This window comes from Phragmites australis, chromosome 2, assembly GCF_958298935.1.
Source record: "Phragmites australis chromosome 2, lpPhrAust1.1, whole genome shotgun sequence".
In the NCBI taxonomy this organism is placed as follows: Eukaryota; Viridiplantae; Streptophyta; class Magnoliopsida; order Poales; family Poaceae; genus Phragmites; species Phragmites australis.
In genome coordinates this window covers 9,723,536-9,793,448 of record NC_084922.1, presented here as the reverse complement: position 1 = coordinate 9,793,448, position 69,913 = coordinate 9,723,536, and the positions used below count along the sequence as shown (strand labels likewise).

Genomic DNA, 69,913 nt, shown 5'->3' with positions numbered 1-69,913 from the left:
GGAGGACGGAGCAGTCGCCCGAGCCCTCGGCGCCGGCGGAACCTACCCCGGGCAGGCAGAGCCCGGGGCGGATGATGGTGGAGACAGCGGCCTTGCCGGGGCCGGCGGACGCGGCGGCCGAGGCGGGAATGCGACCGCCGCCCGAGTCTTCGGCACCGGTGGAACCTACCCCGGGCAGGCAGAGCCCGGGGCGGATGGTGGTGTGGCATCCCATGGGGACCTCGGACCCCCCGGAGGCGATCTGCGGGGAGACCGACGCTCCACCGACGCCCGGTCGGCCCGCCGACCCCCTCCTGGCCGCGATCGAAGGCGTCCAAGTGGCGGTCGGGCGGCTGGGCGTGGCAGTGGACGTGAAGGAGGGGCAGCTCGAAGCTGAGCGCGCCCGGCTGATTTTGGAGAGGGCGCAGCTCGCGAGCGCCCAGGAGGAGGCCCGCGCGGCGGCCGCGCGGGAGTAGAAACTCCTGGAAGATACCTGCGCGGAGGTCGCGCGGGAACAAGAGATTTTGAAGGCCGCGCGGGCGGAAGCCGCGCGGGAGCGAGAAGATGCTGCCCGCCTGGTTGAGGCGTCGCGGCAGCAGGCTGCCGAGGCCCTTGCCAGGACGGGGCAGGCGCAGGAGCGGGAGGCAGCGGTCGCGGCCCGCGAGAAGGCGGCGGAGGAACTCCGGGCCGAGCTAACCCACCGAGAGGGCGAGGCCGAACAGGCGCGCGCCGACCTCCAGCGTTGGGCAGACGACCTCCGGAAGATTGAAGAAGATATCCGCCGGTGGGAGGAGGACATCTCCCTTCGGGAGGTGGACAATGAGATCACGGCGGCGGATCTAGGCGCCCGGGAGGACACGCTGGCCCACCAGGAGGACGCGCTGACCCACCGGGAGGGGGAGCTGAGCCGTCGAGAGGGCGAGGCTGCCGCGGCGGCAACGGCCGCCGCCACCAGGGAGGAGGAGAATGCGAAACACGAGGCGGAGCTAACCGCCCGTGAGCGCGCCTTGTCTGAGCTGGTGGCGCAGACGAAGCAAGCTGCCAGCTCCACAACCGACGGCGGTTCTTCTGGCCCGGCCGGGGGCCAGGGACTTGAGGCGCAACTGCGGGCTGCGAAGGAGAAGGTCGAGACCGCATTCGTCTCGCGGGTCAACCTGCAGCAAATGTTGGAGGACATACTCCGGCGGATGCGGCAGGCCGTGGAGAAGGGCGGTCTCGGATGACTTGTCGAGGACCAGAAGAGTGACAGCCCCGCACGACAAGTCCTAGGGCTTCAGCAGGTCTGCGAGCGCCTCGAGGCCCTGCCTCGGGCCGTCCAGGAACTCGCCGCCCGGGAAGGACGCGGCTTGGCCCACGCGGTGGCCGAGCACGTCCTGGCCTGCTACCGAAGCAGAGACCCGAACTTCCCGTTGGAGCCGGCGCGGGAAGGATTGGTTGAAGCCGAGGGAGAGGCTACCCGGGAAGCGGTTCGGAGTACCGCTGCCGAAGTGGCGGCCGGCTTTAGGCGGGAAGTGCCGCCACCGCCAGCCCCCGGGGATGACCCAGATGACTCGGACACCGCCTCTGCCGCCGACTAGGTTTTTTGGTAGTCGTTTCTCTTTCTTTTGTTGTTGTCTTGGACGGATGTAAATATGGGAGTGATCCCTCAGAAATGCTTGTATTTGCCTTGTGAATAAAATGGCAGCTTTTCTTTGGGCTCGCAACTCCAGTGTTCTTGAGTACTTAGTGTTCCTTCCGATGTTTTGCCTTGAAGTCCCGGGGAGTACTCAGTCGGACCGTTCCCGACCTTTCCATCCCCGAGAACGAAGTTGTCCCGATCGTTGTTCTTGGCGCGTTCAGCCCTCGAGCCCTCGCGAGTCCGCATTGTCTAAGTCAAAAGACAAAGACACGAACTTCCTTGCTCGGGAGATGGATCGATCCAGCACGGAACACGGCGTGACCGGTGAATACTTTTTCACCTCGCGACCACTCAGTCAGTAGACGGGAGACGCGCGCGGGCGGAAATGTGACCAAGGGTCCCCGTGGTTCGGTGGTGCCCGGGCTTAAGATGGACCGGACCGAGCACTGACAACCCGCCCCTGAGGCCTGGGCTCTGGACTACTCGAGCAGCTCGAGCGATAGGATTACCCAGGGCACCCAAGGACTCGGTAGTGCTCGGGGTCCTTAAAAGCGGACCGAACACCACGACCACCACGAAGGGCTTCGGTCGGACATTACCGTACACGCGGTACACCTTTCTACGAACTGCTCTGTCATTCCAGGAAAAAGTAGACACATGGTAGGGTTTTGTGCGCGAGGAGATCATCTCGCCGAGCAGATTAAAATGCGAGGGCCCCCGAGGATGACTCGGGAACATAAAATTATTGAACGCAAATTTGTCTGAATTTAACCACTCACTGGACAGCTGTCGACCTTCCGGCCAACCGATCCAGGAGGGGTGTGTGCTTCCGAGCTCGGGGTGCCCGGGGACTTGGTTCCTTCAGCCGGAGTGCCCGAGCGTCCAGGGGCACGCGAGGATCCCGGGGTCGGGTGATCTCGACCACTCATGCCTAAGTGGTAGGACCACCCGAGGACCCTTGGGGCCGACCAGCGACCTGGGCATCGAGGCCCTTGCGGTCGAGCTGCTCTTGATTGTCGGCCTGTGACTCAAGAGAGAATAGGGAATTTCTTTGCTTGGTGCGCTCTGTCAGTGCGGTACTTATTATAGACTGCTCTCGTTTTTGACCCGAGACCTCTTGAATACCCAAACCGGCGGACGAGAGCAGACAGAGGCATAACCCAGAGGTCCTATGGTTCGGTGGCGCCCGGGTATGACAGACCAGAACGAGCACCGACAGCCCGTCCCGGGGGCCTGAGCTCCGGACTACTCGAGTAGCTCGAGCGATAGGATTACCCAGAGCGCCCCGGAACTCGGTAGTGCCCGGGAGCCTGCCACGACACCGAACACCACAGCCTACCACGTCGGACGTAAGTCAGCGGCAACTGCCCGCATGCATACCGATTGGGATTCTTTTATCAGCGGGGAAAATGAGAGAGCGAACTTTTTCTCGCACAATCGAGCATCTCACCAGACAGATTAAACCTACGGAGTCCAGAAAAACGAATTTGACATAACGACTGCACATTGAGATATTGAATTTACAAATTTTACAAGGTTGGGCGACGGTGACTTACCCAATGGGTGGTAGCCCCCGGTCAACTTGGGCGGGGGGAAGCCCTCGGCCTGGTTGACCTAAGCCGCGAGCAAGGCCGTCTACGGGTAGAACCTGCGCAGGTGCTCGATGTTCCACGGGTTCGGGAGCGGCTGCCCATCCTCTGCCGCCAACCTGAAAGAACCTTCTCGCGGGACCCCGATCACGGTGAAGGGACCTTCCCACATAGGGGACAGCTTATTCTTGCCTTTGCGCGACTGGACGCGTTGGAGAACTAGGTCCCCCACCTCGAGAGATCGGGCCCGGACATGGCGCAGATGATATCGCCGCAGACTCTGCTGGTACCGAGCCGCCCGGACGGCGGCAGGCCTCCGGCGCTCTTCCAGGTAGTCAATGTCGTCGCGCCTTTGCTGCTCCTGCTCACCCTCAGAATATGCATGCACCCGAGGGGAGCCTAGAGTGAGCTCGGAGGGGACGACTGCCTCAGCGCCGTAGACGAGGAAGAATGGAGTCTCCCCGGTGGCGCGGCTTGGCGTGGTCGGATTAGCCCATAGCACGGTGGGCAGCTCGTCCACCCATCCCTTCCCGTGCTTGGCGAGCACGTTATAGGTCCGGGTTTTGAGGCCCTTCAGTATCTCCGCGTTGGCGCGCTCGACTTGCCCGTTACTCCGAGGATGAGCGACGGAGGCGAAGCAGAGCTTGATGCCGAGGTCTTCGCAATAGTCCCCGAACAAGGCACTTGTGAACTGGGTGCCGTTGTCGGTGATGATCCGGTTCGGGACGCCAAAGCGACTGGTGATGCCGCGGATAAACTGGAGCATCGTGTTTTTGGTCACCTTGATGACTGGGACCGCCTCCGGCCACTTGGTGAACTTGTCGATGGTGACATATAGGTACGCATAGCCCCCGATTGTTTGGGGGAATGGACCCAGAATGTCCAACCCCCAGACCGCGAAAGGCCATGACAGGGGGATGGTATGAAGAGCCTGAGCTGGCTGGTGAATCTGCTTTGTGTGGAACTGGCACGCCCTGCAGCGCCAAACCAGCTCGGAAGCATCCTGGAGAGCTGTAGGCCAGTAGAAACCTTGCCGGAAGGCCTTCCCGACCAGCGTGCGGAACGATGAATGGCCACCGCACTCGCCCTCGTGGATCTCAGCGAGAAGATCGCCGCCTTCTGCCCGGGAGATGCATTTCAGGAGGACACCTCCTGCGCTACGCCGGTAGAGATCCCCATCTATTATGGCATAGCGTCTGGACTGCCGAGCAACTCTTTCGGCAGACGCCTCATCCCCGGGAAGGAACTTTTCCTTCAAGTACCCTCGGATGTCAGACATCCACGAGGCATCTTGAGAACATTCGGCGAGTGCAGCGCACTCGCCGGACGGCGGCGCCCTGACGGGGCTTCCCACTGAGGGCACCGCCGGGGTCCCCTGAATTGAGTTCAAGGTTTCCCCTTCGTCCTGTTCGGCAGGCAGGACGGAAGGCCGTGCGAGTCTTTCTTCAAAGACTCCGGCAAGGACGCGCGCACAGGAGGAGGCCAGGCAGGAGAGCTCGTCGGCCAGAGTGTTGTCGCGGCGAGGGATGTGCCGCAACTCCAGGCCACCGAAACGCCTCTCCAGCTTCCAGACCGCTGCCACGTACGCCGCCATTTGAGGATCCGTGGACTGGTACTCCTTGGATACCTGATTGACCACCAGTTGGGAGTCCCCTTTGACCAGGAGGCGACGAACCCCGAGCCCCACTGCAGCCCGGAGGCCGGCGATGAGACCTTCATATTCCGCCATGTTGTTGGACGCGCGGAACTGCAACTGCACGACGTACCGGAGCTCTTCACCCGTTGGGGAGGTGAGAACCACTCCGGCCCCTGCGCCTTTCAGCGAGAGGGAGCCGTTGAAGTGCATGACCCAGTACCCGGGCGCGTCGTGCCCGGGATAGGCAGAGATCTCTTCTGGGACGATATTGGGGACGGGTGTCCACTCTGCCACGAAGTCGGAGAGAGCCTAGCTTTTGATCGCCTGGTGACTGACAAAGTGCAGTTCGAATTCCGCCAACTCCACTGCCCACTTGACAACACGCCCGGTGCCTTCCCGGTTCCGGAGAATGGGTCCCAGTGGATACGTGGTAACCACCGAGACCTTGTGCACTTGGAAGTAGTGGCGCAGCTTCCGGGAAGCGATGAGCACGACGCAGAGTAGCTTCTGAGCCTGGGGATATCTTGTCTTGGCCTCCCGAAGGACTTCACTGATGAAGTACACCGGTCGCTGTACCCGGCAGGCCCGGACGACAGCTTTACCCGGGGGGCTGCTGCAGCCCCCAGGCTCGGCGGCATAGTCGGGGCTGGCCGAATACTCGGGCTCGACTCCCTGATCGGGAGGAGCAGAGTGCTCGGGCTCGACCCCCTCACTCAGGGGGAGCCGCGAGGACGGGTGAGTGCTCGGGCTCGACCCCTCGCTCAGGGGGAGCCGCGAGGACGGGTGAGTGCTCGGGGGCCACTGGGAGCTGGGACCCAGCACCTGACCCCACGCACTCATCGCGCTCCACCACCAGCACCATGCTCACGACCTGAGGAGTGGCCGAAACGTAGAGCAGCAGGGGCTCACCTTCGGAGGGAGCCACCAGCACGGGTGGCGAGGTGAGGTACTTCTTCAGATCGCGGAAGGCCTGCTCGGCCTCCGGCGTCCAGTCGAAATGACCGGTCTTCTTCAGAAGTTTGAAGAGGGGGAGCCCTCACTCCCCGAGCTAGGAGATGAAGCGCCCGAGGGCCGCCATGCAGCCGGCGAGACGCTGGACCTCTTTGAGTCGAGCCGGGGGTCGCATCTGCTCGATGGCCCAGATCTTCTCTGGATTGGCCTCGATTCCTCGGCCAGAAACCAAGAAACCGAGGAGCTTGCCCGCCGGCACCCCGAAGACACACTTCTCGAGGTTGAGCTTGAGGCGGGTAGTGCGGAGACTGTTGAAAGTCTCGGCAAGGTCCTCGAGCAGGGTGGCGCGGTCTCGGGTTTTGACCACGAGATCGTCGATGTAAGCCTCGATGTTGCGGCCAACCTGTGAATCAAGGGTAATACGAATGGCGCGCTGGAAAGAGGATCCAGCGTTGCGCAAGCCAAAAGGCATTGACATATAGCAGTAAGTCCCCATCGGAGTGGTAAAAGCAGTTTTTTTCTCGTCCCCTACGGCCATGCGGATTTGGTGATATCCAGAGTTTGCATCTAAAAAGCATAAAAGATCGCATCCCGCAGTTGCATCTACAATTTGATCAATGCGAGGTAAAGGGAAGGGATCTTTAGGGCAAGCCTTATTTAGGTCGGTGTAGTCCACGCACATGCGGAGCTTGCCGTTGGCCTTCGGGACGATGACTGGGTTTGCCAGCCAGTCGGGGTGGAGGACTTCTCGGATAAATCCGGCATCGAGGAGCTTGCTGACCTGCTCTCGGATAAACTCCTGGCGCTCAGGCGCCTGCCGCCGGACCTTCTGCTTCACCGGGCGGGCGTCCGGACGCACCGCCAAGTGATGCTCGATCACCTCTCTAGGGATCCCGGGCATGTCAGACGGTTGCCAGGCAAACACGTCTGTGTTAGCCCGGAGGAAGGTGACGAGCGCGCTTTCCTATTTGCTGCCCAGGTCACCACCGATCCGGACGACCTGAGTAGCGCCTTCGCCCACCATGACCTCCTTCGTCAGAACAGAGGCATCGGCGGCGAGTCGGGGTTTGGATGAAGAGGGTCCCGGGCCCCCTGTGCAGCCTTCGACCTCGCCCCGCGCTGAAACCAAAGCCATGTAGGACTGCTCAGCGCAGGAGACGGCGCCGCCGGAGTCAGCGATCACGGAGATGGGGCCCGCGGGTTCCGGCATCTTAACCGTGAGATATGCGTAGTGCACGGCCATCATGAACTTGGCGAGCGCCGGACGCCCGAGGATGGCATTGTAGGGGAGGGGGAGCTCCGCGACGTCGAAGAGGACGCACTTCGTGCGGAAGTTGTCCCGACTCCCAAAGGTCACGGGTAGCTCGACCTGCCCGAGGGGCAGGGAGTGCCCGGGGGTCACTCCGCAGAAGGGGAGCGACGGCCTTAGGCGTCTGGAGGACATCTGCAACTTCTCAAAAGCCTCCTTGGAGAGGAGGTTGAGGCCTGCACCACCGTCGATCAGCACTCTGCCGACCTTAACATTGCAGACAGTGGGGGACACCACCAGGGGTAGTCGCCCCACGGCTGCAGTACTCGCGGGGTGATCGGCCATGCTGAACGTGATCGGGGCGTCCGACCACCTCAGGGGCCTAGCGGCCTCCTCGCTCGGGGTTGCCGAGCACACCTCGCGTTGCATGACCTTGATGCCACGGTGCGAGGAAGGCGTGTAGGCGCCTCCGTCGATGAAGGCGACGGCATGCTCGGGCTCCTGGAAACCGAGCTCGGCGTTGTCGGGGGCGACCTCAGCATCGCCTCCCCCGCGGGACTCGTCGTGCTCCCTCTAGCGCTGCTCGACGAGGCCTTTGACCGTACGACACTCCGTGAGATCGTGCCATCTGGTCTGGTGTATGGGGCACCATTTGCCTGGCTCGGGCCCCGCGGGAGCGGGGACCCTCGCTGGAGCAGGAGCCCGGCCGGGGGCCGGGGCTCTTGCAGGAGCCGGTGCCCTAGCTGGTGCCAGGGCCCTTGCGGGCACAGGGGCCCGAGGAGGGGACCTGGCAGGGGCCCTTGCGGGCACGGGCCGTTTGTCGGCGCCCGCCCGGTGCTCTTGCCGGCAGTCGGGCTCTTGAGCTGGCCTATGGGCGGGGCCCTGGGCTGGCTCGACAGGAGCGGCCTCGCGCTTCCTTCTCTTCTTCTTTCCCCGCTTGTCGGAACGGGAAGAACTTAGCTGGTCGGCGGCGGGGCAGGGAGCATGACACGCCCTGGCCTCCGCAGCCTTGGCGCACTTATCGGCCAGTGCGAAGAGCTCCGCAGTGGTCTCGATCTCGTGCGTACCTAGCTTTTCGAGCATCTGCTCGTTGCGGATGCCCTGTCTGAAAGCGACGATAACAGCGTGGGGGGCCACCCGAGGGATGGTGTTGCGGACCTGGCTGAAACGCTGAATAAAGCGCCGCAGCGTCTCCCCCTCCTGTTGCTTGACGGCGTGGAGGTCGCACTCCAAGCCAGGGCGCGTGAATGTGCCCTGAAAGTTGGTCACAAACTGGTGGCAGAGGTCATCCCAGGAGCTAATAGACCCTGGGGGTAAGTTCATAAGCCAGGAACGGGCAGAGCCCCTCAAGGCAACATGAAAATAATTTGCCATCACCTTTTCGCTGCCTCCGGCCGCTTGAACGGCCGTAGTGTAGATCTGGAGGAACTCGACGGGGTCAATGGACCCGTCGTACTTCTTCGGCAGCTCGGGCGGAACTTGGAGGGCCACTTGACCCGATGGAGCTCAGCGGTAAAGGCACGGCAACCGGTGCCGTACCCCGCGGCGCGGGCGGGAGTCCTTGGTGGCGAATGCCGGCGAGCCGGGGATTCCCGGTGATCGTGGGCTGGGAAATAGGAAGCCTGGTCCTCTGCCTCGGCCTCCTGCCGGGTTTCCCGCTGGCGCTCGAGAGTGACACGGGCGTCCTCGTGGCCCCTCCGCTCGTTGAGACGCAAGCGGAGGTCCCGGGCTTCGGACACGGCCAGGGGGGCGGCACTCCGCCTGGAGGCCCCCCGGCCCGTGCGGACGTTGCCCGTTGATGAACCAGTTCTGGCAGCGCCACGCTGGGTGGTGGTGCGAGGACTCCCGGCCAGCACCTGGCGGCGAGCAGTGCCGACCAAGGCGATGACATCTTGGACCCACCGACCTTCCGGAGTGTTCGGCGTGGCCTGGATGGGCGGGTGCCTGAGGAGAGCATGCGCTGCAAGCAGCGCGCTCCCCGAGCTGGCCTCGCTAAAGGCGAGTTTGCGCCGAAGTGGCACCCGGCGTTGTCTAGAGGCGGACCTGGCGGCCGGGGTCTCGACCTCCTGCTGGGGGTCGGAGAGTGCATCAGCGGCGGCGGCGGCGGCCCTGCTGGGCCCAGCGCCTTGGTCCCCTTGGGAGGGAAAAACCGCGCGCGTGGACAGCGGCTGCTGCTTGAACGCAGCGGCGACTGGGGCCTCCTGCGCGTCGGGCAGCACTCCGTCACTGGAAGTGGAGCCGGAACGCTGGAAACGGTGCCCACCGACCATCTTTTCCTGTGGAAGAAAGCAAACGAACAGATTCAGGGATGTTCCCCCCTACCTGGCGCGCCAGCTGTCGGAGGATGAACTCCTGTCGCAGGGATCCCGAGAGACCCTTTTTTAGAGATTCGGCCTGGGGGATGATCCTGGATGAGTTCGTCGGAGAAATAAATGGAAGTGGAAATAAATGCAACGGCCGGTGGTGGGGGGTGATCGACCTAGTGCAAAGAGAAATAAATACACAGGAGTTTAGACAGGTTCGGGCCGCACGGGGGCGTAATACCCTACTCCTGTGTGGATGCAATATCCTTCCCCGAAGGGAATCCTTCAAGGATATATCTGGTTACAAGGGTATATTGTCTAATAGAGAGCCTGAGGCTCCCTTACTCTAGCTCTGCTCGAGCTTGCTTGCGGTGTTCTTTGGATGCTTTCTCGTGTATCTCTCTGATCTTGTTCGCACCTCTTCTGTCTTGCTGATCTTGTTTGCTTTCGTGTTCGATCAAGGATCCCCTTTCCTGTGTTATCCATCCCTTCCTTTTATACACTCGCCGACCACGACTTACCCCAAATGGGAAAGAGGGGGCTCAAGTTCCAAGACGCCACGACTGAGAAAGGCGTCATCATTCCCTCTGGGCGAAGTGACAGGGGCGGTGGAAAAACGCGGCGCGCATCCGACCACCCGTCACTGTGGACGTTCTGGCGCCGTTGAGAGGGCCCACCGGGCGGCCACAGAGGCACCCGGCGCGCCCACCCTGTCTGGTTCTTCTGCCAGGGCAGGGTGGCAGGCGGAACACTTTGATCCTGGTAACGTTATCCCGAGATACCCCGGATGATACGGGACGGGACCCGTGCAATTAATGGACCCACGCCCCCCTGTCAAAGCATGGCAGGGACTAACACTGCTGCGGGAGCAGTTGGTAATGTCAGGATGTGAGGCCGTGCATGCCCATTAAATGCAGCCTCGGACCTTTGACTGGTTGACACCTCGTCGACGGTCCCTTCTGGGTCGTCGGGGCATCGGGTGTTCTCGCGCAAACCTTCGGGGAACCGAGTGCTCGGGGGCTGCCACGTGCAGCCCCGAGCACTCTCTCCCGAGCACTTGTGTAGAACCTTCGGGGAACCGAGTGCTCGGGGGCTTCCACGTGCAGCCCCGAGCACTCTCTCCCAAGCACTTGTGTAGAACCTTCGGGGAACCGAGTGCTCGGGGGCTGCCACTGCAGCCCCGAGCACTCTCTCCTGAGCCCTTCTGTAGAACCTTTGGGGAACCTAGTGCTCGGGGGCTGCGACGTGCAGCCCCGAGCACTCTCTCCCGAGCACTTCTGTAGAACCTTCGGGGAACCGAGTGCTCGGGGGCTTCCACGTGCAGCCCCGAGCACTCTCTCCCGAGTACTTGGCTGTTCGGCCCATCGGGGGACTATGGTACTCGGGGGCGAGCGGGCACCTCCCCGAGCACTTTCTTCCCGTACTTGGACTCTGTGGGTCATCGGGGAACTGGGGTGCTCGGGGACCAGAGGCTGTGGCCCCGAGCACCTTCTCCCGAAACTTAGATTTTCCTCATCCTACAGGAGGGACCTCGCGGGATGGTGACACGTGGCGGACAGCTGGCCTGGTCTCGGGACTCAGGGACCCCCGGTTCCTGATACACCGACAAATACGTTCTTGTCAAGTTCGAATTACGCGTGTTCGATCTGTTTTTGCATCTCGTTGAGTAGGTCGCGACTCGTGTGTAGCTATACGAGCACGTACTCGCTGGTACTTGGTGGTTGCGTGCTCGAGCACCTGTGTGGTCGAACGCCTGTGTGATCGAGAGATTACGTGGTCGAGCACGCACTACTGGTCGCTCATGTGGTTGAGAAGTCAGGCGTAAGCTAGTCATGGTTAGGCATGAACTGATCGCACACGTTTGTGTGTCTCTTAGCCAGCCTTGAAAACCAAACATGGCTATGGCATGTGAGGTTCAGTCACGTCTACTTCACTACTATGAAGCTTTTCGTTGACAAGGTAATGGTGGTAGGAGTGCTGTCGATCACGCACCCAAACCAGCTATGTCAAGGGTGCTTGGTGGCAAAGCAGGCGAGCCACTCGTTCTCGGTAGCAGCAAATTTCAGAGCAGAGAAGCCAGTTGAGCTGCTACATGCTGACCTCTGCAGGTCGATCACACCTTAGACTCTCTCAAGTAACATTTACTTTATGTTAATTATTGATGATTACTCACGGTGGATCTGGGTGTATGTGATCAAGTCGAAGGACCAAGCATGCTCCGTGTTTAGAAGGTTCAAGCTGCAGACCGAGAACATGAGCAGACAACGTGTTAAGATGTTGAGGTCTGATCGTGGTGGGGAGTTTCTCTTTGCCAAGTTCACCCGGTTATGAGAGGAGGCTAGGATCAAGTGGCACCTCACCACACCATACACGCCACAACAAAATGACGTGGTGGAGCAGAGGAACAAAACTGTGATGGTGATGGTGAGGTCCCTTCTTAAGAGCATGAACGTGCCTGGAATATTTTGGGGGGAGGAAGTGCGGCACGCGGTGTACCGCTTGTTGATGAAGGCGATGGACGATAGCACTCCGTTCGAGGTATGGAACAGAAGGTAGCCGCATTTAGCACACCTTCGTGTGTTCGGCTGCACGACGCAGGCGAAAGTGAAAACACCACACTTGAAGAAGCTCGATGACCGAAGCCAACTGATGGTGTATCTTGGTGTTGAGGACTACTGCAAGGCACACCATCTCTTTAATCCATAGCGCGGGAAAATTCATGTAAGTCATGATGTCAAATTGGAGTGGAGTTAGAGTACAAGCACAGGCGGCAGGGATCCATCGGATTTCACCGTTGAGATGGAGTTTAGCACCAAGCCGGCAGTGGGTGGCTCTGTGCCTCACGGGTGTGGCTTCGTAGGCGTGCCAGCGCTTGTGGCACAAGTCGATCCAGCTCCTTCATCGACTTTGCTAGCCAGCGAGGTGACGCTAGGAGAACCAGTTACCAGGGCATGGGCTGTAGCACGCACGACACTGACCGCTCCGACATTTCCTGCCACACAGAAGGTGATGTCAACCCCTAAATCACCGGCGGATGAGCAGGTTACACCACTGTCGAGCGGCAACAACAGCATAGACAGAGGGCCTGTTTGTTACAGGCACATTGACGACATCATGAGAGATTATCGAAGGGTGAACCTTGATGAGGAGGACATGGAAGAAGAGTACATGCTCGTAGAGATGTGGGAGTCGTTTTGCTACCGTGAGGCTGCTGGGCATCAAGTATGGGAGGACACCATGGCTAAGGAGATCGAGTCCATAGAGAAGAACGACACATGGACTCTCTCGGTGTTGCTGGATGTTCATAAGTCGATTGGGCTCAAATGGGTTTACAAACTGAAAAAGAACACTGAAGGAGACGTGATCAGACACAAGGGGAGGTTGGCTGCGACAGGATATGTGCAACAGCAAGGAATTGATTTTGAAGAAGTGTTTGCTCCGGTGACTAGGCTGGACACTGTGCATATCATCCTTGCTGTTGCAGCTGATCGAGGTTGGCAGGTTCATCACCTGGATGTCAAGTCAGCATTCTTAAATGGTGAGATCGAAGAGGAAGTATACATGTCCCATTGAGAGGGATTTGCAGTGAAGAACAAAGAGCACCTCATGCTCAAACTCAATAAGGCGTTGTATGGACTCCTGCAGGTGCCACGAGCATGGAATATTCAGCTTGACAGGAGCTAGAAACATATTAGTTTCAGCAGATGTTCACAAGAGTATGACATATACACAAGAGGTTCAGGTCTTGCAGGTGTGATAGTCGGAGTATATGTTGATAGTCTAATTGTGACAGGAGAAAGTCCAGAGGAGATTATGGGATTCAAGCAGCATATGATGAGTGAGTTAAAAATGACCGATCTTGGATTGCTCAATTACTATCTCTGGATTGAGATAGTGTAAGAAGATGGGAGAATTATAATCAAGTAAATAACATATACGAAGAAGGTCCTTGGTCAATTCGGTATACTGGGTTGCAATCCTACAAAATTCCCCATGGAATAGAAGACTCAGCTGCATAAGGATCCTGATGGGCAACAAGTGGATGCAACTGAATATCGTCACATCATTGATTGTCTAAGGTATTTACTTCATACAATACCTAACCTTTCATTTGCTGCCAATTCATGGAGAAGCCCAAAGTGATGCATCGCAAGGCATTGAAGCAGATTCTTAGGTATTTGAAGGGCACCGTTCATTATGGGCTTATATATTAGAGATGAGGAAGAGAAGAAGTAATCATCAGGTACACTGATAGTGATCTAGCCGGCGACATGGATGACAGGAAGAGTACTAGACGTACGGCTTTCTATATTAATGATAGCTTGGTGTCATGGAACTTGCAGAAGTAGAAAACGGTGGCTCTGTCTTTGTGTGAGGCTAAATTTATGATAGCAACGACAGCGGCATGCCAAGATTTATGGCTTAGAAGTCTATTGGAGGAGCTAGCAGGAGAAGAGTCCAATGTAGTGAAATTGTTGGTTGAAAACAAATCAGCAATTGCTTTAATCCAGTGTTTCACGGCCGCAACAAACACATTGAAACTAAGTTTTATTTCATTCGTGAATGTGTTGAAGGAGGCCAGATTGAAGTGGAGTTCATCTGCACAGAGGAGCAGCGAGCCGATACTTTGATGAATGCATTGTCGGCGGTGAAGCTGGTAGTCATGTGACATCTCCTGGGACTTCATGATCTTAGTCTATGTCAGGATTAGGGGGGAGTATGTTGGACTAATCCCAGCGTGGGCCTCGAGGATTCGTTTCACACAGAGCAGAAGCAAGGAGTAATGTTCAAGTCAGAAACTTTAGTTCGTATATGGTTCATATATGGGTCAGATGTCGTGTGTGTGCAGGATGTATAGTTAGAGTTCGAGTCGGAATTGATTCAGTTTAGAGTTTGGTTAGTAGTCACTTTAAATATTGAGTTGTAACCCTTGGATTGTAGCGAGTTGATAGAGTCTAAATTTTCCTCCAGGGAAGTTTCGATCTACTCCTGAGTCTTGCTTATTCTTGACAAGATTGCATGAATACGTTCTCGTCAAGTTCGAGTTACACGTTTTTTATCTATCTTTGCATCTCGCTGAGTAGGTCGTGACTCGTGTGTAGCTACACGAGCACGTACTCAGTGGTACTCGGTGGTCGCGTGTTCGAGCGCCAACATGGTCAAACGCCTATGTGGTCGAGAGATTACTTGGTTAAGCACGCACTGTTGGTCGCTCGCGTGGTCGAGTGGTCGGGCGTAAGCTGGTCGTGGTCGAGCTCGAACTGATCGCACACGTATGATCATGGTCAGGCATGCGTGTGATCCTAAGACAAAAGCCAACATGTTATTCAGTGACTTTTCCAGCGACATGGAGCCTATATATATCTTGAGACAGTTGTGATAACAAGTGTTCACATTCACTTTGGAAAAAGTTAGAGCTGAACTAACGAGAAACAACGATACTGAAATGATCCCATAAGTGTGTCAAAGTGAGTAAAGAAACTGAGTCCACGACACCTGATCATATATAGGGTTGGTAAGAAAGTGCAGTAAGCTGCAACTGTGGGGAAATACAAAACACATATTATATGTTCTTAAACACTACTATAGAATAGGCGTTCACTGACGGTTCTAAACTGGCTTTCACTTCTGGTTTTAGAACCGGCAATATGCAACGGGCAGTGGAAGTCACACTTCAATCACTGCGGATTGTACAACCGATAGTGAAAGTGATTCTGGGAGCCAAAAAAAAGAAAGAAACGAGCCGCTCGGTTGCCACCACTGCCGATGTGCTCCGTCGCAGCTATCGCGCTAGCTTCGCCCCGCACAAAAAAAAATGTGACATCACGAAGGCCGCTGTCATAACACACGCGGTCGTCTCCCTTCCCTGCTTGCCGCCATCACTGACCGCGCCTTGCCGCCATCGCTGCCCATGCGGAGGAGGAGCAGCGCCACAGCATCCATCGCTATCTGCTCCTTGCCGCCGCCATCGCCTGCGTGGAAGAGGTGAAGATGAAAAGTAGCATAGCCACAACCACTGCTTGTGCAAAGAAGGTGGAGAGGAGGAGTGGCATCACCGCCGCCCTACTTGCCGTCGCCGCTACCCGCGCTGAGGAGGTGGAGAGGAGGAGAAGCAATGCCATAGCCATCGCCACCGCCTGCGCGGAGGAGGTGGAGAGGAGGAGGATCTTGTGAGGGGAGGATGCTAGTGGGGACGAGGCTGGAGGCCAATGGTAGGGATCAGAGAAGGCAATGTAGGGGAGAGAAGAAGATGTGTGCATTTGAGTCTAATATATATATATATATATATATTATAGAGAGGGGGGAGAGAGAGAGAGAGAGAGAGAGAGAGAGAGAGAGAGAGAGAGAGAGAGAGAGAGAGAGGATATGTGAGGAGAAGAGAGCCGGAGAGACTTAGAAAAATCTGGAGCCAGGCTAGAGGCATCGAGCCAAAACTGGATTGCATAAAACATTCAGTTCCAGCCATAGCTTCACTGCTAATTCATAATAAAAACTAACAGTGACACTATCATTGTCGGTTTATATTAAGAACCGGTAGTGATAAACAATCATCAGTGATGTTTTTTTATTAAGAACTGATGATGATGCTATTTTTTTTATGATTCGATATTGATAACTATATCAATGCCGGTTTTTAATAAACTGACAATAATAGACTGACATATAAGCCTATTACGTAGTAATGAAAGTTCGGCACGTATCATGTTGGTAAGGTTAGGCTTCGAACTAACGACCAATGCAATGCCGTGGCCTAGACACATGCATGCATTCTTTTCTTGATCTCTTTCCCAATGTAGCTTTTTTTAGCTATCAACACCAATCGATGTCGGAAGTAAATGAAGTGCCAAAATGGGCCAAGCAGGAGTGCACACACGATGCCCTCGTGCAATCTACGGGGTAGAGTTGTAAAGGCGCGTGCCCACGCGATAGCGAGCGGTAGTGTAAAGCAATGTCAGGCATGCCATGGCACCTGCACGTCGCCTACAATGCAGCAACAGCTATCAGAGCTGCTAGCTAAAACCTAATAGCATGTTAGCACCAGAGGCCGGCCATTACCGTCCCCGTGAACACCTGATCACTTTATGCGAAAGGAGGCCCTGATCGGCATAGACGGATAACCGGTGCAGCATGCATATCGTGCAGATGTACTCCTCCTCCTACATAAAGTTCTAACAGGCCCATTACATGTACACACGCAACCGGCCGGTTCTAACAGGCCCGTTCCGTTACATCTTTGGTGCAACCGGTCGGCCGGTAGTTGGAAAGAAAAACTGCAACAGTATAAAAGCGCCAAACGGTCATATATACATTCATGATATATACATCCAAGTAGCCTAGCCTAATGCCCTAATTGAGTTTCATCCATGCAACTGCAAGCAGGCTGCAAAAGTAGATCCGAATCTTCTGATGTTGATGTCACACGATAACTTCGTCACTAACGCGTAAGACCGGACTCACACGTTAAAGACGACACGTGACGTGAGAAATCCTAGTCCTACAAAAGTGTACAAACAAGTAGCGCATGCGATGCACCAAGCAAGGTGGATCTAAAGACTCAAAATAACGATTTCTTTGCTGATACGGAGGAGGCGGAACTGCTCGTGTGTCGTGAAGCTAGGTTTGCATCTTGCTGTCAAATGGCTAGCCCACCCAATCACGCTGGAAACCGATTGCCTAACAGTTTGCTCGGCATTCAGCAATCAATTCAACAACGGAAAATCACTAACACCTGGCGATGCTTTTGAAGGAGGTAAAAATGCTCCTTGACGAGCTACGAGAGGTTGAGATTATTCACTGTCGTCCTAGGATTATAATAGGTTGCTCATTTCTTAGTAAATTATGCTAGTAAATATTTCATCCGATTACAAATGTAGGTTATTTTAGATTTGTGCATAAGGATTAAAAAAAGTAGATCAAATAACCTTTTGCCCTTTATTTCTTCCGTATTGGAAAAGATAACTCATTTATTTATGAGAGTGGTAGCATTTATTAAACAAGGGTAAGACGGGAACAAAAGAGAAAAAAATGTATAGAAGTTCGAGAATGACTTATATTTAGAGAATAGTTGAGGAGGCTAAAACGACCTACATTTACAAACAAAGGGAGTACTACTATAGCAAAAATCATTATTGTTGGTTTAAAACTGACATCACTAATCAGTAGTGAATTAGCGGCAGCTATAATTATAGATTATCATTGCCAGTTTATGAACCGGTAGTGATAGTAAGGATCACTATCGGCTCAAGTCTTGAATCGACAGTGATAATCGAATGATCACTGTCGGTTCAAATTTTAATCGGCAATAATACTTACGTTCACTGTCGGTTAAGGATTAGAACCGATAGCAATAATTTATACACATGTGAAAAAACTACTCTACTGTGAACTCTTTAGCATGAGGATCTACCTCAAACTTAGCCGAAAACCCCATACCGAATATTCGAGGTAGAGTATTTTATATGGCAAAATATTTGTTTTACATCTCATGGTATCCGAGTGACAACAGTACATCTAAATAAATGGCAAAAACATAATCATCTTAAATAAAATGTACTTTGTCACTCATTTAGATATTGCGCAATATCTAAATCTATATTGCAGTGACAATAGTAAGCCTATACAAATGGTAAAAATACAACCATCTTCAACACACATTGATGTCTTTGCCACTCATTTAGATCTACCTATTGCAACAATCTTTAACGCTCACACAACATTTGTTTCAAAGATGGGGAGGGGAGATGGAGAGAAACGAGGGCGCACAACTGCACATTGGCTCGATAGAGGCTAGTGAAGGGGTAGAGATAGTCGCAGTGGAGACGGTGACAACCGCTCTACTTCGGCCACTATTACCCTTTGGGAGCGACTTCTTGAGATTGGGAGCACGATGATGGTCTGGGCGGTCATGAGGTGGCTATGGCAGCTAGCTTAGAGGACGTGTGGAAGCTGAACACAAGGGATAGAGCCTATCATGGTGGAGATGATGACCATTGCTCCACTTCGACCGTCACTATCCCTCGAGATCAGCTTTGGGAGATTGAAGTGAAGTGAGGTTGGGGCATCTCCGGGAGATATGCTCTATTTATAGAAAAATTATCACCGTCGGTTTGTAATATTAACCGGCAGTGATAACAATTAACGTTGTCGATTCGTCTTTGTCAATTATTGCTTCGTCGGTGGAGCTTACGAACCAATAGTGAGAATACTTATCACTATCGGTTATTAAAAACACATTATTTTATGAATGTCTTTTTAAGAACCAACAGCGATAATCACTGCCGGTTAGTAACAATAACCGATAGTGATAGTTATTATCACTGTCGATTCTTGCTAGCTCAACTTTTTATGTACAGCTAGAGCTTATAACTGGTAGTGATATATTATCCCTGCTAGTTATTACTGCTTATAGTGAAAGAGAATAATCCTTTCCCTTTTTCCTTTTTCTTCCGGGCCTAATCTCCTCTCCTTCTCGCCGAGCGGCTCAGCTAGCCCGGCTTCTCTCTCCGTGCTCGGCCCAACTCCCGCGCGCTTGCACAGCCGTCCACACGTCGCCCATCTGTTGGTTCCCCGTCACCATGTTGTCTCCCTCCTCCTGCACGACAGTGTCACACTGTTCATGCAGAGCCACCACGACGGTCGGCGCAATGAGTGTGTCGGCAACTTGCTCACCACCTCGTGCGTGCTCTCGCTCTCTCCCCCCTCATCTCTCTCTCTCTCTCTCTCTCCCCCCCCCCACCTCTCGAGCGTCTGACAACCACGACTTCCACGACCGTGCACATGTCGGCCGGTGTAGGCCTACCGCCGCCACGCGAGGCCCTGTGGTAGGCGCCGCCATCAAGCCATACCGCGCCTTCCCGCCCCTCGCCGCCTTACTGTTGCGCCCTTTCCTCTATAAATAACACGCTCGACCCTCCATTTCTATGTTTCCCTACCTAGACGTCAACACGGCCTCCCCGACGCGCCATTGCTCGCCGTTGCATTCTTGCCATCTCTGTTCTTCCCCTGTTCTGCCAATAGGGAACCAGAAGCTCATCGGCGTCCCTGTGCCACCCTCCCTTGCCTGGAAGCCCGATGGGAGCACGTCCGAGCCCAAGCCAAGCAGTCACCACCGCTGAAGCTTCGCACTATCGACCGCCGCCTCCTTTTCAACTCTAGTCACCTCCTCACACTTTCCAGCCTCGGTGAGCTTCCCTTCGCCCTCCTCTTTTGATTTCACGTGATGTTTTTCCATTGGCCCAACACTGGCACACCCCTCTGCGACAATCAAGTGTTGTCATACCTCACCCGCACGTCGCTAGTCGGGCCATGGTTTGGTCATCGGCCCTTGAAACCTCTGGTTGAGCTCCCCATATCACGCAGCACTCGTAGGCACCTTTAGCCGGCGATGACCGAGCCTCCACCACCTCAACTTCGCTTTGACCGTTGTCTGACATTGCTCCGGTCACGACCTACCATTGACGAACCCCTAGATGGGTTCCCCATAGCGCGTAGGTGGCCAACATTTGCATCTCGTCGTGGGACCCCAGCGGAACCCTACTTCGGTGAGCCCTCCAGTGTGGCTTCATCGTGATTGCTCGCTGCTGGCCTGATCCCCTTCGTTGCTCCACTCTGTCTCATGCCCGCACGCATGGTTGAGTCCACTCGCACACTACGCAGTCCAGTTGAGCAAGACATGGCTTGGCCCATGCGCCGTCGGCCTATTAGGCTAGCCCAGCTACCACAGGTCGTGCCCTAGTGGTCCGACCTAGCTTCCATAGCCTGCAAACACAGTCATCCTAGTGCACTAGGGTGACTATTGTGCAGCCCAGCCCAAGCCCAAATCTAGGCCCAAGTAGGAGCCCATCTCAGCCCAGTCTGGTACTGTGCAGCAGGTCCCACCTATGAATAGTACAATTCCATAACAAATAACCGGCACTGATGCTCAGTCTATCAGTGTTAGTCCATAAGAACGAAACGACGCTGATAGTTTGAGTATCAGTGCCAACTAGTGTAGCAAGCAAGCATTGATACTTCTGTATGCACAAATAAATTATGAATTCAATAATAAAACATTCAAAATCTGATTTCAAATTTGTAGTCATTCATCACAGGAAAATATATACACATGGATCACAAATAGTTCATCCACATCCACACATAATCATGAGTTTATCAACATCTACACATAAATATTATCATAGTTCACATCATAAGTTAAACACATTGCAAATGCGCTCATCCCTGATTCTACGGTGCACGTCGAATCATATAGTCTTTATAGTTGACATCTATGATATCAACTCCATATATCATAGATGTAGATGCTACTTTGGATGCATCCACAATACCTGCTAGATCCACGTGGCATCTACAAAAAGTAAGGCATATGTAAACTAATAAATTTTACTTCTCTGGAGGTCGGCCCTGGGGCATGGGCATATGTAAATCAAAATGCTCGCTTTTGTTCTTCAACAAACCAAGGGCACAATTTTTGTACCAAATCGAAGCTAAGAAACTGCATTTCGGTTCGAAAATTCTCCCAAATACGGAACAATATTTGTTACCCACGCTTGTTGTCCTGATTTATGTGTTCAAACAAGACTAGTTTTTCAGTATTCACAAAACATGACTACATGAGAATGAAACTGAAATGAAAAGCTGTCTTTTGCTTTCTGAAGTGATGCAATTCCAGAGGTACAACTTGACGTAATACAGTCAAGCATTGACTAAACATGTCACAAAATGAGGTCAATGTATTAGATGGGAAGGATAGGAAATTGCTAGCTGCTAATCAAATGAAGGGCAGTAAACAGAATATATGAATTGTATTAGATACCATATATTTTTTTAGAGGAATTGGATACCACATATGTTTACCACTAAATACACTTACTTAGTTTTACCTGGACAAGGGGACACTGTTATTTACCACTAATTACACTTGCTTAGTTTTACCTTGACAAGGTTATTGAAAACAAATTTTGTTGCGGGACATTGTTATGTACTACTAAATACATTTGCTTAGTTTTCCCTGAACAAGGGGATAGCATGGCTTCAAGGATGGGGACGGCGATGTCAGCTCCGGGGATGGTGACGGGAATGAGGACGGTGGGAAGGCTATGTCGGCTCTGGGGATGGTGATAGGGATGAGTACGGCGGGGAGGCGGTGTCAGCTCCAGGGATGATGATGAGAATGAGGAGGCATTGGCTTCAGGGATGGCGGTGGGGATGAGGAGGCGTCAGCTCCAAGGACAGTGAAGGGGACGAGGAAGCATTGACTCCGGGGATGGGGATGAGGATGAGGACAATGGGGAGGTGGTGTTGGCTCCAGGGACAGCGACAGCAGGGAGGCAACGTCGGCTCTGGGGACGATGAAAGGGATGAGGACGATGGGGCTCCGAGGACAGCGACAGGGATGAAGACAACGACGGGGAGGCGGCGTCAGCTCTAGGGATGGCAGTGTTGGTGAGATAGCGGGAATCAACGGGCGCGCAAGGGAGGAATAGATAGGTTGTGGCTAAGTCCTACTTATATATGGATAGAGTATTAGTGCCGGCTATGGTCTACAACCGACAATGATACTAGAATCAGTGCCGGTTGTATAACCTAGTCGACACTAATAGATGGACTATTAATGTCGGCTCATGGTTACCAACCAGTACTGAAGTATCAGTGTTGGTTTATTCCAAGAGCCAGGACTGATACTTCATCAATATCAGTTCTATCATAACTGACACTGATGGGGCAGCACGGATAACTATTTCTATTGTAGTGTACGTCGAGGATGAAGGCGCGGATGAAGAGTAGAGTTAGAAGTCACGTTCACACCCCTAGCTTCCTGTGACTTGGTTAGTTATTTGCACTATGCTTTTGTTGACCGTTAGGCCAAGTTTGTAATATACCATATGGTTTGTAAACCTTTTATACTATAAATCTTTATCCCTTATGTACGAAGTTTAACTGTGATGTCACGATTATTATACTATATGTATCACTTACTTGATCTAAGGACTGATACAAGAGTCATAGGAGATCCCAGGTTTGGAGTCTTACAAGTTTGGTTTACATAAGCATGTCCATGTAATACAATGCATGATTATGATTATGACTAACTGGGTTTGGAGTTGGAGTTGTACACGTGGATGTTCCGGCGCTTGTACCACTGCTAACACCGGAACATCAAGTAGATGGAGAAATGGAGTTGGAGAAACGTGTGAGCTTATCTTATGATGTGTAAGTGATGGATGCAACTTAACAGTCGACGACAAGATGATTGGGGCTAAGAAGGGTACTTAGTGTCGAACGATCAATGAGGCTGGGCGGAATCAAGGGTGATCCTAGTTGCACACATGGAGAGCAAGCAAAGCAGGAGAAGGTGGATGAAGACATCATGTTGACAAAATCAAGCAAAAGGGATACCGGTGCGAGTGATAAGGCGGCTCGAGGAATTGAAAGCGGGTGAGACTTACCGACGATCAAGATCGCAAGACGAAGTACACGTGTCATTATCAGAAAGATTACTTAGCAAGTAAGGAAGCTAAGTTACTTGGAGAGCAAGAAATCTAGAAAACTTAGGGGCAAGAAAGGAATCTAGAAAAGTTAGAGGAAATGAACCTCTTAAAGGCCTATAAATATGGAGGGAGTGCTGTGAGAGCCCCTTGATCCAGCCATTTGAGAGCATTTAAGAGTGAGTTGCAGGGTTTTAGAAGAGAAAAATGAGAGGTTGGTCTATTTGTTAAGTGAGAGACTTATATCCAAAAATACTTCATAATTCGTCAAAAATAGGGTGTTCCTCTGCAAAATTAAGAATATATTTCCTCTTCCACATGTGTTTATTTCTTTTTAGTTTCTCTCTCTTGGCTCTCTTACATGATTACAAGTTTTTTGTTTTTGTCGGAGAGCTAAATTTTTCCACCATATCGGAGTTTATTGAGATATAAGAATCATCTATGAGTTGATCTTGAACCATCTCCTACCTCTAAATCCATGAACTCTGAGAATTGTTTTACTCGATGTATAGTTCTATGGATCTAAGTGTTTCCGCATCAATTTACAAGTTTTTATAAGCTATGATACTTAAATTAGTTTTCTATAGAACCTAAGGTTCAGATCTATATATTGGAATTATGTTTGTTTTATGAGAATTTCGGTGTGATTTATTTCTCTCGGTTTCTTGATTTCGCTCTTTGATTTGAGACGCGTTGAGAGAAAGATTAAGATATACCATACAAGAATTTGATGAGACTTCTATTCACTCCCATGAAGTCGTCTTCTTCGGTCCTACAAGGTGTCACCAAAACACCATTGTTTGTGCCTAAAACAAATTAATCCCCGGACTATATACTATACTCCCTCTTAATCCAAATATTGATTCATTAGGACATCTCTAATATGATATTTTGACTAATACTATTTATAAAAAATATATTATTTAAAATAAAAATAGTTATATATTATATTTTATTTTTCATGATGAATCTAGTAATATCAACCTTATATTTTCGATCATATGTTAGTTATTGATGATCAAAACTAAAATGGTATGACTTAAAACAAATCTAAATAGATTTATATTTAGAATACGAGAGAGTATATGCTAAGGATAGATTCATAGTCAATACAGATGGAGGCCTCAGGTCATCAACAAGTGTGATGTGCGTGCCTACTGCCCTGGCTTGGGGCGTTGGGGTTATCACACCGTGAATAGGGCATAGTCCTCAAATACACGAGGCTAGGTCTTGTAGGATTAATTCCGGCGTGGAGCCATCTACTTTTGCCGCACAGCATGGTTCAGTTCATGATTGATCACTGCTCACCAACGTGCTCCTCGCGAGCTACCCCAAGTCCGGCACCACCACCTGGCTCAAGGACCTCGGCTTCGCGGCGCGGAACCGGACCGCGCACCCGCTGTTCGACGACCACCACCCGCTCCGCCACAGCAACCCCCCACGAGTGCGCCAGGTTCTTCGAGGTAGAGAGTTCGCGCTCGCGGAAAGCGTCGACGACTTGAGGGACGAGTTCGAGGCTCTCCCTTCCTCGCGCGTGCTCGCCGCCCAACCCCCTTACTCCCTCCTGCCCGAGCGCGTCACGGCGGAGGGATCCGGGTGCCGGATCGTGTACATCTGCCGGAACCCCAAGGACGCGCTGGTCTCCTCGTGGCTGTTCACCAAGAAGGTGGCGCCGACGTTCGGAGCCGACGCACAGTCGTTCAAGTTCCAGGAGGCGTTCGAGCTGTACTGGGAGGAGAGTGTGACAAGGTGCTGTTCCTCAGGTACGAGGAGATGCTGCTTGAGCCTCGGAGTAGCCTCAAGAAGTTAGCGAAGTACATGGAGGTGTAAATAGGGATGCAAGTGGATACATAATGAGTAGTTCTATGTTATTAACTAATTTTTTAACTTAATTAGATAGATAGAAGTGATTTTTTAGTTTATTTTTTAAAATTTTAAATCAGCCTAATAACTAAAAAATACAAAATTTACATCCTGATGTCAATTTTCCGAGGAAGAGGCGTAAGGAGTGGTGGATGCTATTGTGGAGCTGTGCAGCCTGAACAAGCTGAAAAACGCAAGGTGATTAGGTGAACCAGAATGGGAGTGGCAAGTTGCCCGTCAAGAACGAAACCTTCTTAAGGAAGGGTGTCGTTGGGTATTGGAGCAATCGCATGACACCGGAGATGGCGTGGAGATTGGAACACGTCAGGCATATGTTTGTCGCAATAATAAAAGCAAAACCTTTTATCTTGGAAGGGCATTCAGATCACCCACCGGGAATTAGAACATGTCAGGCATATTTTGTCGCAATAATACCAGCAAAACATTTTATCTTGCATGGTGCAATTTTCCACTTAGGAGCGGCTTGGAACTTCCCCCAATCCTTTTCCCTCTAAATCCAAGTCACGCCTCCATTAAGAAAGCCACATTTTTACGAGTGGACTAATTCCGAGGATAAGCACAATTAGCATACGAATGAACGGCGAGGCAGGCTCAAGGATTTTAAGAATCTGTCCCAACCAGATCATGTCGGCTCTTATCAACGCTGGATGTAAAAGAATACCAACAGAAATTGAGTGGACAGCCAGAGACATTTGACTCATATATTCTTCCTAGCATAGGGCCTGCCTCTACCCTTTCACTTCATATATTCCTCCCAGCCTAGGTTCTCAAGCCTTTCTGCTTTCTCCAAGACAATGTCTCTCAGATCGTACTGGTATTTAGTTGCCCTGCAAGAAATAACATGTCAGAATGGTATAGTGTAACCGACTGGAAACTTAATAGAGAAATGACTGTTACGCATAGTGAGCGTGAAACCAGGTTTTCGGAAGGACAATGGCAAAGGGTGGTTAGGGAAAACCTAGATAATTAAGAAATGCAAATTTGCAACTTTGTAACTTGCCGATCTTGGGTAACTTCAGTGATTTTTCTGAATGCAAACACAGCATTTCATATTATTCTTGTAAAACAGATGATCAATACAATAAATTGGTCAATTTTATTGCTTCCATTGATTAGCTGTTGTCGGCAACTTGATGATTGGCCACATATATACAACGCCATCACCAGTAATCAGCTGGAAATCACTACCTGTAGTCCCCATGGCGAGAATTTTTGAAATACTTGGCAGTGGCATAGATTTGAAGAATTAACATTTGCAAGACCAATCCAACACAGACCCAGGATGCAAATTACACTCAGTGGAGTTATTACTATCACATACAATTACACTTGTATCATTCAGAATAGAAAAATTGCATGCAAATAACATTGGTGAAAAACCATACATGCCCCAAAGCTCAGGATCTCTTGAGGCAAGAATCCTAACCGCCAACAAACCTGCATTTTCAGCATTCCCGATAGCAACAGTCGCAACAGGAATACCTTTTGGCATCTGCAAAATTGGTGAGAATCAGTACCCCAATCAACTTCATCCATAAGAAATCAGTGATGAAAAACAAGGGAAGACCAAGCATATATGGATGATGACAAGACCAATTGTTCTAGAGCTAAATGATTAACAGTAATAGTTCATTCCGGTGGGTGATCTGAAATGTGCCCTTCACTAGCAAAGCATGCAATGTAACTTTTTACCCATGCACATGCACACCCTCAGGTGGTTATCATGCTAGGAGTGGATAAAAGTCAATTGTGCTAGTGAGGCCATATAAATGCCTAAAGTACAAGTTGTCGAACAAATTCACTAAACAGCAAAATAACAGTAGATTGGTACCGTTCTATGATGCAGCATACAAAAGAAAGTATCAGTATTGAACAATGTCACACGCCATGATGACAGTGAAGCCTCTAAAAGAAAGAACTATTCTAGAATGCAAAATGCTCTAAACATTCTAAGCTTGCACCGAAATAGAAAATATGCGCCCCTGCTGAGAAATGGGAAATGTAAAATTAAACCCCAATGATCAGCTCCGAGAGGGGAGAGAATCCAGACAACAAAAACAATGCAGATGCAAGGCATCCGAAAATGTAAGAGACGAGTAGCCATTGAAGAACTGCTATGATTATCAGATGTCTATGGAACATACTACAATTTGATTTTTGAATAAAAGAATTGCTTAAAACACTAACTTGCACAATAGATAGGAGGGAATCAAGCCCATCCAGTGAAGAAGTCTTGATGGGAACTCCAATTACTGGAAGAGAAGTCAATGAAGCTACCATCCCTGCAGTAAAACAGTTGATGTTATACTCAATTAATAATGACAGATCGTGAATAAGTGGTTCCATAAATTTTAGGAAAAAGTCTACTCTACTCCCCTGAACTATGTCAGTGGTCTGGATAACCGCCTGAACTTTCAAACCGTCTATTTTACCAACCCCCCCCCCCCCCCAAAAAAAATCAATACCGGATCACTTAACCATCTGAACTAGCTCCAATAGCCGTTTTAGTTATGTGGCAATCCTCAGGCGAGCAGGGAAGTTTTTCCCATTTTGGTTGTCGAAGGTGACGTGGCAATCCACGTGGCTATGGAGAAGTCCACATCATTGAAAACCGCTTCCACATCACTAAAACCACTATTGGAACCAGCTCAGGAGGTTAAGTGATCCGGTATTGAAACTTCGGATGAGTAAATTGGACGGTTTGAAAATTCAGGGGTTATCCGGACCACTGGCATAGTTCGGAGGAGTAAAGAGGACTTTTTCACAAATTTTATAAATAAGGATTTGGTTAATAGTTTCCATCTATTTCAGCATCTCAAACACACGCCATGACTGACACTTTGTAGAATAGAAAACAGTGCAACAATCCAGCTATATCACATTACCACCCCTCCACATTATATAGTTTGGAAGAAAATGAAGCAAAGTCTTGATGCTCAAAAATTAAAATACTGCTTCAAGGTAAATTTCTCAATATCAACAAAATAAAAGTATACCATGTTATGGCGTGAAGGCCACAGGACGTGATCCAGCAGCAGCTGCAGCTAATCCATTAGTTTGTTAAGTCTAGTTTAGGGTTGTTAGCCGATAAGATTTGTTAGTTGGGTTGTTGCTTTGATTTGTTGGGCGCCTTGTCTATAAAAGGCAGCCATAAGTCCTAGGGAGGGTATGCAAGAAAGAAGGCTAGGTCCTCTTCTTGTGACGTGGGCTGAGGCCCTTGGCGCCACACCATATCAACTAGTATCAGAGACCTCCTTGGCGCATTGCCCTCCATGGCCGACGCCGATAACGATCCTATGAGTAACATCGTTGCTGCCAAGATCAATCGCGTCCTCACGAAGATGGAGATCATCATCAACCGCTTCAGTGACTGCCTCGACAACCATGAGGCTCACATCGCGGCGGTGGAGATGGTGAGGGAGGAGCATGACGCTCTAGGGGCCCCCGGCGGCACGGCGCTGGATGATGACAGTCCAATTCAGGAGGAGAGGATGACCGCCTTTGTGGAGCCGTCCAGCATGCAGCCGGCTGACCATGGTTTGGTCTTCGACAAGCCGCACCCCTCCAGCATCGCCATCGACCACAGGAACACTACTTCGAGCCACAACAAGCCAGCAATCATGGGTCGCATGCTGCCCACCGTCGTTTTTGCGCGGTCTGCAGACGCTATTACGTCGACAGCAGGCGTGGCTGCTACCATCACCGTAGCCAGCGACATCGAGCCACTACTGCCTTGCACTACGATGAACTTCAACAAATCCTTCAGCGGTAGCTCCTCAGCCGACACCATCATCACGACGCGCGTCAACACACTTGCCAACATTCGGTCATCATCGGGCAACCGCACGGCTGGGTCAGTCATCATCCGACGATGGACATGCTCGGCCTCGTGACCACGACTCCACCCCACGTGCCGCCGCCAGTTCTCACCATGTTGACGCGCAACACGACAATGTTGCTATGGCCCGCTCCGACACGAGCGTCGACCATGACGTTGAGGTATTCTCATGGGAACCCAAAGGGACAGCTAGTTCATGCATCCATACGGGTACAGTATACACGCCAGTACGCCACACACTTACCATTCTTTTCATGAGAAGAAAAAGGAAATAAATCCGGATATGCTGCATCCCGATGCAAATTAGTTTCCTTTTGGTACTACCATGTTCATGGTGTCCACATTTTTCGGAAGGGGCCAAATCAATCTGCATGCCAACCGAGGAGCAAATCAAGGAAACAAAGAAAGAAATATATTGGAGTCAGAAATCCTTCCTATTTCCTTCCCTGCCTTCAAGATATTGCAAAGGGAAACTAAACTCCCATATTTTTTCCTCATGCATGTTTGTTTCCTTTTGGGATCAACATCATGGCCAGCTTGGGATATCATGGCCTCCAGGGAGCAAGTGCAGCAAGACCTCAAGGCTCTCAACGGCAACGACCACACAGTGCGCGACTCAACACCCTTGAGTGGAGGAATTGGTGCAGGGGGCTCCTCCTCCTCAGCCTCGGGCGGCGGAGAAAGCCCAGAGGGTACCCCGGCAGCGACCGCAGCTCCTTGACCAAGGGCAGCAGAACCCATGCGGCTCCCTCCTCGATCCCAAACTGCAGGTTCTGCACCTACAATGTCGGCACCTCCTCCAATGTTGACGTTATCGCCACCATAGGACAGCTCAAGGACAAGCCGTCTTCAAGGAGTGGTACAGTATTATGGGCCTTAGACCCTGGATCAAGGACAGCAAAATGGCCATGTGGCAAGGCAGCAACAGTACATTGCGACAAGGAAGCAGCAGCTGGCCCATGGCACAAGCACAACATGGCGCACGGCAGGGAAGCAACAATGTGGCCACCATACGACAGCTCGAGGATGAGCTGTCTTCGGGGAGTGGTGTAATGTTGTGGCGTGAAGGCCACAGGACGTGATTCAGCAGCAGCTGCAGCTAATCCATTAGTTTGTTAAGCCTAGTTTAGGGTGGTTAGCTGATAAGATTGTTAGTTGGGTTGTTGCTTTGATTTGTTGGGCGCCTTGTCTATAAAAGGCAGCCATGAGTCCTAGGGAGGGTAGGCAAGAAAGAAGAAGGCTAGGTCCCCTTCTTGTGCCATGGGCTGAGGCCCCCGGTGTCACGCCATATCATACCAGCACACATGCAATTTGACCCTCAGATTTATATTCAAACAAAATATCATGGTGAACTCATGCATGTGTTTTTCTGTCAACTGATGCTTGCCTGGTAAGTGAGCTGCTCCGCCTGCGCCTGCAATTATGACCTCAAATCCCCTGTCCTTAGCAGACAAGGCAAAGTTATACATCCACTCTGGTGTACGATGTGCGGAAATAACTGTAAGCTGCAAAATTCAGGTATCCATCATGTTATATTCTTATCAAACTTGACTAGAAATGCAAGCAGGCCATAGCTTGTCAGCAGAACGGTTTCAGAAATCAAACCTCAAAAGGTATGTTGAACTTTGTCAATACCACCGCAGCATCTTTCATCACGGGAAGATCAGAATCAGACCCCATTATTATAGCAACACGAGGGCTAGCTGTAACTAAGATTACATTATTTCAGCATCTCCATCAATCAACTGGAATGAAAAGGGCGAAAGATTGTTCCAAAAATAAAAGGTGCGCGAGCAGGTCAAAACCATGAATAATTTCACAATACAAGTATAAACTGTAATGAAATTACAGGGTGTCGGATAAAATAATAAGAATGAGCTTCAATTGTTATATATGATTCAGATAGAAAAAATGATTTGCTGCATACATGGGCATTGATCAGAACGAGTTCTTTGTTTATAGTGAATGCAATACCTTTCTTGGGGTTATGCGTGTAGCTTTGCAGCAACTTATCCAAGCGTGATTTTACACTGATCTTAGAAGGCCCCACAATTGTAATATGACCCATCTTTCTTTGTTTTCGCATCTCTGAAAGAACAATTTTTTAAACAACATTTTCTGACATGGGAAAGCAAGAAGCATGCAGTTTGTTAACTTTCTACAGAAACAACAGAAAAAGTGTCTGGATTGAACTAACCTGGCTTTGCATACCAATGGACTGATGCACCTGGAATATTTAATGCCCTCTGAATAAGCTGATGAGCCAGCAAGAATCCTGCCTCACCCTATAGCACAGTCAGAGTCCAACATATTAAAAGGTAACCGAATCACTACAATAAACTCAAATAAGAACATGGCGATGTGCCAACAATAGTCCAATATTAACCTAATTATTAATGCTCAATGTAGTCCAAAATGTAATGATAAGTCAACACAAAAGAACATGGCACTAATTACCTCATCCTCGCCCAGGATGTTGTACATTATTGCTGCAGGTGCTTTCATCAAGGTGTCACCAAGAGGAAGGCCAAGAATAGCACGTAAATGCTGCTCGTATTGTGAGGTGTAACATGACTCAATTGTGTGATGCCCACTGTTGTGAGGCCTAGGGGCTACTTCGTTCAATAAAATCTAGTGAAATATCAACATGAGGAGAATTATGTCAACACCACTCCAGGAGGATTAAATTACGAAATATAGGTAGGTGATCCCACAAACCTGATCATCTTCTGTCAAAAATAACTCTACAGCAAAAACACCAGCACCTTCTAGTGATTTGATTGCTTTTTCAGCCACACTAGTAGCCAACTTCTTTATTTTGTCAGATACCTCAGCAGGACCTTCGACAACATGACATATATTGTCCCTGGAGGTTCAAAACAAATGCTTCGTATTTCAAAATTTTCAAAGGACAGAGTAAACTGTAAGCAATAAGAAGCAAGAACACGTGGCAAATTATCATAACAAAAAGAACATCTTACTTGTGAATGGTTTCAACAACAGGATAGCAGACCGTAGAACCGTCTCTGCTCCTTGCCACAATTACAGAAAGCTCCTAAACCAAAAGGCCAAAAAAAATACAATAAACTAAAATTAGCAGAAGTACCTAAAAATCCTAGTAAAACAACAAAAGTTGTGATCGATTAAACCATGACAATAGCAAAAGCATTACACCAGATATTCTCATACTAACATGATATCCTCTAACACACAAGCAAAGAGAAAATATCTTCTGGCTAACTTGCAGAACACATCATACATTCATCTCAGCCATATGATACTTTCATGAACACAAGCATCACGAATACTCTGGAGGTACCGGCAAGTTAGCACAATTTGCAAAATGACTATGAGGATAAGTTTCAATTCAGAAAATAGGGCCTAAAAAGTTAAGGGTAAATTTACAGAACATACAGATGGGTTACAACATTAAGATAAAGCAGGATATCAAAATAAAAAAATATTTGCAAAAGAATTTGATAGAAATATTGACAAATAAAGAGTTTCAATTTTCTACTTAACCAAATAAAATTGAATTTTAACTAACCTTTACAAAAGGGGTCCATCTCTCAACATACAAACCATGCTCAAATCCACCCAGTGCTGCAACAATTAAGGACATCAACTGTCAAGAAATATGAGATTCAAAAGTATGGAACTCGGATTAATGGCTGACAAAAGGTAAATATAGCCACCTTATAAGCTAGTTTTCAAAACCAACGAACAAATTCTTCCAGAGAAAAAGTTGTGGTTTTAAGAATTCAAAGAGCAAATCTAAATCAATACTTATCTACTTACAAGCAACAACAGAAGATAGCTCCTCTTTCTTTTGGGCAACAGCATTGCCTCGACCATCATATGCTAATCTCTTGCTTTTTACCATTAGAGGATAGCCAAAAATTTCCCCAGCTTCCTCTATGCTGTGTGACATATCTACCTGCAAAACAAGACTACGAAATTATATCGAGACATTTAGTTCCAATACTATCCCACAAGTTAGAAGTTAGTGCATTACTTCAACAAAGTCAGGCAACGGGATTCCGAATTTTGAGAAATGTTCTTTCTGCCTGTACTTGTCCTGCAATTGAGCATCAGTACATAAGGAAATATCAAATCAAACATGGCACCGAAATGAAGTTGTTGATAAGGGTATCCGTAGAGAGAAATAATTCCAGGAGAAACAATCTATGAAATTAGAATTGAACTCACAAATAACTACAGTGTGCAATACAATTAGTTATGCAGGACCAAGAGATACAGCCAGAAACAACATTGTGTTTGATAAGAAACCTATGATATCTTTTATGCAGGCTCTGTTCAGGGGAACCTACTGGTTGAGATTCTAGAGACTGTTGCAAAAGGAGGAACACAGGGAGGACATAAGCTCGGCATGCCATGCATTGGAAGTGGTGGCCATGGCTTTTTTCGTCAAGAATGGATGGCGATTTAGTAGCAGGCTATGTGTTGGATGATACACTTTTCATGTGGTTTGTTGATTTTTATATTCCAATGATCAGCCAAGTGCTGAAATAATGTAATAAGAACCAAAGGTTGTATGCATCAAGAATGCAGAGGCTGGAATGTTTTCCTTTTTCTAAAAGAGAGAGAGAGCTAGAGCAAATTTGCTAAAGTGTACACAAACTGCTCACAATATGCGTAGCAAATATCAGACAAATCTCTGGTGAGCTAGATGCAGTAACTCATGATAGTATTATACATCTTGTGTTTACAATTTACGGCAATAAAAATGAACAGATGGTGAGCACAACAGGGGAAACTTTACCTGAATAATCATGATTGTTGAGGCTTTAGGCTCACAATCAACACCTTGTTTTTCCAACTTCTCGAGTGTTGCGGCATCAACATGCTCAATCTCCACGGTTAGGACACTACACCTATCAGAAAACACGAACAGTACTTAGATACGACCTCCGAACAGACCAAAAAGGAATGCAATTCCGCCTACCTCTGGGCGAACTCGCGGACCGTGTCGCCGTCATTAAAGCTCCCGATGACATGGTCGTGGCAAACAGAGCTCGCCGGGCAGTCCTCGAGGGGGTCCAGGATAACTATTTTGACCCCCATCTGGCTAGCCGCCTGGCAGAGCATCTTCCCAAGCTGGCCGCCCCCAAGAACCCCGACGACCGTGTTGGACACGCCGTGCACCGGCGAACCGCCCTGCCTGGAACAATACACAAGCATCACACAGGCGCAGGTAAAAACTCCGCAACAACGGGCATCAGGCAGAGGACAATGCCCCGGAATCGCCGGCCCGCAGGTCCTAACCGTTGCAATCGGCGCGAATTGGTACAATACGGAGTGGCTCTACTCACCCTTCGGGCGTAGCCGGCTGCATGGAGGCTTGGGCGCGCAGCGAGAACAACGGCGGCGGGGAGGTGGGAGTTCCCCGGGCGGACCGCGGCTTCCACAACGCGCGGCGCGGGCGGGCGCGGGCGGAGGGGGAGGAGAAGGATGAGGTGGCGGCGGAGGACGGGGCGCTGAGGAGCCTGGCGACGTGCATGCTCCCTCCCGGAGGCGGTCGGTAGAGGGCTAGGGTTCAACCGGGGGTTTAGGAGGGGGGCAAGCGAGGCGCGAGAGGCAAGGGATGGTCGGCGGCGCGGAAAGCGATAGGTGGTGTGTAGCGTGGCCGCCGCGCGCTATGCGCATCTGCGGACTGCGGTTGGATACGGCCGTTCGGGGCAAATTTGGAAATTTAGACAACATACGCGACCGTATTTGCGAAATTAGACAACATATCGACGTATTTGCAAATATAGCACTCGTATTCGGTATCTCAAATACCGAAATTAGATTTTCGGAAACTGAAAATCCGAAAATACCGTATTCGGCAACTGAGGTGCCGAATACGGCACTGTGGGCCGTATTCGGCACCTCAGTTGCCGAATTCAGCGCATCATGTCACTTTCACGTCCTGTCGATGCTTTCGGTGTGTGCGTGCCAGCGGGATGCTGCTTTTGCGCTTAATAAAAAGCCCTGGCTCGCAGAAGAGAGAAGGGAGAAGAGAAGAGAGCAGCAAAGGAGAGAAGGGAGAAGAGAAGAGAGCAGCAAAGGAGAGAAGGGAGAAGAAAAGAGAGCAGCAGTGGAGAGAAGAGAGCAGCAGCGGAGCAACGCTAGGAGAAGCAGCTCGAGCAGAGGGGGCAGCCGGAGAGGATCAACGCGAGCAGCAGCCGCGCTCAATTTCCTTAAGGTAAGTTTTTAGATTACGTAGTTAATTAGTAATTATAATTAGATTTTTCTTAGTTCGTTCAGAAGTATATTAGTCATTTCGTCAGTATATTGTTAAATTCATTCAAGTACATTTGATTAATTATATTATTTTGGTAAATTAGAGTATTTAAATTAATGATTTAGTTGGGTTATATAATTTTTATTAGTAAGTGTGATTAGATTCTTTACTTAATATAGTAACATGAATTTACGTGATTTAATCTAGGTAATTAGTTTTATTAAAGTAATATAATTAATCAATTAACTTGATTAATTAGTTTAATCACTTAGGTTTGGTAGAACCGTAGAAGATAGTGTCCAGTAGCAACAAAGATGCATATTAGTTGTATATTGCACTATTTAATTAGTATTATTTTTGTACTTATTATTTATTACATGTATATTTGTTTAGGAGATACGGTATGATTTTCTATATTTATTATGGAGAACGTCCCACAGTTTTGCACGGGAGACTTGTAACAATTCAGAACTACCAGCACATAGAGAGTTCGGTTGAGGTACCTATTGATCTAGGTGGCCTAAAATCACATATTATGCGCCTTTTGCGTGTGAACTAGCAGTCCCATACTGTTGTCTTAGAGGGTGTACGGCCGCGGCTTGTTCCAAATAGCTCGGTCGTTGTCCATACGTTGTTCGAGATGAGTAGGAACAACGCATGGGCTTTATACTCACGCAAGGCATTGGAGGAGAACTTTGATATGGCGGTGTACGTAAACATAGTGTCACGACTGGTGCAAGGTGATGCAGTGACCACTGTGGAAGGCTCAAGCCAGGAGGTGATGCATGAAGAGGATGGAGGGCATGTCGGGGAGGGCAGTTCCAGTAGAGAGGGAGGTAGAGTGGACCCTGGTGAGGTCGATGCAGGATGCATGGATAATGAAGACGGTGGTAGCGGGGATGAAGAAGCTGCTGACAATGATGACCCGGTCCCGGCGATCCAGTACTTTCGTGGTACTGGGCTCCTGGAGTGTGTCGTCGTTGAGTATAACACCTTATCTAACTGGGGATACCAGAATAGCGACATTAAGGTCGGGCAACAGTTTCGTAACAGAGGGGAGGTCATCCACTTTATTAGCAACTATGCTGTAATAACAAGAAGGGACCACAAGTGCGCCCGGTCTAACCCTACGGAGTATGAGGTCAGGTGTACGAAGCACCCGAATTGCCCTTACTTCGTACGAGCACATCAGCCGAAATATGAGAACTATTTTGTGATTAGTAGACACACCCCACATACATGCAGCGAAGAGGCTATTAGGAATGTGAGCCACGCCGTTGATGCGAGGTTCGTAGCCCAACTCCTCATCACGCTTATTGGCACAGAAATTTGTTTGTCGCCAAAATCGATTATGGGGGAGGTGCACACTAAGACTGGCATGCTTATCAATTACCACACCGCGTGGCGAGCGAAGCAGAAGGCGTTGAAGATGCTGTTTGGAAGCTTCGAAGAGTCATACAACAATGCTCCGAGACTACTGCAGAAGATTGCCATGACGAATCCAGGGACTCAGTGGGCCATGGCGGATGAGCCGATCAAGCTAGATGATGGGTCATATAGCACCACTGACCGATACCTCATTAGGTTATTCTGGTCCTTTGGACAATGCATCGAAGCATTCAGGCATTGTAGGCCGGTTGTATGCGTGGATGCCACATTTCTAAGCGGCAAGTTCCATGGTACCCTTATGACAGCAATGGCGGCGGATGCAAATAATCAGATCATTCCTCTCGCCTTTGCAATGGTTGAGAGTGAAAATAATGATAGTTGGCTGTGGTTCCTCACCTTGGTAAGGACATGTGTCGTGGGAAATAGGGAACGAGTTTGCGTCATCTCAGACCGCAACAAGGGTCTTCTGCATGCATTGGACGTGCTGCATGATAGCACAAACTGCTCCATTGCATGGCCTGATGTGGAGAGAAGATGGTGCATGCGACACTTGGGCGCGAACCTGTACACAAGGTACCGCAGCAAGTCGCTTGTAAAGAGATTCAAAGGGCTATGTCTTCAGAACCAGCAGGCGAAGTTCAACGAGATATGGAGAGAGTTAAATGAGACCACTCGCAAGATGATGGCAGACCAGCAAGCAGGGGAGGATCAACTGCGGGCGCAAATGGTTGGGGGCCAAACTATCGTTAGTCGTTCACGTGGTACATTTAGCCAGTGGATAGCGGGGAAGCCGGCGGAGCGTTGGGCCCTTATCCATGACACTCATGGTGCCAGGTTAGCGCATAGAATTGTAATGATCATATTGTACCGATTCTTATGCAAATAGCCATTCTAAAATTATTGTATCCCATGTTAGGTACTCCATTATGACAACGAACATAGCGGAGGCGTTCAACAATGTCCTGAAGGGAGTACGGGGCCTCCCGTTGTGTGCCATTATTGAGCTCACATTTTACAGAACGGCGGACTACTTTCGAGACCGTGGTAATGCTGCTATGAAGTGCAGCACACGGTTTTCACCTAAGGTGGAGCAAATCATATCAAGAAGGAGGAGCAAGGCACACTTTCATCGGTCGAGGATCTACGACTTGGCCAACAATGACTTTGAGGTCATGTGCCGCCGTAGGTATGCTTCAGGGTATAGCGCCGGGGACACCGTGCAGCAATGTCAACTTGGACCTAACGAGGTGAAGTGCACATGCAATAAGCCAAAACTGCACCATATCCCGTGCTCGCATGTCTTAGCCGCTTGCAGGGATATAGGTGGCAATGACGGATCACAGTACGTATCACCGTACTTCACGATCGATGCATTGAGGAGCACATGGCTTCCAAAGATGCGGTCCTTTAACATCGGAACCAACTACAAATCGATCGAGGGCCCTAAGTGGGTACCTTATCCACGAGCACGACGCACAGATCCTGGAAGGCCTAGATCTACGAGGCTGCAAGGTGACATGGATGAAGCAGATGCTGTTGATGGCCTTCGCAGGTGCAAACTTTGCAAACAACCTGGACATGACAGGAGGACTTGCCCGACCCGTCAGTAAACTATCAGCCCACTGTCAAACTGAACTAACTTAGAGACTTTGTATTGTAAAATGTTATTCACCTGTTAGTTGTACTACTTATTGTGCATTATGTGGTTTGCACTGTACCCCTTTAGACAAGAAGTGATCATTGTATTGTAAATGTAATTTTATTTATTTATTTCGTGTTTCTTAAATATTCATGGATCCGTGTTTTGATGCAGAGACAGAGCGTAGGTAGTCAGTGAGCAAGAAATCTATGGCGGGATCCTCTAGTACAGGCTTTCCATGGACACCTGCAACGATCGCTATAGCACTTAATGCCTCCTTACAGGTTGTGCGCGAAGGAAACGATGATCCGTTAAAGGAGAACAACATAATCCAAGCCGTGGCGAAATTGCATGCAAGACCCATATGTTCTAGGTTAACCGCGCCACTCCAATGTGTAACCACCGAGGACCTTAGGGCCCTCTTGTATCACCGGCGTCAAATGTATCTGAGGGTCCGCGAACTGGCCGACCATCCTTCTGTGATAGGTTTCTCTAGGAGGCAAAGAACGATAGTAATGTCGCCAGACCAGTATGCATCCCATATTCAGGTATGTCATATAAACATTTGGTCACCCTACTTATCTTATTTTCATTGATTCGAACGGTCCTCTTCTGCGTCAGGCTTTCCCGGAAGACGAACAGTTGATCAACAAAGAAATCTCACACTTCTTGACAATGTATATGCTCTTCGGCGGGGGTGTGATGCCTGGTTCGCGTAGAAGACGACGACAGTCAGCGAATCAAAGGGGTACAGAGGCGACCTCTACGAATCATCCAGATAATGACGAGGACGAAGACGATGACGATTTCATGCCCCCCATGCCTAGACGTTCGAACAGAAATACAGGAGAAAGTTCTAGGAACACTGCAAGAGGACGTTCACGCACAACATCGAGATGCCATACAACTGATAGGGAAATAGGACGTGGTACCACCTCGGAGAAACCTCAAGATGATGACGACGACGATGATTTCATGCCACAACGACCCCGCCCTCCGAGGCTTCCATCTCCGGAGGACACCGATGACCCTGAAAATGATGATGGATTTGCTCGTACTCATTTTTACAACTTCCCAGAACCACCTCGGAGACGACAACCATCTTACCCGGATAGCTTTGACCATCGCACCTGGAATTCTTACGCTAATTTGCGTCGCCACTTTCCTTCGCCCTAAGCATCTATTGTAACCCTATATATTTTATTCCCTTAAGGCATGATATTATGTTCTTTAGGCGTATCGTACATGATAATGTTTGTTGTTGTTCGCTCTTTATGTGTAACCTCTGTACCGGGTTCCATGCTACTTATGCTTTACAACTACTATTGTTTCCTTTGTACTGAGAATTTCTTAAATTAACAATACAGTGAATAAGACATAATAGGGATGACCTCGACATTAAAATCAATAATACATGTGTCATGACAAATTGTCCTGGCTACTCAACGGCGACGATGCCTCACACAATCTCCAGGCGTGTAAGCGTCTGGCGGGTGTGTGGCTCTCATCCCAGCAGCCTGCGCAGGCCCCTGCCTTGCGTGCCCTTGGTCGTCTTCATCATCATCTGCCTGCCCTGTGGGAACCCCACCGAACGTGTATCCCGCCCCGCTTACTCGGCTCTGCATGTACCATGCCGAAGGATCCTCGTGCGGAAGTGTGGACGGCCCTAGAACGTGCTCCGATGGAGTCCAGTGTGCCGAAGGCTCGCCATGCTGGTACCAATGTGAACTTCCAGGTTCATTGAGATCATGGGAGGACTGTCCGCCGAGTAGATCAGTGAAGGTGGCGGTCGCATGCATTGCAGCACCCCAGTCAAAAGCATTAGGGTCGCTCCAGCAAGGGGTCTGCTGCGTGTAGTCAACGACATCCTCCTGATGAGTAGATGCTGCAGCCGGAGGTGTCATCGTAGCCGGAGGTGCTAGTGAACCCAGCGTAACCTGCTCGAGCGCAGGAGGCTGCGTGCACTCCTCGGCCTCAGCACCGGAACATGAGACATGATGCGCCGAAGCTGAAGATGTATGTCGTGATTCTGACCGGACGGGTTCCTCACGAGCACTGGATGACCGCCTGCTGTGGGAGGACCGCCTGCTGTGGAAGGCACGAGACGGGTCTATGGCATGTTGGTCGTACCCCCTCCATTTCGGGGCACACCCACCTAGACCACGTATAGCGTTTAGGAAGCGGGATCCTCTTGTCCTCATGTACTCCCGGAGAGGGTTACGATCCCTCTGCGATGATGACCTGCTTGGTTCCCCAAAAGGTTGATCCGCTTGCGTATGCATCTCATACGCCTCTTCAGTCTGTATAAGATGAGGGACATGTCAGTAATACACAGATTTTCCAAAGAAAACCAATATAAGTAACGCATCACTTACCACAACATGAAGTAGGCGGGCACGATCCTCGGGGAAGGGTCTGGGGCCCGGCTGTACAGGTCCGCTGAGTAAGGTGGCACGCGTGCGCGGACGGTACCAAGCAAGGTAGTCCCAGTACGTGGCCTCGTCGTATTGTCCAACAGTAATGATGACATCCACCGCAGCTGATTCTGTCCACCTCCGTATGTACTCAGCATTCTTGGATGCCCAGTCCTGCGTGCCTCCGCCCCCCTTTAAGCTCCACCTGTACGTGACATAAACAGTTATAATTTGTTAACATGGATAACCAATGTACTAAGGCAACATACAATAACACACTTACTCGTGCGCCCGTCCGGCGTCTCGTGGTGCTGGAACAGGCACCACCTGTCGGTACCCGAACTGCCTCTGTACACGTTCTGGAGAATATACTTCCACGCAGTTCATGTACAACAAGAAGCATGTGGTCAACCATAAGTCTGCGTCACGGCTACAAGAGGATGCCAGGAGTCCACCATCTGCAATTTCTTTTACTCGTGCCATACGCCATGGATCCCAATCCACTAGATCAGCGCTAAGGATGTCCAGGTCACTTATCACCCTGGAGTAGTTACCATGGTCTTGCTGCTGACTCCATCTTAGCCTGGCATGAATCCACGATACCCCATCGTTGGCCTTATGTCATCTGCAATGCCATCAGAGATGTGAACTGGGTAGTAGCACTTGAACACCCAAGGTCTGGAAATCGGGAGGTACTCCCAACTCCATAACTGTAAGAGATGTAAGCACCCTGTAATGGTTGCCTTCCTCTTTGTTCGCTGGGTTGCATCACACAATCCTCTGTAGGTTGCAACCAACACTGCAAATCCCCAACTGTAAGATGTAGGCTCATAAGGATGTGACGCGAGGTGGGCTGCTAACCATACAATATGTGGGACGACATAATCGCCTGCCGTGTTGCAGAACATGATGCCTCCGAGCAGGACGTATAAGTACACCTCATAGTGTTGCATAAGTGTATTCTCGTCCGCATCCAGTGGGCATGGACCGAACTGTGTCAGCCCATGAACCCAGGACATGGAGAGGCCAGCATCCTTCCCGTCGTATTGCACACCAAACCTATAAGATGCAGATGGTCAATGACGCTTTAATAGCACTGTAATATTTTAAATGCATTACATAACAAATAATTACCTATCTGCAACATAACCCTTCCACTGCTCCCTTGCGGGTCGCGAAACTATTAACGGGGCACCCCTGATTGGCAGCCCGGTCAGCATGGCCACGTCCCGCAGTGTTACTGCCATCTCACCAAAAGGAAAGTGGAAAGTGTGTGTCTCAGGACGCCAGCGGTCGACGAGACCTGTGAGCAGTGCCTCATCAATTGCCGGGAGAGGTGTCCTACCACCGACCTCCATGGGAGCTCCGGCCATCATGAGAGCGAAAGGTAATAGTCTCGCCCGTGCGAGTGGCTCGTGGAATCGATGGTCCAACTCCTTAATCTTGTGCACACTCCGGGCTCGTAACGGACCCAACTGCATGAGTTATCCAATACATGTACAGCGTTAGTTCAAAATTCTCGTACCAATGAAATAGCACATATAAACGTGGTACCTGTTGTCCTGTGAATATCATCCTTCCCCTATGGTTCTCGTCGTACCGCTGCTGAAGAAGCTCGGGAAGACCACCATGAGCCATGATAATGATTTAAGGCTTCATGGTTCAACAAATAGGTGAACAACAAATTAGAATATATTACAAGCTTCATAATATTGTATCTGCTAAACAAAGGTACACGTAATTTTTTCTAATTTACCGGATAAGGACATTCATATAATTATACTAAGGACACAATCTAATTACAATGTTGAAAGAAATTCATGATATCAAACTAATTAAATAATATAATTATATAGACTAATCAAATTCATATAATCAAACTAAGCATCGTAATTAATTAATCTAAGTACTCTAATTTATCAAATAATTTAATTCATTTAATCTAATTAAATAAACTAAGTACTCTAATTAATTAATCTAAGTAATCTAATAACGTAATTAAATAATCTAAGTACTCTAATTAAACTCTAAGTACTCTAATAACGTAATTAAATAATCTAATTTATATAATCAAAGTACTCTAATTTATCAAATTAATATAATTAAAAAAATGTAATTGAACGGATTAAACAATCTACTTTGAAAAACTAATCTACTTCGAAACGGACTAACCAAATAAGCTAATTACTCTAAATAATATTACTAACCTAAGTATTAAATAGGTAATATAAGGACTAACCGGTTCGAAACCTAATTAAGTGCTTGCGTTGCTCCTCTTCTGCTGATGCTTCTCGCGTTCCTCTGCTCCCTTCTCCTCTCCCTTCTCTGCTCTGCTGCTGCTGCGACCTCAATTTATTCAGCAGAGCAGCGATCTCTCCGCGTGTGGCGCCAAAACAACAAATGCATGCACCGGCCGAAAGCATCACGGGAGGGAAGGGAAAAATGATTGATGTGACGTAAAAGAGATTGATGCGACGCAGCAAAATCGGTCGGCCGGCATATTTCGGCAATTGAGGTGCCGAATACGGCCCACAGTGCCGTATTCGGCACCTCAGTTGCTGAATACGGTGGGCCCGCGGTGTTTTCGGATTTTCAGTTTCCGAAATTCAAATTTCGGTATTTGAGATACCGAATACGAGTGCTAGATTTGCAAATACGTCGACATGTTGTCTATTTTCGCAAATACGGTCACGTATGTTGTCTAAATTCCCAAATTTGCCGCCGTTCGGCCTTGCAAGTTGTCTTAAAACACCACTACTATAATGCCCGTACATTACAGTAGATCTTAAATCTAGCACCTCTATGTTACAATAATTTTTAAATCTCGTACATAATATTATTTTATTTTTATATGAAGAAAACAAAATATTGGTACTAAAGATAATACTTAATTCATAGAGAAATACTATTCTATGATGCCTAATATCCATCATTAAGAAAATATCATGACTCTTGATTTTTATCTAACATGAATATAACAAAAATAGTATCGCTAATATATAAGAACAAATTAACTATAAGAGCACATAAATATAATTGATTCATGGATCTAAGTTTTATGTAAAATAATGAAAAATAAAATGAAGCATGAAGCAGTAAAAGACCTTGAGCTCTGATATGATATGGGCGACGGTGTGATAGGGACAATGCTGAGTGCTACGGAGGCAACAGTGTTGCAGGAACTATGAGGAAGGATAAGCTATTGCATATTAACAGCTTCCTATACTCTAGCTACAAAAGAACAACATCCAAAAGGCAAAGTATTTGTGTAAATAGAGAGCAAGTTTAAACAAACCTAAATTCGTCAGCTCAAGCACTAAAAAAAAGGCTAAAGGTGTCAGACCTTAGTAAGAACTATCATTTATAAGTATATACCTCTTGGTTACTCCTCTTAGGTAAGCACAACGGACAACCTTTGCTGTCTATTGACCTTGTTCAATCACAAATGACAATTTAATCTCGTATTCAACTAGAGCTATTGCAGAAACAAAGAATGGTCATAAGAAGCTAAGTGAACATGAAAAGATTCCGATTAAAAGAACGCTAATAGAATTTATTGATCCAATGACAAAGTTTAAGGCGTCTTATATGTTACCAAACCGATCGTACCATAAAGCAAATTAGTTAACATTGATGCAAAACTGTGATTACCGAAATATAATAAAAGACTACATCCTTTGGCTAGAAAATATGCCCTATAAAACCAATGAACCGATCATCAGCTGCTTAATGTAAATCTCCTATCTAAAGTAAGCAAAAGCAATGATATTCGACGAATTTTCAAGGTAACCCAACCTACCGTAAAATTGAGATGTGGCAAGGGAGCCTTCACAGTGATTTCCCCATTATTCAAATTTTGGTGTAGCTAGATCCCTAGATTTGTATCAATAAATAAGCATGCATAGATAAAATATGTCATAAGGGATTCAAAAGGAGGTTTCTATATTGACCTACCATGCTTAATTGATGTATAGCAACGATGCAATAATACTTCTGGATCCATATTTGCTTGTCCGTGCTATAAAGTAAATCGATTATATGAAAAATTACAATCAAACATGTAAGGGAAATGGTGCCAAAATATTGAAGCAGGCATAGATAATTTTTTGGGCAACTAAAAAAAATCATACATTGAAAACAGTGATGCACTAATCCAAAACATAGATGCAGTGATGCACTAATCCAAATCCTGGATTGTCGCAACCCACTCAAAGTGCATATCTCTTAGCTAGGTATAACTATATTCTTTGATAATAGTGAACATTGAAAGCACTTCGCAATTCATAATGATGAGCAACCTAAAAACTAACAAGCAGGGCTCAATGTTCACATTGAAGTTGATATAGAAAATAATACCATTTAAACATATAATCTGATGTTACCATTCCAGAATTCCAAGACCAACCTTCATTAGCTAAATTTTACTATCCATTTATCCGATCATGGTTGTTGTTACAGGCCATGTTCATCATCTTATACTTAATTAGAACAATTGAACTCAGCTGGATGATAAAATAAAAAGATATAAAAAATCGATGAACTAAAATCAAATCAAGCAACATCAGCGCATAGTGGAGCTTGGATGTACAAGTGATTTTTTAGATAAACATAAACACCATGTATTATTACTTATGATGACAATATCTATTCAGAATTGTACTCACCTGATATGCAACGACTGTTACCATTTATAAACTATTAGTTTGTGAAGCACTTGAATCAAGCATGGCACAAATGCAATGTTACCAACAAAAATATGTTGATCAATATTGTATCAAACATGGGGCAAATACTGGAGGTACTAAAAGCTTGAGACCCTCAAGTTACTCAGAGTTATAGTATAGAAAAGGGAGGTTCAAACAAATATATTTATCAGCTACCAGCAATCAATAATACAAACCATTGATCTTTATACCCATATCGGTCTGATTTTTTCACAATAAAACTTGATAATCACTAATCTCTATCTTTATACCCACATTGCTAATCACACATTGCAAGATCAACTTGAATCCTCAATCACATACCTTCTAATGTAAATCGCTGGAAAGCAAGACACCCGCGGCAATCCGGTGACGAAGGGGTCCTTCTAGCATGTGGACTCATGCATGCACACTGTGGGGGGGTGTAAAGCACTGCGGTCGCTGGAGGGTGGATGGATGATCGACGTAGCCCGGTGGTGGAGGGGTTCTTCCTACGCGGAGGTGTGTGCCTAGATTATAGCAAAATGCACCCAATTTATTGTTTTTCTAATTACTAAACCACATAAAATTAAGGACATATGTATATGAATATATATATACACACACTTGTATGTATATATATTCATATATATTATTTTAGCTAAGTATTCCAAAGTGCACTAAATTAAATTCTAAATGTTTCCATGCATTAATTGATTCATATGCATTTGATTTATTATTTTTATGGTTCTTTGAATGGAGATTTGAATTTGAATATCTCTCAAATTCAAATGCATTCTTAGTTTTTTTTAGCTCAAATCCAATTGAATTCAAATCCTCTCCCAGATCTCAAAGTCCAAATCCATATCATGATTCAAATATACTTATTTGAATTATTGCCAAGTCAAAAGCCAAACCCAAATTCAAACACCCCATTTGAATTTATCCCAAAATCTTTTCCATTTTTCCCTTTTTTTTTCTTTTTCTCCCCTAGGCCTAATCTCCCTTCCTCTTTCTTGTGCGGCCCAGCTCCCTCTCCTTGTGCTTGGGCCACAGGAGCACTCTGCCAGCCCAGTTCTGCACCCCAGTACCCTGTGACGACTGGCACATTCAATGCGTCGGCGACTTTCTCACCAACCCTCCCCCCCCCCCCCCTCTCTGCTCTCTCATGTGCGCAGCCCGAGAAGCCTCTGACATCGCGACTTCAGTGACCACGCACATGTTGGTCGGCGTAGAGCCGCCACTACCACGGAGAACCAGGTAAGCGCCACCACCGAGCCGTGTCACGCCTTCCCATCCATGCCGCCTCACTGCTGCTCCCTCTCTCCCTATAAATAGAGCATTCGACCTCCAATTTTCCTTTTCCCCCATCTCGCCGCCACCACTGCATCGACATCACACCATTTCCTCACCGTCGCTACTTTGCAGTTGTCGTTCTTTCCCCGCGAACTGCTGAGGAGCATCAGGATTTCAGCGTCATCCCCGTGCCACCCTCCCTCCCCTGGGAGCCCGATGGGAGCATGCTCGAGATGGAGACCGAGCGGCACCGCCACCACTGCAACATTGCATCATCGTCCTCCACCCTGCCATTCATTGTTTCCAAGCTCGATGAGAATCCTATCACCTTATACTCCCTTCCAGCTTGCATGTCGTCATTCTTGTGCCCCCTATTCGCGCAACCGTGTGCAGATGCACATTTTTTCCCCTCTGCCACGCTGAGCTCACCGTCGGCGACCGCCTAGATCCCTGCAAAGCCAGCCTTCGCATCATGGTGATATCCAGCAACTTGTGGCCATAGTTTGCAGGGCCCTTTCACGTGAATATCGCAAAGCCGCTGCCCCAACCTTGCTCTTCGCCTAGTTTCACTCCAGCCGCCGTCTGATGCCACTCCGGCTGCTCGATAAGCCCCCAAACGAGTTCATCATCATGTGTAGAGGCTCGGCGACCATTCTTCTTCATGAATCACCTGTGGGAGCACGAATCCGACAAGCTCTCTGATGCGGCTCTACCGCAATTGCTTGCCGTCACCTCCCATTTCACCACTCCGCTCTATCGGTGTGCCCATGCACGCACGCGCGTACTAGGCCCTGGCTAGCCACCGCCTTGGCCCACTAGTGGGCTGACCTTCCTGCGCGTCCCAATGACCAAGGCCACCTCACATTAGGCCGACCTCCCCCACTCGGCCCGCCCACTAACTGGCCCGAGGCCGATGACCAATGTGCTAATCTAGTGCGCTCAGCCCAACACTGTGTAGCCCAATCCCAGGCTCAAATCTAAGCCTGTCTTGGCCCACCTGGCTACTCTATAGTGGGCCCCAGCCCGTCTTGGCCCACCTGGCTACTCTATAGTGGGCCCCAGCCCGTCTTGGCCCACCTGGCTACTCTATAGTGGGCCCCACATCACTATTTAGTGGATCCCACCTATGGGATCCACCCTTGAATAGTACCATTTCATGATTTCTTGATTTAATTTTTGATTAAATCTTCTAAGAGTCATAACTTCTTCGTTCTAACTCCGATTTTGGTGATTCTTTCATTTAAATTTGATATCTTTCTATCACAGTGTGATATCCATTAAGACACATTTGGTTTTCAATTTGGTGTTATTGCTTATTATCTATTATAGTTCGTTATTAATCATAGTCGTGTTTGTAGAGCCAAAAGACTTCACGGAGAACTCGAAGGATCCTGACTAGGACCGATGCTTAGAAGAGGACTTTGGAGAAGGCAAGTCTTATCTCCTTGATCATTTTGAACCCATGTTTTCAAAAATCTAATTGATCAACTTAAAATATGACTTATTATCGCATGTGTTATGTATTGTACTATTTAAACTGCTTACAATAGTTAAATTCTATCAAATAATTGTCATGCCTTAAATATCATCATTCAGAATACATATCACCATAGAATTATCTATTGTTATTTATATTAACAACGGACAGTGCCTTGATATCTAGCATGCTTAAGAGGAAATACACATCTTCGGAGATATTGCTTTGTAATACATCTCTTTAGAGATGTCGCTTCATAGTTTATCAATTTAACTTATATACCATGAATCCTTGATAGTTGTAAAATCATTGATGCCGTGTGGGATATGATGGGATTGTGTAAAAATGGGTGAAGATTGTTTTTGCTGAGGAAGGTAGAGTAGTCCTCCAGGGAGGATGTTCTTGGGGGCTTGAGTTACCTGATGGTATTCATTACCAATGAAGATGTCTGCCTCGATCATATAAGTACCGAATCATTGCATCGTCATGCTAAATCGCTCTAGTGCAACTATACATCATGTTATGAGCAGGACTTGACTTATCTTTCTCACGACCGAGTTAGGCATCATACTAAGGGGCCTGGGGGCAATGTTAAACCAAGCTTTTTCAGGTTTTCGCGAAGGAGTTTCTGCCCCAGCCACATCGATGGTCTTGGGGGTCTGCCCTCTATACGAGACCTAGAGCATTTGATGGATCACATGGTAGTGTCCGGTAAGGAAAGATGATTGAAATGTCTCGGTATGATTCGTTCATCTACTTACAACAGTTGGAGCCTGAGCATATCGCATGAGTATAGTATACAACTCTGTAGAGTGTAAATCTATTCAAATAGTCGTGTCCACAGCTATGGACATGTGAAGCAATGGTCACGTTTGGATTAGACTCGGTGTGTGTGTCTTGATAAGTGAGAGCGTGGACTAGATATCCATGTGATAAAGTTACTGGCTCAATCCGCCATGAGCTGTGTAGTGCTAGAGGTACACCAGATATAAAGATAGGGACTGCGGAGTGAGGTGTAGGCCCTCCTAGGACTAAAAAACCCTAGATATAATTTGTTATATTGTTTTCTAGTTCAAACTATTTTAAAGGTTAACAGAAGAGAATACAACTAAATACCTGCATAAAATCGTTTTACGCTTAAAACTAAACCATAAAGCCTTATCCTTGATTCACCCCTTGTGCATCTATCAATATATTGAAGTAGTATAGGACTTACTGAGTACCTTCCATACTCACTCTTACTATCACTCAGATGAGAAAACAGATACTGACTTCACTATAGACAAAGGCGCATATGAGGAGTAGAGTTAATAGTCACATTCGCACCCTAGCTGCCTATGGCTTTGGATAGTCATTTCCGTTGTGATTTTGTTGGCCGTTAGGGCAGTTCTGTAATATACAGTATGGCTTGTAGACCTTTTGTACTATGTAACCTTAATACTTTTATGTATGAAATTTGACTATAGTACCACAATTATTGTACTATATGTATCAGCTACTTGATTTAATGACTGATACATGAGGCATAGAAGATCCCAGGAATGAGATCTTACAACATCCCGGCATCGCTTTGAGGGATCGGCAAATTCGGGGCAGTCGTCGAGCGTTGTGACTTGCGACTGGAGTGAGCTATGGTGGGAAGCGGGATTTGGGGACCCATGACCGGGGTGAGTTATGGTGGAAGCAGGGTTTGGGGAAGGATCTTGGTGCGGGTTTTGAGGGATTTGGTCAGGTTTCGGGCATGGGATTTGGTCGGGAGGAGGGGTGATGCAGTTTGCTCTCCTCGTGGTCTTCGAGTCGGGAGGCTGAGGAGAAGGAGCGACAGCTATCGTGCCACGAAGGAGCAGCTATGGAAGCGATGGGTGCGGCCGAGCATTTTTTTTCAACGATTTTTTGACGATGGTGGGGGAGGGGAGGGCAGAACATGGAGGCATAACAAGAAGGAGGGCATGATGTGAAGGCAGGACACAGGAGAGTGCGAAAATCACTATATATTTCTTAAGTAGTAGAGATTATAACTAGTAAAGTAGTACATATTTACACAACCACACGTAAATACTCACACAACGTCTACTCTAAATAGAAGATGTAGAGTAACGATTGATAAAATCACTATAGTCGTCTCGCTGTCGATAGATACATCTGCCTTAGTGAGATATATAAGAAGAAACACATGGAGTTTGATCCCTGATTGGTAAAATTATAACCACCTCCACTAATCATCCAAGTTAAAATTTGGTTCTCAGGCCTTGCAAGCTGCAACATGTCTTCAAACCTAACAACATTTAGCCGGTCTTGAAGAATATCTTTATAACTTTTTAAAAGTTGTATTTCAAGTAGACCTTTATCTCTCCTTAGCATTCAGTGAGCCCGTCTGGTTAATGGAATTATTTTTCCACTTCAAAACAAATCAAAATAGGAACTAATCTTTATGTGTATCTGTGTTCTCTTTTATCTATCTCAAATTCTACCAATTTTCTCTATGATCACAGGGTATACTTGTCGATAGTGAGACATCTGTTATGACTTATTAATATCTAAGTTCCACATCTTAGATTTTGAGTAGTCGCTCTATTAGTATGTGTTCAGTGTTGTAAGTGTATATGTATATGCACGAATCTGGTGTTTCTTAAAAATAAGAATCACACGGTATACGTTCACGGGCCGGAAAGATGAGGGGTATACGGGCCTTTTGGTATTCTAGTGCTGAAAACACGCAAGCGTTGGCCGACCCAGCTAAGCTCCTCGAGATAGAGGCCCAACAGCCGAAGAAGCAGCGGTTCTCTTGTCCTCAATGCCTCGGGAATAGAATACAGCTACCGCCGCCGCCGCCGCGCTTCCCTAACCATCATCGCCGGCGGCGTAGAAACCTCGTTACAACACGCGGATCCAATGATAGAGGCAAGTTGAGGTCGCAATGATGGGCGCGACGCAAACGAAGAGAGTCCAAGTAGTTAAGTGAAAGTGCAGTGCACCTCCCAAAAGCGAAAATAAAAGCGCGATGGCGATGCATGCATGGACCGACCATCGATCTTAACCGTCCCCTCGCCCAAACTTCCCGTGAGCGGTGACACCGCCTCTCTCTTTCTCTCTCTCTCTCGGCCTCGGTCTCTCTCTCGGTCTCTGTCATGCAATGATGCGATCATGCAGGCCAGGGCACTTGCCGCGCCGAGTCACCAGCACAGGCTTGTGGATCTCCTTGCTGCACAATTCAACGGCATATGGACACAGTAGCAGCGCCCGTGATCGATCGCCCAGCTCCATCTGGAGATCTTCCTTGGCCCTGTTTCCCACCGCACGTTAAGGCGGAGCAAACATGTTCGTTTTTATTCAGGCTAGCAGCTAGCTTGGTTTTTTGATTTGCTTTGCTTCCAGCATGCCAAGTATGATTGGGTGTATGTGTATGGCATTTCTAGGTGTATACATAGTGCTCTCTTGGTTCAAGATCCTGAGGCGTATTTTGTTTCAAAAAAGTCAATCTTCATAAGTTCTAATCGACAATTACTCGAATTATATATATGTTTAGTATATAAAACTTATTTTAATAAGTTTATGTTTTAATGATTTTTTAACATCATGTTGATTTTATAGCCATTGACAATATATTATAAGAAAAATTAATTATCAAAGTTAATTTTTAATGACTTTTCAAAATAAAATGAATCTTACATTTTTGAACGGATGGAGTACAACATAGTTCAAGCATGCATCATCTTTTCATCGTCCTGAAGAAGTACTACAAGCAAAGCAACCAACTGTTTTCACCATTATTTTTCAAAATATCGAATACTTTGTGAACCTTGGCATATGCATTATTTTGCCAGTATATAATTTTTTTAGATAAAGGTAAATATTCCGGTCTCTGCTTCAAGAAACACCAAGCCTTTGATTGATTATTGCAATGTTTCAGCTCTAGGCTGACCGCATAACATAATAAACCGTGATGAAATATAAGACCATAAAAATAAACGCAACATATTTTTGGATGATGAGACATTATTGCTAAATCTCTCTGTGCCTAGCGAAAATGCAGTGATTCTCACAAATTGATCAGGAGGAGCACTATTTTTCATGGACAGGAAAATTCAAGCAAGCCTGAGACGACCCAACAGTAACATCTCGTTCACGGGCATGAGACGCTGAGACATGCTCGATCGATCGTGGCCGCAGATCTGGAGAGATCTAGGGCTTTCAAGCATCGTCTCTCTCTCTCTCCTCTTCCTTATCCAGCTCGATGATCGTGTCACGAGCTAAAGACGCATCTGCTCCATCATCGGTGCACCTTTCCGATCAGTGCACGGCGAGCCGCATGCCCAGCCCTCGACTGTGTATATAAGGATCGCCTCTGTACATCGCCTTAATCCACATTCGAGCAAAGCAAAGCAAAGCATTGCAACCAAATTAGCTACTTGATCAGTCATCACTAACTAGAGCTAGTTCTTTCTCTGTATTGATACAAGAGATCGTAATCGTAGATCATTCTCTGTATCGATACAGGAGATTGGTTAGCATTTGATAATACAAGCAGCACTCTTTGTTTTGCATTGCCTGTGTAATCCAGATCGATGGCGCATAACGGAGATGCGGTGGTCGCGGCCGCACCGGCTGCGCCGGCGCCGGCTCCGACGAATGGTGCGCAGCGGCAGTTGAAGCCGCGGAGGATCTCGATGGAGGGGCTCCAGCGCGCGATGTCCGACCTGGCCCTGGAGCTGTCCAGGGACAGGAAGGCGGTCGCCGACTCCGCCGCGGCCGCCATGCAGCAGCTGCCGGCGATCACGGAGCAGGTGGAGGACGCGCGGTGCGAGTGCTGCGGCATGCAGGAGGAGTGCACGCCCGCGTACGTGCGCCGCGTCCGGGAGCGGTACTGCGGGCGCTTGGTGTGCGGGCTGTGCGCGGAGGCGGTGAACGGCGAGGCGGAGAGCCGGCACGGGGGGCGGACGACGGAGGAGGCGCTGGCGGCGCACATGGCCGTGTGCGGGCGGTTCAACCGCGTGGGGCGCGCCAACCCGGTGCTGATGCAGACGGAGGCCATGCGGGAGATCCTGAGGAAGAGGTCCAAGTCCAACAGCCCCAAAGACCACGGGCCCGGCGGCGCCCTCGCCAGGAGCTCCAGCTGCATCCCCGCCATTACCAAGGACTTCAAATAACTAAGCTTCTTCTCCTTGGCACTTGGGGTGCAGTACCAACTACCAAGGCTTCAAGCTTCGTTACTACCTCTGTATCACGGGCGATCACTGATCATGCATGGATCGGCGTATATTTGTTCATCACGGTTTTGTACTACGTTTGGCTGTACTATGTATATAAAAAATGAAAAGAATTGTGAATATCCAATTTGTTCATCTCTATTTATTTTGGGGCGCTACACAACTTAGTATTCGGTGTCCCGCCTTTGAAGTATCCGAATTTTGATCGATTTAAAATTCTAAATTTGGATCTTCTCTGAGGTTTTCCCCTTGGAGTTGGGTTAACCATATGAGAAGTTTTGAGCCTCCATGTATGTTCAGAGTCTATCATCTTCTTTTGTGTGTGTGTGTGTTCATCGACATGAGAACTTTTTAATCTAGCTAGATTCCAGTAAGAAAGTGGAACAAAACGGTAATTGTACGTTTTGGATTATGGCCCAGTAGCCCATCATTTTGGTCCAATTAACACAGCCAGGCATTCTGGCCCAAAAGACAAGTGAGCACACCGTACATACGCCGGTGTTGGAGCACTCTGATCTCTGAACGGACGGTGCTGGCATTTTTCTTCTTCCTTCTGCTGCTGGAAATCAAATGAGGTCGCAGAAATCAGATTCGTACGACCTCCGACATTGGCGAGGTCTCGTTTCTCCTGCTCTGATTAAGCTGATTAGCGGCAACTGATTAAGTGAATCTTTCTGCGTTGAACGAGTTAGCAGAGCTATCTCTCATCAATGGCCGGTGCCGGACGCCATCGACGAGGTCTGCGACGCTCGTAGGCAACCCCAGGAGCCTGGACTCGGAATGGAGAGAAGTCGTGGTCGTAGAGCGAAGCGAACGGAATATGGGCGAATGGCTCTGAAGAGATTCGGATCAATCCATACGACTCAGCTCCCCCGACAGAATTAATTAATTCATTCGCCGGTAATGGTGGCCTCGAAACAGCGAAACGAGCAGATTATTTGCTAAGAACACTGTGCTGGTCACGAGTCATGACGAGCACTTCAGGCACTTCCTTTATCCGCGGATGGTTTTTGTCTCCCTCACGCACCTCCTCCTCCCGCCGCCCGCCGCCGCCTGGCGCGGTCGTTGAGCAGCCGCCCGGAGCTGGGACGCACCGTGGCCGTCGTCGGCGAAGAAGGGCGTCTGACTTGGGCTTTGATGCAACGTGCCAGGTAAACGAGCCCAACGCGGCTGAGGAATTCGTGGCTGCCTGCCTTTGCCGTTCTGGGCTATTCCGCGCCAAATAAGCCCACCTGTGATTTCAAAGTGCTTTACAGCCTACGGCGGTGCTGGAAACCAAACCCACCCGTGCGGAGAAACAAAATTTATAGGACTGAATCTCCCTTACTATGATGTAGGTTTTCTCTCATTTTCTCTTTTTCATTTCAACTATTTTATCAGAGAATATGTGACTAAATCAGAATTTTAAAAATATCTTTCGTAGAAAAATCCTATAAAAATTATTTTTCCACGCGGTCGAACAAGACTGGTCCGGCGTTGGCGTCTCATCTGTCCTGCTCCGATTTGGTCAGCGGCAACGGTGTCCTAGCAAGTCAATCTTTCCCCGTCGACGAACGAGTTAGTGCACTACCTCGTCAACGGTCGGTGCCCGACGCGACGACAAGTGCGACGCCCGTAAGCAACGTCTGGAGTCTGGACAGGACTGCGGATGGATCGGAGACGTCGATAGCAAAGGGAAAGAAATGTGGGCAACCTCGGCTCGTGAGAGATTCAGATGAATCCAAATGAATCACCTTCCCTAGCTGGTATAATTAACTAAGATATATACTCCCTCCAGTTAAAAATATTTCATATTTCAAATATGACACGGTTATCAAAATATATCTTTGACCATTTTTAATTGAAATATATTTGTAAAACCTAATAAATTTATAAGATTATAAAAATATGTTTAAAGATACATCTATAAATATAATATTAATATTTCTAAACTAAATATCTTTAAAATTATTAGTGCTTAAAGTTTCACAAACTTGATTAGATCACGTTAAATACTTACGACTGTAATAAGTAGCAGCAAAATGACCACCTTTTCCTTAAGTGCGAATGATCAGTTGTTCAATGGTAGACTTTAAAAAAAAAGTTCAATGATGGATAGTCTTGCACTCTTGCCGTCCCACACCCCTCCTACATGCGGAGTAGTTTGCAAACTGCAGCACAGAAACAAACATGTAATATTATTGGACGGCTATGCACGAAGCCAACACGTAGGTCGATATGATATTATTGGAACGCGGTCTCAATTGCATGAGACCCACTTAAATAATGTGTGATGCATGCGGCCATAATCCTCATGACCTGATTATCTGACCCCCTGTATCTGGATGAGTTGCTTCAGATCTCAGAACACGTATGTCGCCCTCCCCTCCCTCGATATCACGCGTACGCCTTCTGGGTTACTGTGCTGACGACAGTGCCGATTACTTGCCGTCCTTCCTACAGAGGAAAACCGGGGCAAGGCAGGCTCCATACGGCAGGTCGCAGCAGGCACATGCACGCCCCTTGGCCGGCTGATCGGTGCCGGTCGTCCTCCAACAATCCAAGAACGCCATCGCGGGCACAGTGCGGAAGAAGGGGACCGGGCACATGCCTGCTTCGGCTTCGGTCCTCCTCCCCAATGATCAGCCAGCCGCTACCTGCGCCTACGTGCTCATCGCTCATAGGATCGGTACCGCAACAAATTCAACAGCGCGCATCGCGAGCGCACAGCACCGTGCAGGCCGGTCGCCATCGATCACGGCCGGTTTCTACCTAGCTAGCCTAGGGATGGACGTGAGCAATAATAGATGACGTGAATGCAAGTAGAGCGTGGCTCGGCTGGTCACGGCTCTCGGCGAGGAGTCGGATCCGTTCGGGCTCCAACCTGAGCGTGCATATGCTGGGGTACGGCCTCTAGACGTGCACACGATATCGGTGGGGTCCTTTTGGGCCTCACTACTCTGGAAAAAAATATCACTCCGCGCCACTAGCTTAACATCTCGCGCATCTTCTTTGCTTGCTGGTTCGGGATCTGTCCCTGATCACTCGACGGCGACGCTGATGGTGCCCAATTTTATTTTATTTTTTTGCCTGACACAGGCTTTGTTTAGTATCACAATAAGAAACAATTCATTATTCAGTATGCTAGCCTAACTTTCACAAGCCATCGGTTATCAGCGTAAAGCCTCGGTCCATATACTCAATTATCAATGTGGAGTGGAGTAAAAAAATATATATACACACAGAGGCCTTGTTTGAGAGGCCCAATCCCAATCTGAACCTACAAAGTGTGCATTTGTTTTCCTGCTTTACTCTGCATCTCCATTTCCCCCAAAATATAAAATTCCATGATTAAATTGAATTATCAAAATATAAAAATAATTTGCTAGATACCATCGTAAAAATTATAAAAATTAAAAAATATCATAAATCCACATGTCATTCTCACACCTATAATATAATATAAATATTTTTACGATATTATTCACCTAACTTTACCCAAAATATATAAACAAATCTTGCGGCTGAGGGTGCCCGTACCTTCATCTTCCATATACATGTATATGTAACTGTATACATATTATCTATGGGTTGTAGGGTATTTCTAGAGAGAATTCTAGCGGCTGAGAGCGGAAGGTGCCCAATAACCGGACATGGGTCATGACAAACCTAGCGAACGAGAGTAGCAGCTGTAGCCTGGTAGCGCGTGGGGCACACTCGCCAGCCACGAACGGAATGGGAGAGCGAAAAATAAAACGAACAGACGACGGATTCCAGGAAGCAAGCCAGGCTCCGCTCCCGTCGTCTTCCACCTCCCTCCCTCGGCCCCTCCTATAAATACGCGGCCCGCGGGCGCCGGGACCGCGTAAAACGCGAAGAAAAAGTAAAAGAGGGAAATAAGGCAGCGAAGAAAACAACGACCAGGGCGCGGGCGGCGATGGAGAGGGGCGGCGGCGGTGGAGGTCGGGACGAGATGATGATGACGTCGGGAGCGACGGGCCGGATCGTGCCGGTGTTCCGCACCGTGCTGTCGCGGCGCGCGCTGCTGCGCGTCGCCGTCGCGCTGCAAACGCTCTTCCTCTGGCTGCTCCTCCTCGTCGGCCGCCGCCGCCGGGCGGGAACCGAGGCGGCGGCGTCGGAGGCGGGGAACGGGAAGGCGCGGCGGCGCCGGCAGGCCGCGGAGGACGAGGACGTGCGGCGGCGCAGGGCGCTCGCGGAGGAGGTGGCCATGGCGGAGGACGCGGATGCGGAGGGGGAGCACGGGACGCGGTGGGCGACCTTCCTCGTTGCCGGGGCCAGGAGGAACGCGCTTTTCTGCCGGCTCTGGGTGCCGGCCGCAGCGGAGATGAGGTGAGCGCGCGGCGGCTTTACCGATTATTTGGCATCGTTGGTGGGGTTTCGGTTGTGGAAATTGCCCCCTTTTTCTGTTGGTTTGTGGAGATTTCGTTTTCACCGTGGGCATTTCTCAGTTTTATTTTGTTCCTCTTTATTTTGTTTCATTGGTGGGGCGGGGTGGTGGGGGAGGGTAGTTTGTGGCTGTGATTTCACCAAAATTGGGCACCTTTGCATGCATTTTTTTTCATCATTTGTGCTCTCGGTGAGTTCTACTAAGATTTCGAAGTTTTTCTGGTCATTTTTCTGACTTCACACAGGAATTTCGTTTTCATGGGCGATGATCCCGGAGAGAGTTGAGACTTTTATTATTTTTTAATCAAAACAGTTTTTTTTTTTTTTGGTTCAACTTGCCCCTTGGTTTTCGGCCTTTGGTGGCGATTGGCTATTCCGGGGTTGATGGAATTCCATTTTTCCGAACCTCGAGCTTTTGATTTCGAGCTGTTCATGACTTCATGTATTAATGGCAATGTGTGATGAAAATGGGGATCCATTTTAGGGTTTTTGGCCACGCGAGAAGAGTGTTTTACACGATACCTGATGTAATTAGCCAGCTTTCTAGAGCTCTGCTGTGTTAAGTGCTAGCCTCTCAGAAGTCAGAATAAAGATGTGCCGTGCAATTCACGTCGAGTACATCCACTTTGCACAACGGCAGTGTTCTTGCATTCATCGCACCGCCTAGGTTTGCATTGAAGCTATTCATTACGTGATCTTTGTCTTCATCATGATTCTGGTTCTGTTGCTGTGATGTTGTTGGATACTTGGATGTAAGGTCAAATTGATTGGTTGTCACGCTTTTGAACATGAGTTGTCCTTTACAAAGCGAATTGTTTGACTATACTTATCTTAGTTTCTTATTCAGAGCATCTTGACTAAACTTGTGATAACCTCGAATGCAGTATGCAGAGCATTTTCTGTAACAGTGAAGCAACTTAGAAAAAGAGAACAAATAAGCTTTATTCTTGACAAACTTAAGAATTTAGATGGCCAACTAAAGTGCAATGGATCAGCAGAAATAAAGCGATGCCTTATCTCCAGCTTTTGTTTCATCCTGTCCATGAAAATATTGAATGTGAGGGCTTATTGTGGCTCAGAACAACTTAGCTATCAGGAAAAGGGTAGAGTTCTTTTTATTCTTATTACCCCATAGTTCTACAACTTATCTGGTGATGCTATCTTTTGTCCGCATCATATCCGGGACTTATTCTTGTCGTGCCTCCCTGCCTAATTGCATGATCACTGTTCTCAATTTAAATGACACAGTTGTCAAATGTCCACAAAACAAAAATCGAAAAAGGCAGGCAATCAGTTTAGGTAATCCGCCGCGCCTACTCTCTGATTAAATGTTTGTTAGGTGTGTGTTACACCTTCTGAAAATGTGGTTCTGTACTTCTCTTTTAACCTCTTCTCCAAAAAATGGAAATCTAAAGTATAATTTGAACCTCCAAATATGCGTTTGAGTACTATTTTAGTCTTCATTGTGATACAGTTATGCAATTCTGCTTCCCCGTTGAATATTAACTGATTATTTTCCTCTCTTACTTTAGGGGCATTTTGGTCATCATACATGGGCTCAATGAGCATAGGTTAGGAAATCCTTTTTCCTATCAACTTGTTGATGTATTTCTGTTGTACTTTCCTTGTATTTAAAAGCATAATTAAATACCTGTGATCTGCGTTTCCAGTGGAAGGTATTTGCATTTTGCCGAGCAGCTGACAGCTTGTGGCTTTGGAGTATATGCAATGGATTGGATAGGTAAGGAGCACTACTCTGAGTTTTCGGAACATGCATGTGTTATCTGAAATATGTTTGGTTTGATGAAAGATTGGTGCTGCATTTAGAAAAGAATGGGATTGATCAACTTAGTTTCGAGATCTTACATAATTATTTCTGATTGGTGTTAGAAAAAAGGATATGCAAAACTATTTATATCAACTGTAGTTTCATTTTATTCAGGAAAAAAGTATATTTTATTTTGTGGATCATGTAATCGAACTAACAGTGCAAGTTTTTTGGCATGGCAATCTATTTACAATCAAATATTAGCTTTCAACAGTATTTAGTAAAACTTATGTGCAATCTATGTCGTTGGCTTGTTGCTAATGTCGTAATGCTTGTATCCTATTCACACTTGCAAGGCAGTAAACCAGAGTAACTTTATCCAATCATTTTGCAATCTGTTTCCTGTGAGCATGTCTATTTAATATCACATTTCTTTCAAACGTCAACAGGCTAACTCTTGTTTCTTATACATGACAGGGCATGGTGGAAGTGATGGCCTGCACGGCTATGTGCCTTCACTAGATTATGTTATCGAAGACATAGTGAGTTTCTATTTCTGCTTTAATTTTCTCTATGTTCCTGATGTAATATTCGATTGACATCATTATCTGCAAATAGGAAGTGCTTCTTGATAAAATTATGATGGAGAATCCAGGGGTCCCTTGTTTTCTTCTCGGTCACTCCACTGGTGGAGCTGTGGTCTTGAAGGTATGCATTGTCAAATTAATTAGCTTTTCACTTAGCCTATTTAGGCCAGGTTTCGACACTGACCCTACTTGTGTGGGACTGTGAACAATGGATACCCTGACGGGCAGAGAATTGGTGCAAAGCGTTAACAAAGTAGGCTGGTTGAAAATGGTTTGGCTTGCAGATGCTCTTTTTACACGCTTCATGCTATTCTTTCCCTTGTGGTCATCACTAGCACGTACGCTTGCAGGCATCGTTGTACCCTCACATCAGAGAGAAACTGGAAGGGATCATCCTGACTTCACCAGCTCTGCGTGTAAAACCTGCCCATCCAATTGTTGGGGTAATGCAACTACTCTGGTTTGTCTGTTTATTCTGAATTGGTGATGATTAAGCCTGTTTGCCATGAGTGTTCTTCATATCAGCAAGTTGACCGTTCCCCAAATAGTTAAACATATCGAGCTTTGAAAACAAAATTGATTTAGGCTCGTTTCCATCTGGATTTCAGGAAAATCATTTTGCAAGACTGAAGATTGTAGTTTCTTGAACATTAGAGCACTAGTGTACACCCCTCTGACTCTCTTTTAAGTGACCACTTGAGTCATGCAACTAGGTTTTCGCATCCTCAAGTAAAAGAAACCGATGCCTCTGAAGCTTTACCAGCTGCTCCGATTTCATCCCCAAAATCCAAGTTTTCAAAATTGGCTTGTATTATTTTTACATTAATAAGTTGAGATCACTGAGCCTTGTCTGGATCATGCAGGCCGTGGCACCGATATTCTCTCTAGTAGCACCCAAGTTCCAGTTCAAGGGAGCTAACAAAAGGGGCATTCCCGTGTCTCGCGACCCTGCTGCCCTGCTTGCAAAATACTCTGACCCATTGGTCTACACAGGACCGATAAGGGTTCGGACGGGCCATGAGATCCTGCGCATATCCTCCTACCTGCTGCACAACCTGAAGAAAGTCGCAGTACCTTTCATGGTCCTGCACGGCACCGCAGATCGGGTGACAGACCCGTTGGCTTCACAGGACCTTTACAACGAGGCTGCGTCGAGACACAAGGATCTAAGGCTGTACGACGGATTCTTGCACGACCTGCTCTTCGAGCCCGAGCGCAACGAGATCGGAGCGGAGATCATCGACTGGATGGATCGAATGCTCAGACTACAAACCGTATGAAGTTGTGGTCAAATGGCAGCAAGGGGAGGGATTGATTACACAGTGCTCTTCTGAAAGTGATTTCTAGATTGGTTGCGGTTGTTCTCATTTGAACTGCAAGCGGGAGGAGATATTTCTGTTCTGTAACTATCTATAATAATTGAAAAACATGAGTATGTATTCATGTACTGCTGGTTTTGGAACCTTTTGTCAATTTTGTAAGGGTTTATGGCCCAGTTCTAGGATAACTGTTATGTCAGCATAATGTTCAGATATGCAGCACCCAGAGGTATGGCTATATGATAACTGTAGCAAGTTGAGAGAAGCGACTGATGCACATGTCAGTGTCAGATCGGCAGCATGCCAATCAAGTGGCTCCTAGCCCCTAACCACAAGGATGATGGGTGACCCAATCTCCCTCTCCCGTGCCCACAAGTGCATCTGACGATCAGAGCAGGTGCGTTTGCAGATTCACGAGATCATTTGTAGAGATTATGACGACTGACATGAGGCCATTCATAGATTGAATTACATACAGTTGAGGGACACATAGTTTCTCCAAATCCAATTAAAACAGTGAAGGCTGCAAATGCAAAAGACGCAAGAGCAGCCAGCAACTAACTGTATCCTCAACGCGCGATAGCAGCCAGCAACTAACTGTATCCTCCCCTGCGAGAGGCGTTGAACGGTTTTTCTTCAGCGATTACGATTGATAGGTAGGACAAAATATCAGTGAACTGAGCATAACTCAGTTGGTTAGAGTTTTTTTTGGTAAAACATGTCCATCCGTATTTAAGTTTCATATATATATATATATATATGAAAACTAGTATGTACTCCTGGGTGTATGTACTTCCACCTCTCATATACCACTTTTACACATGTGTTATACTTCTTTATCACTTTAAATATACTTCATTAGTAATTATAAGATACTACAATACAAATCCCACGAAAATTTTTATGAAATTCCATAATTTTTATCTTAATTTGCGTATATACTTCTTTTATGTATAAAAAAGAGTATATAGCAAAAATGAAAGGCTAACATTGAATTTTTTTTTCATACAACTCATATTGGAGTATCTTAGAATTAGTATTAGAGTATACTAAAAATGATAAAAGAGTATAAAGTATTTGTTTAGGTGGTATATTGCATGTGGGAGTACATACTCCTAGGAGTATAGAATAGGTGTCCTATATATATATATATATATATATATATATATATATATATATATATATATATATATATATATATATATATATATATATATATATATATATATATATATATATATATATATATATATATATATATGCACTCATTGTAGTTCAGGTCTGTGTACACTCCACAAGTTATAACTCACAGTGTTTTGGTTGTAATTGGAGGATGTGCATAGTACGAATAACAAGTTGTAACTCATAGTGTTAGCTTCTCGTGTTGTAATTATGTATTTATAGACGTAACGTTGTAACTGGTCTATCTAAAAAGTTGTAACTCACAGTGTTTCGAATTGTAACTGTGAGATGTGCGCAGTGCGAATAACAAGCTGTAACTCACAATGTTAGCTTTTCGTGTTGTAATTATGCATTTTTGGATGTGAAATTGTAATTGTTCTACCTAACAAGTTGTAACTAATAGTATTTTGAATTGTAAATAGGGGATGTATGCAATACGAATAATAAGTTGTAACTTATAGTGTTAGCTTCTCGTATTGTAATTATACATTTCTAGATGTGAAGTTGTAACTGATCTATCTAATAAATTGTAACTCACCGTGTTTATATATATATATATATATATATATATATATATCCCATGATTATGTTTGACACCACGTGCGATATTGCAGGAACAAAAATAACCACAAGGATGATGGGTGACCCAATCTCCATCTCCCGTGCTCAAATGTGCATCTGACGATCAGAGCAGGTGCGTATGCCGCAGATTCACGAGATCATGTGTGCGCTTCGCCGTGGTAATTATACGTACACCTCTACTGTTGCTACGTGTGACCGCGAGATTTAAGCCCGTTTCGGACTAGGACAACACCAGCCCATACCCATGTATGGGAAGATCCGCCTAATCCCGGCCCACAGAACCGACCTGAGTTTGGGCCGAAAAAGTATAGCCTGCGTCGTGAATGAATTCACGCGCGCCCACCACACATCGATCTTGAGATGATTCGCCGAACCTCATGCTGTGATTGGTTTTCCGCACGGTGTCTTATACGTTTGGTTTGTTATATTGATTTGAGTTTAAGTTTGCTTGATTGAATTTAAAGTTGTATGAGTGGATGTAAATGTTGAGATTGTGATTGGTTGCTCATATGAAGATGATTTTCTGACACTGATAATTAGACCTGTGTGCATCAGATGATACATAAGCCAACATCCGCCGGGTAGGCTGTGGATATATATTTATATCTACCGAATTAAGATTGAAATAATACATGCAAATAACCAAATATATTTTTCTTTAGATTATACGTATACGTCATGCCAGAATTCATCCATACGAACAACCAATCAGACCATCGCTAATGTAATGCAGCCAAGATGAGTGAAAAGTACACACTCCAAACCACTCTGGTGTCACACATAAGAAACCAAGTTAAAATGTGCCTTGATTTATATGTGATGAGTGATTGATAAGGTTGTCGATTTAATTTGTCGAGTTTCAAATTACCTGGGTTGTGCGGAGAGTCCGTATTTTTGCAGAGAGTCTACAAAATTCTTCGGAGAGTCAGCACATTTTCTCGGAGAGTCCATAATTTTGCAAAGTGCACACTCTTTTCTTTGGAGAGTTTGCAGTTGAGCAGAATTTGAATTTCGATTGGAATGTGCTCTGAGTTGATTTAAGTTTTCAATTGAGTATTTTGATTATGAACTAACTGCAGATTGAGTTGAAAATATGTGTTTACTTGTCTTATGGTGTGCAGATAATGGATACAACTTGACAGTCGACGGCGGGTGATCGAGACCAAGTAGAGTGCTTAGTGGCAGACGATCAAGGAGGCAGGGTGGAGTCAAAGGTGATCCTAGCGGCACACGTGAAGATCAAGCAAAGTATGGAAGATGGATGAAGACGACGTGTTGACAAAATCAAGCGAAAGGGATGCCAGTGCAAGTGACAAGGTGTCCCAAGGGATCGGGAGTGAGAGAGACCTGCCGGTGATCAGGATCGCAAAACAGAGTATGTGTGTCAACTTCAGAGCACTTGCTTAATGTGTAAATAAGTGGCGTGTCATGCTTTGAGAAGCGTGCAAAAGATTCGTGGTTTGGTCTTAAAATCGTGGGATGACTAGAAGAATACGTGGCACCATCACGAAGTTTACGTCGAGGCGAAGCTAAGTCGTGAAGGTGTTACGGCCGTCCGATGAATAGAGAAGAAAATGGATCAAAATATTCTCAGTGGTAGGTATGAGTGTACTACATGATAGGGGTATTTTGAGAAAAAAGTTAGTAAATTTAGAGGTCAAATTTTCTAAGTCTATAAATAGAGAGATAGGGCTAGAGAGAGCTTTGAACCAATCATTTGAGCCACTTTGCCATCCATATAGGAGTATTGTGCTATATTTTAGATGAGAGGATGATGTGTGTTTAGCCTATGTAATAGGCGAGAGTTTTGAAAGAAAATTTTTATAATCCGTTTAAAATAGGGCTGACATCTTTGAGTAATAAAGTTTATTTTGTTACGTATGTTTGAATTCTATTCCTTCTAGTTTCACTATCTTGGTTTTCTTACCTTGTGTGTAAGTTTTTTCTTTTTTTGGTGTTATTTTCGTTTTTCTTTTTAGCTAAAATTTTAACACATTGGGAGGTTGTTCTTCTTCATACTAAAGGCATAAAATTCACATACGTATTCATATGTGATAGGGTCTTGAATTTCTTTACTTTTAGACAATCATCTTGAAGATTTTCGTCACCTGGTGCTCATCTTTTGATTCTTTAGTGATCTTTTTCTCAATATTCAACTTTTGTGTTGGAATGAGTCATGTATTGGTTTGTTGTGGAACATAGTATTTGATTCCAACAATGAGACACATCTTTGGTTGAATGTTCAAGTTTGGTTTTTGATTTTTCTTGGAAACTCCAGACTCTTCGGTCCTATCTCCGGAGTCCACAGACTTTCTTGTTATGTGCGGTTTTTCTGCTGCATGTTTATATTATGTTTTATTATAATTCTTTTTTAGAAGTACGTTGGGTGATTGAATAAGAGAAAAACATCAATTTCAAAAATAAATAAATTAAAGTGTCTATTCACTTTGCCTGATCGTCACTCTCAATCAGCTACCAGCGGTGGCCGGCAACAAAACAAGGCCGAGACATGAGCGCGTCGCCGCACGCACGCACAACCAGCGCAAGTGTGGCCGTGCGCGCCCAACAATACTGCACCTGCACGGTCCCATTTACTTGATGGAGGCGATGGCAACTCGGCGAGCTGCAGCTAGCCACGAGTGAGCCATGCGGAGTTGGATGCGATTCTGCAGGGTCATGAGACGTGGATGAAGCTCGTCGATTCGACTTTGTTCGAGACACATGGGTGAAGCGCACACTCGTGCAGTCCTGCGCCACGACGTGATTTGGGCATGGGCCGAATGCATCCCTGGCCGATCGTTCTTGCTCGTCAGTCGCCACGCAGTGATAGCTCGCACTATTTAAACCCCCCCCCCCCCCCTCTCCCTTTTCCCCGTGATATATGACCTGTGAGAGACGTTCACGGCAACGAAAAGAGAGGCTCTTGCATTTCAACTAGGCTCTACTTTGAGCTGAATCTGCCGGGTTCTAAATTGAGGTTGAAAAAATTATGAACGGCTAGCTGGAACATTTTTTCTTCGTTTTATTGTTACATGCATGCATACCGTCTTCAGCCGTTGGTAACAACGGGAGCCGGCCTGCTGATTTATCGTCGCAGCGGTATATCACACGTTAGGAGCAAAACAACTTCAGCCGGAACACGCATCGATCGTAAGACATGAGCGATCGATGTGGAAACATTCTTTAAACTGAACGGTCCCGTTTAAGATTATCAGTTGCATGTTCAGGCAAATCGAAGGAAATGTCGACTACACGTGCGTGGAATCATTCTAGTTGTCAGTTGACCCAGAATTGTTTTTTTTATAATGTAATTGAGTATTGTAGTCATTACTTTTTTTTCTGAATGATGTAACTGAGGCACATCGTTATGGATTGAAAATTTCCCAAAGTATATCGAGTGCTACGGGAACCAATACAGATCTCAGGGTCCGCAAAAGCTCCCGCAGAAACATTACCAAGTGCTACTACAGTGACGCGGGCATGAGCTACTTTAGATAGGGGGACAACAAATTTGCGATATGTCAGGAGCTACGGTAATACTGTAGTGAGAAATGACTATAGTTTTGAAATAAAAAGGAGAGCAATAGGAGATATGAAATATAATAACTATTGAAGATAAAAAATAGAGAATATTATAATAGTGTTAATTTTTTTTAATAATATTATAAATAATAAATCATTAAAAATATTTATTGAAGATGAACAAACATTCATTTTGGATTAAATTGTTGAGGCATCGATCAGTCTCAACTCTGACGTAGCAGGGAACGGCAACGGCAGCAGCACGCCACATGCCACGCACATGCATGCAAGTACATACTCTTGTGAGGTGGTAAAATTGTAAAACTGTCCGTGCATATTTCGTCTGAATGAAAGGCCATGTCTGGTAGTACATTTACAGGTAAGGCATATATATGAAAACTGTTACATTATATTGATATATCTTTGTATTTGTTATTTTATGTATATATGAAAAATGTTAGAGTATACCACGGCTACCATACTCTCGCTCTCGGTTATCTCATCATCTGTACAAAGGCTATCACCCGTATGAACAATTTGTCAGTTTTCACTAATGTCTCAGAATCCAGTGACATGACGCTCATATTACAACCGTCGAGATGTCAGCTTTCAGTTCTCCACAATTAGCTTTCTCTAAAGTTTGACTGTTCGTATCGATCCTGTTACAACTGTCAGGGAGATTTGATAGTTTATGATTTATAATCTCGTGATACGTGTCTTATCTTTAGAGTGATTTTTTACCCTCTAAGTCTAGTACTCTATATATTACGCTCTCGGAGGTAAATAGTATATCTATCGCATTACGCTAATTCCACTCGTTTAAAAAAACAATCACAATAGTATGTATAAGGAGATAGGAGAAGATGAGTAACTAAATATCAGCGTTTATTCCCAGGACAGCACAGTACACAGGTGCATGGAGCACATACATACGGTAACTGACCGTTCTTCATACGTACGTACATAATTAAAGGATCATTCATCAACAACTTAATCGCAACAAGAAGCGAGGCGATTACGACCAGACAACGCACTACTTACGGCGTGCATGTGGACGGGTTGAATTAAACGGCGATGGAGTTGTCGAGCTTGAGCTCATCGGCAGCCCCCAGACCTCCCGCCACCACGGAGCCCGCGCGGGCAGCCAGGACGTGGTCCCGCACGCGCGCCGCCATGCCGTCGAGTCCGGCCTGCAGCCGCGCCACGAGCGCCTCCCTGGGCGTGCCGCGCACTGGTTCGCACTCGAACTCCCACCGCAGCTCGCAGCCGGCGCCGGCGGCGGCCGGGACGACGCGGAACGTGGCGAAGAAGAGGCCGAAGCCCATGTTGTTGTCGTTCATCTCGTAGCGGAAGAAGCGGCGGTCTGGGTCGTACTCGAGGAGCGTCTCGTGCGCCCAGTCGGGTGGCACCCCGTCGCCGTCCGGGGTGCCCTCGCAGTAGCGCACGCACCCCGGCGCGCGCGGGGTGCCCGACGCCAGCCGGCACGCCGCCACGCGCGGGTGCCACCGGTGGAACGCCAGGAAGTCCGACAGCAGCGCCCACGCCTCATCCGCGGAGGCCGCGGGCACCGCCGACACAACGCGCTCCTCCCACTCCCATGCCTTGCCGGCCGCATCCGCGCCGCCATCGGCCACGACGTCCGTCGACTCAGCCGCCATCGTTGGCTCTACCTACCTAGGTAGAGCCGACCTCTCCGCTGTACAGTGCAAGTACGAGCTAGTAGTCTAGTGCGTGCGCGTCGAGACTCTGTGATATGTGTGTGTGTGTGTGTCTCCACGGTTTCGAAGTGGTGTTCGAGCTGGGCAATATATATATAGATGTGCGCTCGGGTTTGGGTTCAGTTCGATCGCCCGGTCCGGGGTGTGTCGCATGGGACCTGAACTTTGTACGGCGCGACACTTGAATCGGATGCTGATTATTTTGGCTTCCCGTTTCACTGCATATTTGCATTTGTATGATTGTATCTGTGTGGCGCCCCCTGTCCATGCATGCATGCATGTACGGGCCACAGTGACCGTGCTGCAGGATTTGCTACTGTTCTGACAGTCCGCTGGCAGGCAGGCAGGCTGGCTGGCTGGCTGGCCTCCGGTACAACTAGCACGTACGAACTTGGTAGTGCTACAACTACCAGGGTTCAAATGTCTGTGATCTCTACCAGGAGATCTTGCGTTGCGCAAGTTTTGATTTGGGTTCAGTTCAACTGCAGACGTCGTACTATGCACCGAAATTGCGCAAACTTTTGATGAGCGGTCATTTGTACATGACATCGATCGTACACATTGTTACAAAGGGTGGGAGCTTCATTTGTACTTTGTACATGCAGTACGTTCGTACGGGCGCCATGGGACGGCGAACAAACCATCGAGTCTGCATGGGGTCGGGCAAGCCGGCCGGCCGGCCGACCGAGCGAGCCCACGGGAGGCTAAGCTGAGCACAACAGAGCGCGCACAGTTGCAGCGCAGAACGACGGTGGCCCGCGTCGAATCAGATCGGTTGCACTGCACCCAGCGGCGCACAGCGACGGCCGCCCGGCTGGCATGGCCACGCACCCCATGGATTGGCCGGTTCCGACGGCAAGACGGGGCAGAGATCGCCAGGCGCGGACCCGACCTAGCCCCCTCCCTGCGCCGCGCGCCGCGCAGGCTTTAGCCGGGGGCCCGCCGCCGGCGTCCCTGTCGTCACGTCGCGAGCTATGACCTGCCCGGAGCTAGCGATCGATGATAATAATAGTGCGGACGTAATGCTGCGATTGGACAATCCAACCAGCTCGATCGGTAGGTAGCTGCAGGAATTATTGGACATTTGGCAGCAGCGCCCGTTTGCATCTGCATTTACGCCTCCTCTCTGAGTGGGCAGAAATTACCGGAAGTTGTACTATGGTACAGGGCGGATCGACCGGGCTCAACCCCCGGCGCACTGGGAGCCCCTAACCCTCTCTTAATTTTTAAGTAAATTTTAAAACTACAACTAACTCTCTTCAATTTTTGAATAAATTTTATAAAACTACAACTATATATATATATCATAAAACTATAACTTCTGTAACGGGTTTCACAGAAATACAAGTATTTATATCTTTAGTGACACAAAACTATATTTTTGCACAAAATTACAATTACCTTGCTATGTTTTTTTATCATACAAAGTTATAGTTTTGTATTACTAGAGTAACAAGTACTTGTAATTTTGTAAAACTCGTTGCGGAAATTACAATTTTTATGATAATTAGATATAAACTAGCGTATCAATATGTGCCACTGCACAGGCTAAAAATTTAGCTTACGGCTGAATTGTAAATATTTATGTTAATAATGGTTATATGCTAACATACATTAGCTATTTATATTTAAATATTGGAATGTAAAATATAAATGTAATTTTTGTTCATAATATTGGAATCATGTTTGTTATTTGTGAATAGATCTAATTTATAATTTTCATTTTATGTGTTATGCAAATTGATTTTTATTTGTTTCTTGATTTTTTGAAATTATTATTATTTTAATGTCGTCACCGTATCTCATATTATTTTTAAAAATACATTATAAATTCTTTGATATTATTTTTATGTGATAATCCGTAATATGTTTGTGTTCTGTTGTTTTAATTTTGTAATGTTTGATTATACGCATATTTAATTGGTATATTTTAATTCATTTGGAAAAATGTGTTGATTCCTAAT

The 69,913-nt window shown here is 47.4% G+C and overlaps 6 protein-coding genes and 1 pseudogene across 8 annotated transcripts; 4 read left to right on the top strand and 3 right to left on the bottom strand.

Annotated features, from left to right (window-relative positions):
* The first annotated feature begins 24,109 nt into the window (after positions 1-24,109).
* Positions 24,110-25,240, top strand: LOC133902489 (cytosolic sulfotransferase 6-like; annotated as a pseudogene).
* LOC133898812 (phosphoribosylaminoimidazole carboxylase, chloroplastic-like) lies at positions 25,094-34,226 on the bottom strand. 2 transcript variants are annotated; one of them, XM_062339564.1, is made up of 16 exons: positions 33,868-34,226; positions 33,501-33,716; positions 33,318-33,429; positions 32,550-32,612; positions 32,333-32,471; positions 32,082-32,137; positions 31,516-31,589; positions 31,253-31,400; positions 30,992-31,165; positions 30,732-30,819; positions 30,509-30,622; positions 30,140-30,243; positions 29,922-30,039; positions 26,884-26,978; positions 26,082-26,188; positions 25,094-25,523 (listed from the first exon to the last, which is right to left on the bottom strand). In XM_062339564.1, the coding sequence occupies exons 1-16, from the start codon at positions 34,053-34,055 to the stop codon at positions 25,433-25,435; spliced, it is 1,887 nt and encodes a 628-aa protein (XP_062195548.1). In that variant the 5' UTR covers positions 34,056-34,226; the 3' UTR covers positions 25,094-25,432. The 2 variants fall into 2 exon arrangements, with proteins under 2 accessions (XP_062195548.1, XP_062195557.1); XM_062339573.1 differs by having other exon boundaries at positions 30,140-30,237.
* Positions 34,227-34,436: 210 nt separating this feature from the next.
* Positions 34,437-39,043, top strand: LOC133898798 (uncharacterized). Of its 2 annotated transcripts, XM_062339553.1 has the most exons (3): positions 34,437-34,742; positions 37,984-38,357; positions 38,431-39,043. In XM_062339553.1, the coding sequence occupies exons 2-3, from the start codon at positions 38,019-38,021 to the stop codon at positions 38,983-38,985; spliced, it is 894 nt and encodes a 297-aa protein (XP_062195537.1). In that variant the 5' UTR covers positions 34,437-34,742; positions 37,984-38,018; the 3' UTR covers positions 38,986-39,043. The 2 variants fall into 2 exon arrangements, with proteins under 2 accessions (XP_062195537.1, XP_062195527.1); XM_062339543.1 differs by lacking the exon at positions 34,437-34,742 and having other exon boundaries at positions 37,909-38,357.
* Positions 39,044-40,374: 1,331 nt separating this feature from the next.
* On the bottom strand, positions 40,375-41,963 carry LOC133902478 (protein MAIN-LIKE 1-like). Its single transcript, XM_062344079.1, has 4 exons — positions 41,778-41,963; positions 41,358-41,698; positions 40,874-41,282; positions 40,375-40,428 (listed from the first exon to the last, which is right to left on the bottom strand). The coding sequence occupies exons 1-4, from the start codon at positions 41,859-41,861 to the stop codon at positions 40,375-40,377; spliced, it is 888 nt and encodes a 295-aa protein (XP_062200063.1). The 5' UTR covers positions 41,862-41,963.
* A 10,091-nt stretch (positions 41,964-52,054) lies between these two features.
* LOC133909844 (uncharacterized) lies at positions 52,055-53,007 on the top strand. Its single transcript, XM_062352391.1, has one exon. It carries the CDS (start codon positions 52,244-52,246, stop codon positions 52,823-52,825), a length of 582 nt encoding a protein of 193 aa, XP_062208375.1. The 5' UTR covers positions 52,055-52,243; the 3' UTR covers positions 52,826-53,007.
* Positions 53,008-56,647: 3,640 nt separating this feature from the next.
* LOC133898791 (uncharacterized) lies at positions 56,648-61,191 on the top strand. The gene is made up of 7 exons (XM_062339529.1): positions 56,648-57,214; positions 58,804-58,842; positions 58,942-59,012; positions 59,517-59,581; positions 59,658-59,747; positions 59,977-60,069; positions 60,490-61,191. The coding sequence occupies exons 1-7, from the start codon at positions 56,802-56,804 to the stop codon at positions 60,904-60,906; spliced, it is 1,188 nt and encodes a 395-aa protein (XP_062195513.1). The 5' UTR covers positions 56,648-56,801; the 3' UTR covers positions 60,907-61,191.
* Positions 61,192-67,095: 5,904 nt separating this feature from the next.
* LOC133909843 (lachrymatory-factor synthase-like) lies at positions 67,096-68,028 on the bottom strand. The gene has a single exon (XM_062352390.1). The coding sequence runs from the start codon at positions 67,887-67,889 to the stop codon at positions 67,296-67,298; it is 594 nt and encodes a 197-aa protein (XP_062208374.1). The 5' UTR covers positions 67,890-68,028; the 3' UTR covers positions 67,096-67,295.
* Between the last annotated feature and the right edge of the window lie 1,885 nt (positions 68,029-69,913).

What these genes read in the sequence shown, in the direction of transcription:
- LOC133898791 (XM_062339529.1), top strand. Translation starts at nt 56,802, where the DNA reads ATGGAGAGGGGCGGCGGCGGTGGAGGTCGGGACGAGATGATGATGACG. An exon ending in ATTATGTTATCGAAGACATA is followed by an intron (nt 59,582 to 59,657) that starts GTGAGTTTCTAT and finishes ATCTGCAAATAG; the next exon opens with GAAGTGCTTCTTGATAAAAT. An exon ending in GTGGAGCTGTGGTCTTGAAG is followed by an intron (nt 59,748 to 59,976) that starts GTATGCATTGTC and finishes GTACGCTTGCAG; the next exon opens with GCATCGTTGTACCCTCACAT.
- LOC133902478 (XM_062344079.1), bottom strand. Translation starts at nt 41,861, where the DNA reads ATGGCTCATGGTGGTCTTCCCGAGCTTCTTCAGCAGCGGTACGACGAG. An exon ending in TGATATTCACAGGACAACAG is followed by an intron (nt 41,699 to 41,777) that starts GTACCACGTTTA and finishes TAACTCATGCAG; the next exon opens with TTGGGTCCGTTACGAGCCCG. An exon ending in AAGGGTTATGTTGCAGATAG is followed by an intron (nt 41,283 to 41,357) that starts GTAATTATTTGT and finishes TGCATCTTATAG; the next exon opens with GTTTGGTGTGCAATACGACG.
- LOC133898812 (XM_062339564.1), bottom strand. Translation starts at nt 34,055, where the DNA reads ATGCACGTCGCCAGGCTCCTCAGCGCCCCGTCCTCCGCCGCCACCTCA. An exon ending in CAACAATCATGATTATTCAG is followed by an intron (nt 32,613 to 33,317) that starts GTAAAGTTTCCC and finishes GCTCAATTGCAG; the next exon opens with GACAAGTACAGGCAGAAAGA. An exon ending in GTTGTTGAAACCATTCACAA is followed by an intron (nt 31,401 to 31,515) that starts GTAAGATGTTCT and finishes TTGAACCTCCAG; the next exon opens with GGACAATATATGTCATGTTG.
- LOC133909843 (XM_062352390.1), bottom strand. Translation starts at nt 67,889, where the DNA reads ATGGCGGCTGAGTCGACGGACGTCGTGGCCGATGGCGGCGCGGATGCG.
- LOC133898798 (XM_062339553.1), top strand. Translation starts at nt 38,019, where the DNA reads ATGGCGGGATCCTCTAGTACAGGCTTTCCATGGACACCTGCAACGATC. An exon ending in AGTATGCATCCCATATTCAG is followed by an intron (nt 38,358 to 38,430) that starts GTATGTCATATA and finishes CTTCTGCGTCAG; the next exon opens with GCTTTCCCGGAAGACGAACA.
- LOC133909844 (XM_062352391.1), top strand. Translation starts at nt 52,244, where the DNA reads ATGGCGCATAACGGAGATGCGGTGGTCGCGGCCGCACCGGCTGCGCCG.